The 72,089-nt window shown below is 40.8% G+C and overlaps 2 protein-coding genes across 2 annotated transcripts in view; one reads left to right on the forward strand and one right to left on the reverse strand.

Moving 5' to 3' along the window:
* The first annotated feature begins 18,872 nt into the window (after window positions 1-18,872).
* Window positions 18,873-24,473, forward strand: LOC127130648 (uncharacterized). The gene is made up of 2 exons (XM_051059620.1): window positions 18,873-23,332; window positions 23,972-24,473. Exons 1-2 carry the CDS (start codon window positions 18,873-18,875, stop codon window positions 24,471-24,473), a joined length of 4,962 nt encoding a protein of 1,653 aa, XP_050915577.1.
* A 46,822-nt stretch (window positions 24,474-71,295) lies between these two features.
* LOC127126617 (uncharacterized) overlaps window positions 71,296-72,089 on the reverse strand; it is a 3,317-nt gene continuing 2,523 nt past the window's right edge. Inside the window, exon 2 of the mRNA XM_051055569.1 lies at window positions 71,296-72,089. This exon is cut by the window's right edge and continues 470 nt beyond it. Coding sequence (XP_050911526.1) covers window positions 71,459-72,089 — 631 coding nt within the window. The 3' untranslated portion in view covers window positions 71,296-71,458.

Consider the following 72,089-nt stretch of genomic DNA (forward strand, 5'->3'; position numbering starts at 1 on the left):
GTTGTTGGGTACCAAGGGTTGCATCAATTATAACCCTATGTTATCTCGAATGCAACACGGTTACTCCATGGATGGTCCTCCTGACGCAAAGGACTTACGGCCATTTGTGCTCTCTAACATCCAAGCAAGCAATCCTGATGTAAGAGCAGTACGAAAGGCTTGGTTAAAGGTTGTAAGAAAGGGTAAAGAGTTTGGAAAAAAAAACATTCTCGCCAAAGAACCTTACATTCAATGGGTGAAAGAAAGAGTTGAGGAAATCCATTTGCCATTCATCTTGAAGGCTTCAGCTTTTCCTAAAACTCCTGAGCCCAAGCCCATACTCCCTGAGGACATGGAGAAACTCGCTACTAAGGTTAAGGAGCTCGAATTTGAGAATACTGAATTACGGATTCAGATGAACCGAGTTATCTTGGAAAATCAGAATTTGAAAGAGGAAAGTAAGGGAAAAGCCCAAGAACTTGAGGATAGTAACAAGAGAGCCAATCTATTGGAAGACCAGAAAGACGATCTTGATCATATCCTTATAGGTTCCACATCAGTGATCCGAACCAGGAAGGAAGAGCTCAAGAAAGTTGGGTATAGGATCTGTGAGTTAGGGAGAATGTTGGATAAATCTCTTATGGATAAAAAAGAAATTAGGCTCAACTTTGAGGCACAGATCCGTGAATTGAGGGACGCTCTAAAGAAATGCGAGGAAAAGTTGTCTCGCGAGATACTCCAAAAGGAAGAAGCTGAAAGAAACTGTCACCATCTCAGGTACCAGTTGGAAGAAGCTACTAGGAGGTTTGCAGTTTTGGAGAGCCAAGAAGGTGATGCAGCCTACTTACTCCTAAAGAATGATTGTGTGTACTGGAAAAGGTTGTATAGAGAGGCTAGAGCAACCTTAGATGAAGATCAAAAGGTCATCCAGAAACTCCAAGAGCTCTATGTTGAATGGAATGGCAAGTTCCGCAACTTAGCTAGGTTTGTTAACCTCAATATGTTGGAACTCCCAGAAAAACTCCAGGAAGCGGATTGGTGTATGTGTCCAGAAAACACGCCTCCTCAAGTTTTCAATTTCGTCAAGATTATCAAGAAAATGATGAATGAGCTCACCACAGATCTGGCTACGATCATAAGAGCTGAGACAGAACTTAAGTTTACTTGTACTTGAATTTGAATTGTTGGTGTTTAAATCTTTTTGTATTCGAATCATGTGTACTTGAAGTTAAATCCTTTTGTATTCGAATTTGATTTTAATTAATGGAAGTTGTCATTTTGGGTCTCAATTATTACATGTTGTTCTTATATTCTAACATTGCCGAAACAAATAATAAAGATAACTAAGAGCTTTGCACAAAATGCACCCATAACATGCACTCATGTCATTCTTCAAACAAAAAACTCATTTTTGTGTCTTCTTCAGTTCCACATTAAGTCCTCAACACCACTACAACACCAGAGCCAGCGCTCGTCAAAGAATGGCAGATCAAGAACAAGAATTGGAGCGAGTAAGCTCAGAACTCGAAGACCTGTGAGGAAACATGGGTCAAGTCATGGAGATACTACAGGTCATCAGGGCAAAGTTAGACACCCAAACGACGGTCGTTTCAGAAATCGCCGGTCCATCGATTGAACCCCAACCCGCGAGGATAGTACCAACAACCTGGCCAGCCTATGGTTTACCTCCCGGTTTCACACCTTCAGTTAAAGGCGTCCCTGGTTTTGCACAATCCACTCAGCAAGCGGCTCCTTTACCAACTATCAATGAAACTCATCTAGTGGTCCATACATTCGCACCACCTCTCGTTCGTGCACACGTGCAACCTTACTTTGAGGATCAACAACATGCTCCGGACTTTTCAGACGAAGATGAGGAAAGGCAGGAAGACATAAGAGGGATGAAAGAGAATTTCCAGATTCTTGAGAAAAGGTTAAGGGCTATGGAAGGTGACCAAGTTTTTGGTGCTACTGCTAAGGAGATGTGCTTAGTGTCAGGTCTTGTGATTCCTGCAAAGTTCAAGACCCTAGATTTCGATAGGTATGAGGGTCACTCGTGTCTTAAAAGTCACCTTATTATGTACTACCGAAAAATGGCTGCGCACGTGGAGGATGATAAACTTATGATACATTGCTTCCAAGACAGCTTAAGGGGTGCTCCCTCCAAGTGGTACTTAAGCCTTGATCAAAGTAGGATTCGTTGTTTCCAAGACTTATCTGATGCTTTCATCCAACATTATAAGTATAACATGGATATGGCCCCATATAGGAGGCAATTGCTCAGCATGTCCCAGAAAAATAATGAGTCTTTTAAGGAATATGCACAACGATGGAGGGAAGTGGCCTCGCAAGTCGAACCACCCCTTGCTGAGAAGGAGTTAGCAGATTGGTTCGTGGATACAGTCAAACCTATGTTCTACGAAAGAATGGTGAGTAGTGTATCTGCAAGCTTCTCTGACCTGGTCGCCGTGGGCATAAAGGTCGAGCTTGGATTGAAGAATGGAAAGATGATAACTACCTCTGAAACATCTGGTAGTAATGCCAAAAAGTTTCCTGGAGGATTCCAAAGAAAGAAAGAGGGTGATACAAATGCAGTGTCAACCAGTCAAAGGATGAGTCTTTCATGGAAGAAGCAACACCAATTTGCTTAACAACAACCAACTTATCCAGTACAATATGTTCAACAACCATATGTGGCAGCTGTCACACCAAATTTCAACCAATCACAAGCTTCTGTCTATCAACCTATTCAACAAGCACCAGTATACCAGCAAGCGTCCGCGCCACCTGCTTATCAACAGCCAAGGCCACATGCTCCTCATCCATAAAATCCTCCAAATCAAAATAGGGTACTGTTGATTGTAATTTTAAGTGTCGGGTTTTTGTTATCGTATCCACAGGGATTGTAAGATATCACCGCCGTTCGATGGTTGTATTAATTCTAGCTCAATGTAACAATAGGGTTTTGGTTGGTTGTCACGTTATCTTGCATAAAAAGGTAATAAAATGCGGTAAAAGTTTGGTTTGAATAAATGAGAAATATTGTCAAAGTTAGGGTTCGATGATCACTTTGCATGTATTTGTTCGGTCAACAATCTTATAAACTCCTTTAGATGATAAATTATTTCACAAGGTCCTCCCAATGTGTTTCTCTCGAACACCCATTGTGAGTTTTGCCATTTTGATCCATTGTTTCTCTCGAACACAATCTATCAAAATGACAACTTTTTGGTTCAACCTTATGGTGAACAAAATCATTCATCACTATCTCTAGCTAACAAACAAGATTGGATGAAAACCTAGGTCAAGAGTTGGTAAACATCTCTCGATCATAAACCAACACAAAGAGTTTTAAATAGAAACAAAGTTTTCATCATATATTCACCATTAAAGAGTTTACACATGAAGATCCTTACATTTACACACAAAGCTAGTAATCACCTACATCTAACCTTGACAAATGGATGACTTAGCTACTCATTTTCATGGTAGCTTGGTCGGCAAGTTTCGGAAGAGGGTTGATCAACATCCAAGTCGAATAATCGAGATTGGATGGGAATCCACCTTCTTTTTGTAGAAGATGGTTACAAGATGAAGAGAAATGAAATCTAGGGCATAAAAGCTCCTAAGAACAATGCTGGAAAATATCTCTCAAAAGTACAAAAGTGGAAAAATTAGGTAAAACTCAGGTATGGCTCCAAAAAGTGGCACTTGCTACATATAGAGCTGTACTGGGCTGTCATGCTCGCTAGGCGAGCAGAATGGCTCGCCTAGCGAGGGTCTAATTGAGGCACATAAGGCACCTGCGCCCAGAGAAACAGGGTATCTCAAACTGTCATGTTCGCCTAGCGAACAAACCTTCGCCTAGCGAAGGACACGCTTCAACCTTCGCCCCAGCGAGGTTGAGAGGTGTGGCTACTGGAATGCTCACTGGGAACTCGCTAGAGCCTCGCCTAGCGAGTGAGTGTTGGCTGCGCTTTTCACCAAAACTGAACGAACTCGCCACCACCTTCGCTAGCAGCTCGCCTAGCGAATTTATTGATATTTTACTGGAGCTTTTCGCTGGGCGCTCGCCTAGCGAGTGCTTCGCCACAGCCCTCGCCTAGCGAGCAGGCTGATGAATGCTTGTTTTCTTTGGTTCCTTTGCCAACTTTCTTGTGTCTTCATTTTCAATTATTTCATGCCTTCTTCCTGCACAATAACACACAAATCAAAGGTACCAAGATCGTTTATCAATGTAATGCAATTCATTAAAAACAAAGGTGGTTTTGACAATTTAGCAAGGGAATAGAGTGAAAGATACCCTTAGTTGATAGCTCAAATAAGCACTTTTGGGTATCTAACAACTCTCCCCAACTAGATTCTTGCTTGTCCTCAAGCAAAGTATGCCTCTTGAAGGACAAGAGGATTTGCTTTAAGAAAATGGTTTCTCCAAAGTTGGATAAACGGCTCAAACACAAGCGAAATCAGCATATACAAGTTTCCAACGGTTCGAATAAAATAATACACAAGAACTAAAACTTAATAGTTATGCAAAATATTTATCTATCTACAACAATACTATTCTGAATGAATCATCCTATCTCTCCTCTTCGAATAAGGAATGAAGAATTTACGCGTTTGCAACCGCGGGAATAATCTCACTCTCTAACAAACAATGAAGAAATCAAATAGATTCATACAATGTCTAACAATTATAAATGGTACTGTGGAAGCACAAAGATCACTAAGGGCTTTTCGGTTGAAGCTAGGCTAGGTTAACAAACAAGGGTCATTTCTAAGGCCATTGAAACGAAAGTGCCGATGCAAAAGAGACATTCACTGTACATTATTCACACATCTTGACTTTGTTTCATTTGTTTCTCGTTTGAAACCTTCACAACTCTTAAATTCACAACTCAATTTTTATTTTTCACTATTTTTCTTCCAAGCAAGCATTCATTTTCATTCTTTCTATTTTTGTTCTTTTCTTTCACATCAAATGTACAAAACAGATGTTTCTTTTCTATATTTTCTATACATATATTTTTTTTTATGCTTGCTCGGTTTTTCTAGAGTTGTGGTACTTACCGATTCTCCCCAACTTATTTCTTACTCACCCTAAGTGAATGCTCTTAACTTTTTACGGCAAAAGAACAATAATCAAGATTTTCCGGGTTGTAAAAAAAAGATTTTTGAGATCTCGCTTTATTTCAAGTCGAGATTCAACTGTTTAAGCTCAAAGGGGTTAACAAATGCTCTCTCTGCTCACAGGTAAGTTGTTTTTGGATGTAGTTGTGCTCGAAAGAAAACAAGTGCCTTGATCATTTCTAATTGCTTCCACAATTTCACAATAATAAAAGACAAAGCATGAATCAAATGACTTAACCCTCCAAAGTCAAAATACATAATCCGAAAATACAAATAGAAATAAACATAAAAACTGAAAAATACAATAACTTAACCCTCCAAGGGCTCAGAATCCTCCTCGCTACCGGCTTCAGAACCGGTAGCCTCATCATCCTCATCATCATCATCAGCTGCAGCACCTGAAGACGCATCAGCGCCCGCCCCCTCACCATAGACAGGCCTGTCTACAGGCCAGTTGGCGTTAAGCAGAAACTACTCACGCGTCATCAAAGCATGAGCACCACTTCCCTGCAGCTGTAACCGCTGCATAGAGTCGTGCATATCTATCATGGCTCTCTGGGATGCCGCCATCCATTCAAAACTGTAATCACACACAGCCTGCAGGTAAGGATCTAGTCCAGGAGTAGAAGTACCAGGACCATCAGAAGTCCGGGTACTCTCTGTAGCTGCACTGCCTCTGGCATTCTTCGATCTACAATATTTGGCCACGTACCGGTCATCGATAGGTGGCGGGATCCTTACCTGACCCCGAGACGGTAGTTTCACCTTTGCCTGAATGCACAAACTCATGATCAAGCACGGGAAAGCTAGGGGACAATTCACACGAGCCCCCGACTTTAGCCCGCTTTCGATCACGGACTTAAGCTCATTAGCGATGATCCTCGCCACATCGATCTGGACGTTGGAGAGGATACTGTGAACCAAATGTGCCACTGGGATCGGCACTGTAGACGTGTGGGACTTTGGCTGGATGTTTGTTAGAACCAAAAGCAGTATCAGTTGAGCCAAGGGAGTCATGTCCTCCCTATGATACCTCATGGGAACCCCAGATGGGTTCCGCTCAACAGATTTCCCTGGTAATAGCAGGGCGGCAGAAATGGCTTCAACATCCTGGTGAAGCCGTAAATCAGTGTGGTATGTGTCTCTTTCCTCAGCTCCCAGCTGGAGCGGCTCACCAAGGACTCGGTTAATGGCATCCCTATCAAATGCAATAGGACGGCCGGCCACCCTAGATATCCAAGTAAAGGGCTCGTCGTCATCAGGCAGTGCGTTTGCATAAAACTCACGCACCGTTGCTATGTCATAATGCTCAAGTGGGGAAATTAACCGATCCCACTTCATAGTGTCCATCAACCCGGCAAATGCTCTGTTTGTGCCTTGGGGGTTGATGAGGAATCGCTTCTCCGGAAGAATTTTCCGTTTCTCCAGAGAAATGTACCTGGCGGCCTGCTTCGGGCCGACAAATTTGTCGTTATCAAACTGGATAGGTACATACCGGGAAGTGTTTCCTCCCTTTCTTTTCTTTGACGCTCCAGACCTTGATTCCATCTGCAAAATATAAAAGGAAACAACACACACCAAATAAACAGATTAGACAGCAAAACCAAAATTCAAAGGACTGTCTGGCTCGCTGCTGCTTCGCCTAGCGAAGTAGCAGCGAGCGCTCGCCCCTGGTTCGCCTAGCGAGTGCTAGCGAACCCTACGGGTTTTGGGGGTTTTCAGCATGTTCAGAGAATATTTCCCAAAACCCATACTCTAATGGTTTCAATCTCAGAACCTAATGATTTATCAATTAAACAATCGTTCTAAGCTATTGGGGATTTACACATTTACATGCAAAACCTAAAATCCCCAATTCCAAAACCTAAAATCCCAAATTGCAAAACCTAAAATTCACATGCAAACCTAAAGTTTTCCATACCACAACTCATCCTAATTGACATTCAATTTGGAAATACAGAGTTCAAACATAAAGAAAATGTAGTAGGGTAAACCTTAGTTACAGTGATTTGAATGAAATGTGAAGTGAGTAGGATTTGCAATGGACCGAATAGGGAGAGTTGTTAGTGAGAGAGATGCAAATGAGAGAGTGTGGAGAGCTTTGTAAAAATTTCCTCAGCAGAGTCGAAAAACAGAAAAATTGTGTTTGGGGCAAAATGAGTGCCCTGCTGAGATTTTAAATAAGTGCTGTCATGCAGCGCTCGCTGCTGCTTCGCCTAGCGAGCAGCTAGCGAATCAGCTCGCTACTGCCTCGCCTAGCGAGCAGCTAGCGAGCATGACAGCAAATGCCTTTTCAAAGGCAGCAATTCATGTTCATACAGCATGGTTAGCACTAGGAAACCCAACACAACACAACACAAAAAACAGTAAATACTTACAATGTTGGGGTGCCTCCCAACTAGCGCTTGTTTAACGTCGGCTAAGCTCGACGGTGTGATGCTCATAGAGGAGCATCAAGCGGGACTGCACAACTCTCGCGATCCACATGACCGCCGAGATAAACTTTCAATCGTTGGCCATTCACTGTCCAACTATCTTTCTTGTCCATGTCTTCAATGACAATGGCCCCGTACTCCTTCACCTCTTTCACCCGAAATGGCCCGGACCATTTTGATTTCAACTTCCCGGGAAACAATTTCAACCTAGAGTTGAATAATAGGACCAACTGTCCGGGCACAAATTCTTTGTTACGGAGCTTCTTGTCGTGATACTTTTTTGCCTTTTCCTTGTACAACCAACTTGAGTGATATGCGGCATTGCGCATCTCTTCCAACTCAAGTAGTTGCACCTTTCTTTTGTCACCGGCCAACTCATTTTCAAAATTTAAATACTTCAGGGCCCACAAGGCCTTGTGCTCCAATTCAACCGGCAAATGGCAAGTTTTACCAAACACCAATTGAAAGGGAGTTAGGCCAATTGGAGCTTTAAAGGCCGTACGGTATGCCCATAATGCTTCGTCCAATTTTTGGGACCACTCCTTTTTTGAATTACACACGGTTTTTTCGAGGATTCTCTTAATCTCACGATTAGAGACCTCAGCTTGCCCATTAGCCTGTGGGTGATACGGAGTTGTCACCCTATGCGATACACCATAATGTTTTAAAATGTTTTCCAAAGGTGCATTACAAAAGTGTGACCCTCCGTCACTTATCAACACTCGGGGGGTTCTGAAACGGGAAAATATGTTTTTCTTCAAAAAATTTATCACCGTTTTCGCATCCGCCCGAGGTGAGGCAATCGCCTCAACCCACTTAGAGACATAATCGACTGCGACAAGCATGTACTCGTTCCCATAAGAGGGTGGGAATGGTCCTACGAAATCTATGCCCCAACAATCAAAAACTTCCACTTCTTGGATATTTTGGAGAGGCATCTCATCTCTCTTACCAATCCCTCCGCTTCTCTGGCAACTGTCACAACTTTGCGCATGGGTATGTGCGTCTTTGAAAATAGTGGGCCAATAAAATCCCGATTGAAGAATTTTAGTGGCCGTTCTAACCCCATTATAGTGTCCGCCGTAAGGCGAGTTGTGACAATGCCAAAGGATGCTCTGCGCTTCATCGCCAGTAACGCATCTCCTTAATAGGTTATCACTACCCAACTTAAACAAGTATGGGTCATCCCAAACATAATACTTCGCATCCGAAAGGAACTTCCTTTTTTGGTTCGAAGTTAGGTCGGAAGGCACAAAACCACTAGCCTTGTGGTTCGCAAAGTCTGCAAACCACGGCCTAACTTGAACTTTAAACAGTTTTTCATCAGGAAATTCTTCCCGGATTTCCTTTTCAGACGCGGTAACCTCCACATTCACTAAACGGGATAAATGATCCGCAACCAAGTTTTCCGACCCCTTCTTGTCTTTGATTTCAACATCAAATTCTTGTAACAAGAGGATCCAACGGATGAGCCTTTGCTTCGAATCCGGTTTGGTTAGCAGATATTTAATCGCCGCGTGGTCGGTATACACAACGACTTTAGACCCTATAAGATAAGATCGAAACTTTTCTAGCGCATACACTATTGCAAGTAGTTCTTTTTCCGTGGTGGCATAGTTTATTTGAGCCTCGTTAAGAACCTTACTCGCATAATGTATCACATGAAATTTTTTGTCTTTTCTTTGGCCAAGTACCGCTCCAACTGCGTAGTCGCTCGTATCACACATTAGTTCAAAATTTTCATTCCAATTGAGAGCGACTATTATTGGAGCGGTAACCAATTTTTCTTTTAAAGTTTCGAAAGCTTGCAAACAATCATCGGTTAAGAGAAATACCTGGTCCTTAGCGAGCAAATTGCTCAAAGGCTTAGCCACCTTTGAGAAGTCCTTGATAAAGCGCCGGTAGAACCCGGCGTGCCCCAAAAAGCTTCGGATGCCCTTCACATTCACCGGAGGGGGTAACTTTTCTATCACTTCAACTTTAGCTCGATCCACTTCAAGCCCCCTTGAAGAGACTTTGTGGCCTAGCACGATCCCCTCGGTCACCATGAAGTGACACTTCTCCCAATTAAGCACCAAATTGGTCTTCACACATCTTTCCAACACCGTTTTCAAGTTTGCCAAGCATAGACTAAAGGTCCCACCAAATACCGAGAAGTCATCCATGAAGACTTCCATTGTTTTCTCTATCAGATCGGCAAAAATGGCTTGCACACATCGTTGGAAGGTCGCCGGTGCATTGCACAGCCCAAAGGGCATTTTTCGGTATGCGAACACTCCAAACGGACACGTGAAAGCCGTCTTCTCATGATCGTCCGGGTCAACCGCAATTTGGTTGTACCCGGAGTAGCCGTCCAAAAAACAATAGTATTGTTGGCCCGATAGTCTTTCGAGCATTTGATCCATAAATGGGAGTGGAAAATGGTCCTTTCGAGTCGCGGTATTCAACCGCCTATAATCAATACACATTCTCCATCCCGTTGCAACTTTAGTAGGGATCAATTCGTCCTTGTCATTTCGGATTACTGTAATTCCACCCTTCTTCGGAACCACGTGCACAGGACTAACCCACGGACTATCCGAGATCGGGTAAATCATCCCCGCATCCAATAGCTTTACAACTTCCTTTCGAACAACCTCCTTCATGGTAGGATTTAAGCGGCGTTGTGGTTGAGCTACCGGCTTGAAATCCTCTTCCATCAAAATCTTGTGCATACAATAAGAGGGACTAATTCCTTTTAGATCGGAAAGAGTCCAACCCATGGCTTCTTGATTTGATTTTAGCACAATGATTAGACGGGCTTCTTCTTCATTTGTCAAAAGGTTGCTTATGATGACCGGCTTTGCCTCGGTCTCATCTAGGAATACATACTTTAAAGTTGAAGGTAACACTTTCAATTCACTTGGCGCTTTTTCGTCAATAACCTCCTTCTTCAAGTCTTCTTCCTCTACTTCCTACGGTTGTAATTCGTCTACACTATCAAGTTCCTTTAAGCATTCCTCAAGAGCTAGCTCTTCTTCAACGGTGAAAACCTCCAATGAGTCGTCAAGAGCTAACTCCATAGGAGATATCTCATGAATATGCTTTGAAACCTCCATAATAGCGTCTTCGATCACATCGATGCGAAAGCTATCATTTCTATCTTTTGAATGCTTCATTGCCTCGAATAGATCGAATGTTACTTCCTCATTTTGGACTCTCACCTTCATTAAACCGTCATCAACATCTATCATCATTCGCGCGGTCTTCATGAACGGTCGGCCCAAGATGAGCGGAGCATCATCATCTTCCTCCATATCAATAACAATAAAATCGACCGGGAAAAAGAATTTGTCGACCTTCACCAAAACATCTTGGGCTACGCCATGAGGATGGGTCGTCGACTTATCCGCCAATTGCAACGTCATTCGGATGGACTTAATCTCAATGTTGCCAAGTCTCTTGATAATTGACAAAGGTATAAGATTAATGCTTGACCCCAAGTCAATAAGTCCTTTCCCGACATAGATATCGCCAATTTTAACCGGCAAAGTCACTCTTCCCGGATCAACCTCTTTTTTAGGAAGCGTCCTTTGAATAATCGCACTACAACTCGCATCAAGGACGATGGTCTCCGGTTCCGTATACCTCTGCTTTTTTGTAAGTATGTCCTTCATGAACTTGGCATACTTGGGCATTTGCTCCAAAGCTTCGGCAAACAGAATGTTGATTTGTAATTGTTTAAAAATATCCATGAACCGGGCGTAATGCCGTTCATTCTCCCTTTTGGACGGGGCATGAGGATAAGGGAGGTTTTGGATTGGAGTAGTGCTCACTACCTCCTTTCCCTTTGCAACTCTAGCACTCCTCCATCTAGGCTTTTTCACTTCCTCCCCCTTTACTTCATCACTCGTATTTTTCTCAATCTCCACACTTTTTTTCTTTTCAACTTCACCATTCTTTTCGTTATTTTCAACTTCTTCCTTTTCACTCCACTCCCCCACTTCACCATCAATATTTTCCTCCACTATTTCCTCCTCCTTTTCTTTCTCATCTCTTTTTTTATTCTCACTACTCAACTCCCTCCCACTTCTCGTCATGATCGCCTTACAATGCTCCTTAGGATTTGTTTGCGTGTTTGCCGAAAAGGAAGGACCGGTTTGTTGTTCCGCGAGTTGCTTAGCAAGTTGCCCAACTTGAGTCTCAAGATTTTTTATAGCCGCGTCATTGCTCTTTTGATTGGCCATTGACATTTGCATGAATTGCGTCAATGTCTCTTCTAACTTAGAATTGACGACCGGCGGTTGTTGAGATTGATAAGGATTTTGGGGAGGGTTTTGACGGCTAGAAGAACCACCTCCATAACCTTGGTTATGGTAATAGTTACTCCTAGGTTGGAACCCTTGGTTCCCTTGGTAATGTTGTTGTTGATTTTGAGGGTGCGGTTGATAAGGTTATTGTTGTTGTTGTTGTCTCGTTTGGTAGTCCCTTTGGTTTGCCATGTAGTTTACCTCTTCAAACCCGGGAGGTGGACAGAATCCGGTGTCATGCTCACCTTTACAAAGCTCACAACAAGCTATTTGTTTAGCTTTAGACGGTTCCCTCAACTCTTTAATTTGTTGCGTTAAGAGTTCCACTTGTTGTGAGATGAGCTTGTTTTGGGCAAGGATGGCATCGTTCGTCACTAGCTCAAGCACTCCCGGCTTCTTCAAAGAGTTGCCTCGACTTTGACTCTGAAGATCATTTAGAGCCATTCGATTTATAATGTTTGTAGCTTCTTCGACACTTTTTGACAATAAAGAGCCACCCGAGGTAGCATCCAACAACGTCTTGCAATTTGGTTGAAGTCCATTTTTGAAGATATGGATTTGAGTCAATTCATCAAATCCATGCCCTTTACATTTCCGAAGCATGGACTTGAATCTTTCCCACGCTTCATTTAATGATTCATTGATTCCTTGTGAAAACACCGAGATGGCCGTCTTGGATTCCATGAACCGGTTATGCGAGAAGAATCTTTCGATGAATTTCTCTTCTAACACGTTCCAGTCTGTCATGACGGCTGGTGTTTGATCTAAGTACCAATCCTTTGCTTTACCGAGCAAAGCGTGGGGAAATAATCGTCTGAACAACGGAAGCTCCTGAGCCTGATCCACTCCGGCAGCCAATGCTATCTCATAAAATTTTGTTAGAAAAGCAAATGGGTCTTCATGGTCCATTCCGGTGAATGGACTTCCATATAATAAATTTAGAGTTCCCGTTTTCATCTCAGCTTGCCTTCCTGTGTGGTTGGCAAACTGAGCGGTGTTCCTTGGACTATTTATGCATGGAGTAGAAATAGGTGGTGGTGGTGGTGGCTCCATGTTTGGTACGAATGGTGGTGGATTTGTGGTCGAAGAACTTTCTCCTTGCTCTTGGCGTTGTCTAGCCTGTTGCCTCCTACGTCTCGTTTTGCTATTGAGCCTCCTTGCGGTTCTCTCGATCTCGGGATCAAAAAGAAGTTCGTCCACAGGGATTTGCCCTCGCATAAAACGTAAGCTGCACACTAAACCAAACAAATTACAAGCACAAGTCAAGAATTCAAAAGCTAAAAATTAAGCAACCATTGCGATGCTCGCAATATCAATTTACAATCCCCGGCAACGGCGCCATTTTGTTGATTGTAATTTTAAGTGTCGGGTTTTTGTTATCGTATCCACAGGGATTGTAAGATATCACCGCCGTTCGATGGTTGTATTAATTCTAGCTCAATGTAACAATAGGGTTTTGGTTGGTTGTCACGTTATCTTGCATAAAAAGGTAATAAAATACGGTAAAAGTTTGGTTTGAATAAATGAGAAATATTGTCAAAGTTAGGGTTCGATGATCACTTTGCATGTATTTGTTCGGTCAACGATCTTATAAACTCCTTTAGATGATAAATTATTGCACAAGGTCCTCCCAATGTGTTTCTCTCGAACACCCATTGTGAGTTTTGCCATTTTGATCCATTGTTTCTCTCGAACACAATCTATCAAAATGACAACTTTTTGGTTCAACCTTATGGTGAACAAAATCATTCATCACTATCTCTAGCTAACAAACAAGATTGGATGAAAACCTAGGTCAAGAGTTGGTAAACATCTCTCGATCATAAACCAACACAAAGAGTTTTAAATAGAAACAAAGTTTTCATCATATATTCACCATTAAAGAGTTTACACATGAAGATCCTTACATTTACACACAAAGCTAGTAATCACCTACATCTAACCTTGACAAATGGATGACTTAGCTACTCATTTTCATGGTAGCTTGGTCGGCAAGTTTCGGAAGAGGGTTGATCAACATCCAAGTCGAATAATCGAGATTGGATGGGAATCCACCTTCTTTTTGTAGAAGATGGTTACAAGATGAAGAGAAATGAAATCTAGGGCATAAAAGCTCCTAAGAACAATGCTGGAAAATATCTCTCAAAAGTACAAAAGTGGAAAAATTAGGTAAAACTCAGGTATGGCTCCAAAAAGTGGCACTTGCTACATATAGAGCTGTACTGGGCTGTCATGCTCGCTAGGCGAGCAGAATGGCTCGCCTAGCGAGGGTCTAATTGAGGCACATAAGGCACCTGCGCCCAGAGAAACAGGGTATCTCAAACTGTCATGTTCGCCTAGCGAACAAACCTTCGCCTAGCGAAGGACACGCTTCAACCTTCGCCCCAGCGAGGTTGAGAGGTGTGGCTACTGGAATGCTCGCTGGGAACTCGCTAGAGCCTCGCCTAGCGAGTGAGTGCTGGCTGCGCTTTTCACCAAAACTGAACGAACTCGCTACCACCTTCGCTAGCAGCTCGCCTAGCGAATTTATTGATATTTTACTGGAGCTTTTCGCTGGGCGCTCGCCTAGCGAGTGCTTCGCCACAGCCCTCGCCTAGCGAGCAGGCTGATGAATGCTTGTTTTCTTTGGTTCCTTTGCCAACTTTCTTGTGTCTTCATTTTCAATTATTTCATGCCTTCTTCCTGCACAATAACACACAAATCAAAGGTACCAAGATCGTTTATCAATGTAATGCATTTCATCAAAAACAAAGGTGGTTTTGACAATTTAGCAAGGGAATAGAGTGAAAGATACCCTTAGTTGATAGCTCAAATAAGCACTTTTGGGTATCTAACAGGTACAAAGAGGTAGACTTCCGTTTGCTTCAATCCTTATGACATACACTGAATTGTACCCATCGTTACTACAGAGAGGGTTGGTGACTCCCAGACCTTTGGGTCCTCCACCAAATCTTTTACCTCCATGGTACAATCCAGATGCCCATTGTCCTTTCCATGGGGGTGCCCCTGGACATGATTTAGAAGGATGTTATGCTTTAAAGCATATTGTGCGAGACCTGGTTGAGAGGAAGATTCTTTCATTTCGAGACGTCGGACCCAATGTAAAAAGTAACCCTTTGCCAGCGCATGGTGATGTTAATGCCGTCGAGGAAGCTTCTGATGTGTGTATAATCAAAAACGTGGAAGATGTTAAAACTCCGTTGCTAGCACTTCATGCAAGATTGGTGGGGCCTAGATTGATTGATACATGTCACGACAACTGTGAGGGATGTGTCGTTCATCCAAGAGGATGTAAAGTGGTACGAAATGACATTCAGAACTTGATGGATCAAGGTGTTTTACAAATTTGTGGTCCAACAACAAACGAGGAAGTTTCAGTCATTGAACCCGTTTTTAATATACCAGAACCGTTTGAGGTAACTTATCACAGAAGAGATGTTGTTCATCCATCACCCGTGGTAGTTTGCATGCCTACCCCATTTCCTTTTGAAAGCACCAAGGTGGTACCTTGGAAGTACGACATAACAGTGGTAGATGTAGTGGTAGATGGAAAACCCAAAGCTGTTGAAAGTAAGGAAGGTTTGGAGAATGTTGACACCGACATCACTAACATCGCAGGGACAAGCAGGATGACCCGCAGTGGTTGGATTTATACTCCCAATATTAATGTGAACCCTCAAGAGCCAACAAGGGAAGTTGCAAATGTAAATCCTACCCCAGAAAATGGAGGGGCACAACCAGCTGTACAAGCAGATGAAGCTAGTGAGTTCCTAAGGATAATAAAGAAATCTGACTACAAGATAGTTGATCAGTTACATCAAACACCATCAAAAATATCTATCTTGTCTTTGCTTCTAAATTCCGAAGCTCATAGGGAGGCTCTACTGAAAGTGCTTGCTCAGGCTCATGTTACCCAAGATATAACGGTCGGCCAATTCGATGGGGTGGTCGCCAATATCACAACCTGCAACACTCTAAGTTTCAGCAATGAAGAGCTACCCAAAGAGGGGAAGAATCACAACCGCGCCTTGCATGTATCCATAAAGTGCCAAGAAGATGCTCTGGCCAGAGTTTTAGTTGACACTAGATCATCCCTCAATGTTCTACCAAAGAGGGCACTTGCTAAATTGTCTTACCAAGGTTCGGAATTGAAACCTAGTGCACTTGTGGTAAAAGCATTTGATGGTTCTCAAAGGACAGTAGTTGGGGAGGTAGAGCTACCAATACAGATCGGACCACATGTATTCCCCATCAATTTCCTAGTCATGGATATAAATCCCGCTTATAGCTGCCTTTTGGGACGCCCATGGATACATGTTGCTGGGGCAGTAACTTCTACTCTGCATCAAAAGATGAAGTTTGTTGTCGATGACAAGCTCGTCATTGTCTCGGGTGAAGAAGATTTTATCATCAGTCAACTCTCCTCTTTCCGTTATATTGAGGCTGATGAGGATGCCTTAGAGACCTCTTTCCAAGCACTTGAAATATCCAATGCCACACTTGAAGAGGTTAAGGATCCTATTGAGAAAGCCAGTTTATCGTTCGCCTCTTTGAATAGTGCAAGATCAGCTGTCGAAAGTGGAGGCCCTTCAGGTTGGGGGCAAGTCATCAATGTCAGTGAGAAAAATGATCGTTTTGGTTTGGGGTACAAGCCTTCTGCTAATGGAGGAGCCCTGGTCCCTGCAAAGGACCGTGTGTGGAGCATACAAGAAGTCTTCCTGAGCACAGGATTTATCCATGGAGATCAAGTTGGTGCAGTGGAAGATGACACTGAAGATGGAGAAACATCAGACCTGATATACCGGTGTGAGGCAGCCCTAACAAATTGGGAAGCGGTTGAGATTCCAGAAGTTTTTCCCGTGTCAAAGTAATTGTGTTTTCCTTTGTGTTTTGAAAATCCTTAGCTCTTCCCAAGGCTAATGGATCATTTGTAGGGCTCCTTTAAATTTTCAAAAATCATTATGACAAATAAAGAGCATTTTGTTCAAATTCTTGTCGTTCATTTATTTGTTTTTCTTTCCTTAAAATGGCAATCCTTTCAACAACTACAAAAAATATTTTTATTTCTTTTGCTTTTTATTTCCATTTTTCTAAAAAACCATCATTAAAAAAACATGCAGAATAATCAATAAACCAGTTGAATTCGATGACCCCACTACCTCCTATAATTTTGAACTCCCCATCTACCAAGCGGAAGAGGAGAGTGAGGAAGATTGTGATTTCCCTGAAGAATTAGAAAGGATGCTCGAGCACGAGTCGAAGGCCCTTCAGCCACATCAAGAACCAGTGGAAACAATCAACCTTGGCACCGAGGAAGACAAGAAAGAGGTCAAAGTTGGGACTACGCTTGGGGAAAGCATCAAAGAAAATTTGATCAAGATGCTACAAGAGTATGTAGATGTATTTGCTTGGTCGTATCAGGATATGCCAGGTTTATACACTGATATTGTTGTTCACAAGCTACCGCTACAGCCAGATTGCCCGCCAGTAAAGCAGAAGCTCCGAAGAGCAAGACCCGACATGGCTCTGAAGATTTGTGACGAGGTGAAACGTTAATTTGATGCCGGTTTTCTAGCAGTTGCAAAGTACCCCCAATGGGTAGCCAATATTGTACCAGTACCCAAAAAGGATGGCAAGGTCAGGATGTGTGTTGATTATAGGGATTTAAACAAAGCTAGTCCAAATGACGATTTCCCCTGCCACATATTGACACTCTTGTAGACAACACTGCTAAGTTCGCGGTCTTCTCCTTTATGGACGGATTCTCGGGTTATAATCAGATTAAAATGGATCCAGAAGACATGGAAAAGACCACATTCTTCACCCCTTGGGGAACATTTTGCTACAAGGTAATGCCATTTGGTCTCAAAAATGCTGGGGCAACTTACCAAAGAGCAATGGTCACTCTTTTCCATGACATGATGCACAAGGAGATTGAGGTTTATGTGGATGATATGATTGCAAAATCCCAAAGTGAAGAGGATCATATAGACCACTTGCAAAAGTTATTCGAGCGTCTTCGGAAATTTCGACTACGGCTGAATCCTGCTAAATGCACCTTCGGTGTCCGATCTGGAAAGTTGTTGGGTTTCATTGTTAGTCAACGAGGAATTGAGGTAGATCCGGACAAGGTTAGGGCAATACAAGAAATGCCTGCTCCATGTACAGAGAAAGAAGTTAGAGGATTCCTGGGACGTTTGAACTACATCTCTAGGTTTATATCCCATATGACTGCTACGTGCGAACCTATATTCAAATTGCTCAGAAAAGATCAAGCAGTTGAATGGAATTCTGACTGTCAAATGGCTTTTGAGAAGATCGGACAATACCTGCAAGAGCCCCCTATTCTAATTCCACTTTGTTCCGGACTGGGCCATGACCCTAGGCACGGCACGGCCCAATGCTCGACAAGCCCACGTCCGAACGGCCATGTCCACACGACCACGAGGACACGTCAGGTGGACGACAGTCCGCCCGACGAACGTCTCCTCAGCCCCCTAAACACGTGTCGGACAGCGAGCGGGTCCTCCTCATACGATCTCCATCCACTCACCGTCAACCCACGTCGCGGGCACCTCAGTTGTGTCGGGCAGAGCCCTAACGGCATCCCACGCACCACGTCACCCAACTCCCCTATATTGTCGCCTTAGGGATAGGGGCAGTTGGACCAGGGGGCAGACTTTGGTCTAGGTCTTAACGCTTCTTACGCGTCCCCTGGCAGCTCCTCCTTGGGCCTAGCTAATCCAGCCCATTAGGAGCCTTGGCCCAGCGCTGGGGGCTCACTATAAATATCCCTTTCATGGCAAAGGGGCAGGTATTCTAACTCACACTCTGATAACCTCATTCTGTACCTTTTCTGACTTAAGCATTGGAGCACCTTGCAGGTACACCCCCCTCTCATTTCATTCTCCGGCCCATTAACCAAGACCGTGGAAGGCCCTCCTGATCAGGTGAGATCAGTGGCGCCGTCTGTGGGAACTAGCTATCCCCATCTTCATCAAACGAGGATCAAAAGCTCATTTATTTCTGTCCTTCCAACATGGCCGGAGAACAACATAGCGATCACAGCCGTCCCCTCGTCAACTACAACATGGACGACGGCCCGCCATCCCATGAAGCGGACGTTCGGGACGGTCATCCATCCACCCCGTCTCCAGAGCCCCAAAACAACGGAGATGCCTCTCACGCCCACAATTTAGGGGCAGAGACATTTCATCCCATTCCCGTTCCCGTTGAAGGAGACGCCGTAATGATTGCCATGGTGAATGCCCTCAATCAAGCCGGTTCTATGCTCCACCAGCAGCACGAACGAATCATGGCCCTCGAAGCCGAACGACAAGAGGCCCGGCCCCAGCCGGTGAGTAGGATACAACAACGTTCGGAGCCAACGAAGAAGCGAGGACGTCGCTCTCCCGAACCCCACGCCAACAGGGCACGCGCCCATCGTGACGGTGGTCGAGCGAGAACATCACCAAGGCGCGGGCACAGCCCCGACAACAACGAACTGTCTCCCTTAAGGAGCGACGAGGAAGATTTGCATTGCCCCCTATCTCGGGCAATAATGGAAGCCCCGCTCCCCAAAGGCATGGAGAAACCGCCAAACCTAGCTGTGTACGACGGGACTACAGATCCCGACGATCACGTCGACAACGTCAACGCGATGCTCGACTACCGCAATGATATAACCGGGCACCTCAAATGCCGACTGTTCTCAACGACCCTCAGGAAAGGGGCCATGGCCTGGTACAAAAGCTTGGCCCCTGAGTCCATCACGTCATGGAGAGTCATGAGGTCCATGTTCACCCGGCACTTTACAGCTTCCCGTCGTCACCCCAAGACTGAGGCGACCCTTGAAGCCATAGTGCAGAAGAAGAATGAAACACTGCGCTCATACATCGAGCGATTCAACCAGGAAGCTGTCGAGGTAGATACCACCGAGCACATGAAGAAGTATCTCCTCGAGAGAGGTCTCTTACCCGGCAGTGAACTTAGCAGAGCCGTAGGGATCGAGCCTCCCCGCACCTTAAACGAGCTCCTGCATAAAGCCCAGGCCTACATCAGATACGAGGAAAAGCAGGTGGCACACAATGCCCGCAGCGGACGTAACGCTGGGGAGACCGAGCACTCAAAACGCGAGGACACGAGCATTTCCCGTCGCAACGGAGACAGACGAAGAGAAGAAAGACCTCGCGAGCTCCGGGAAGGAAGAGGCCCCGCGGGCAGATATAGCGAGTACACCTTACTGACAGCTCCTCGAGAGCGTATCCTCGCAGAATGTATCAACTCTGAATTTAAGCAGGGCAGGGTCAGGTTCCCAAAACCGTCTGCACCAAAGCCCCACACCGACAAATCAAAGTACTGCCGGTTCCACAGAAGTCACGGGCACGTGACCGAAGACTGCGTCCACCTGAAAGATGCGATTGAAATTTTAATCCAAGAAGGGCACCTGAAGCAGTACACGAGGAAGAACGAAGCTCCCAGACACGACGAGCCAGAGAAGAAGAGACCCCGGGAAAACACACCCCCCGACAACTCTCCCTATCAAGTGGCCCTCTGCGTGTCACGACCGGAAGATTTCTTCCCCCCCGAACCATTGCCCGAGGGCAAGATCACTGCACTCAGCCCCTGGGAAGACTTCCCTACCACACTGGTGATATCAGGAGGAGGAACTAACGGGGAATCCGCGGCCCTCTCCGTCAAACGCAAGTTCGACGAACTCCTACTGACTGCCCCCGAGCAGAAAGCGACATTGACAAAATACCGGGGAAAATCCAACCCAATATCCTTCTTCCTGGAGGAACTCCCGGGCGGATCCCCGAACTCGGCCATCCCACTATTGATTAGAGCAAAGATGGCCCGATTCGACGTACGACGCATCCTGGTCGACGAAGGCAGCTCAGTGGATATCATGTACGTCCACCTCTTCAAGACTCTGAAGCTAGACAAGACCAACTTAGCCCCCTACGTCGGATCAGATCTCCAAGGATTCAACGGAGCAACAACCAGACCGTGGGGATATGTTGAGCTCCTCGTCACTTTCGGCGAACAAGAAACGGCCAGGGAAGTCAAAATCCAATTCCTGGTCGTAGACTGTCCGTCTCTCTACAATTGCATCTTTGGACGCCCGACACTGGCCGAACTCACTGCGGTCCCATCCACCGTCCACCTGAAGATGAAATACTACACCAAATTGGGACGTGTGGTCACCATCCATGGTGACATCGAAGCAGCCCGGCGATGCTACGACGCCGCAGTAAAAGGACAGGCCGTAGTCAGCACGAAGAGCAACTGCAACAACAAAAAACTCAAGACCGAGGATCCCGCCCGAGGAGTCAACGCCATCGACCTCGACTGTCGCGTCGGGCTGGACGAGACCGAAGAGGGGAGGTTCCCCAAGGAACGCTCTCTCGAACACCCGGTCCGACCAATCCCCGACGGGGAGTTCGAACTCATTCCTCTTGGGGACGATCCGGAAAGGACGGTGAAGATAGGTAAGGGACTACCCGAGGAAACAAGAGAAGAGCTAGTAGCATGCCTCAAAGAGAACTCCGACCTCTTCGCGTGGAATGCCGCAGAAATGCCCGGGCTGGACCCCGAGATCGCGTGTCATAAGCTAGCTGTAGACCGGGCAGCCAAGCCCATAGCACAGCGTAGACGCAAGCAATCGCCCGAAAAGGCAGAGGCTGCCGAGCGAGCTGTAAAAGACCTCTTAGAGGCAAATTTTATTTCTGAAGCCCAGTACACAACCTGGCTCTCTAATGTAGTCCTCGTTAAGAAAAATAATGGAAAATGGCGTATGTGTGTTGATTATACTGATCTTAATAGGGCTTGCCCGAAAGATGCTTTCCCCCTCCCTAATATAGACTCGCTCGTTGACAACTCTGCAGGTTTTAAACTCTTGTCCTTCATGGACGCATATAGTGGATACAACCAGATCCCTATGTCGCCCGCAGACAAGAAACACACAGCGTTCATGACCCCAACGGGCAACTACTATTACAACGTGATGCCGTTCGGGCTCAAGAACGCTGGCGCTACATACCAACGCATGATGAACAAAGTCTTCAAGGACGAAATAGGGGACATGCTCGAAGTATACATGGACGACATGATCGTCAAATCACACGAGGAAATAACCCATGCTCGACACCTTACGAAGGTATTCGAACAGGCGAGACAGTGTAAAATGAGGTTCAACCCCGAGAAATGCACGTTCGGAGTCCGGGCAGGCAAGTTCCTCGGTTTCTATCTCACCGAAAGAGGGATCGAGGCCAACCCCGACAAATGCCGGGCATTCTCGGAGTTTCCGACCCCGAAAACCAAAAAATCGATCCAGTCACTCAATGGAGTGCTCGCCTCACTCTCCCGTTTCATCGCCAAGTCCGCCCAGCACGCATTGCCATTCTTCAGACTCCTTCGCAAAGAGGCTACCTTCGACTGGACCGACGAATGCGAGCAAGCGCTACTCCATCTAAAGAAGGTTCTGTCCCAACCCCCGGTCTTGTCACGGCCATCAGAAAAGGAAACCCTATACTTATACCTATCCGTGGCGACCGAGGCCGTCAGCGCCGTTCTAATAAGAGAAACCGACGAAGGACAAAAGCCCATCTATTTTACGAGTAAAGCACTCCAAGGTCCCGAGCTCCGATATCAGCAAATCGAAAAGGTCGCCCTGGCCCTCATCAACGCAGCGAGGAGACTACGATATTATTTCCTCGCACACACGATAAAGGTGAGGACCGATCAGCCAATCAAACAGCTGCTCGGGCGCCCGGATATGGCCGGGAGGATGCTCAAGTGGTCACTAGAACTCTCCGAATTCGACATACAATATGAAAGTAGGAAAGCCTTGAAAGCTCAGGCGCTGGCCGACTTCGTCGCGGAGATGACCCACTGCCCGACTCCAGCAGAAAGCGCCCACAAATGGACGATCTTCGTCGATGGCGCCTCTAGCACATCAGGCAGCGGGGCCGGGATCATCCTCGAAAATGAAGAAGGGATCCTGATAGAGGTATCGTTAGCGCTAGCGTTCCCAACATCAAACAACCAAGCCGAATACGAAGCCTTCCTCGCAGGCCTGAGGTTAGCCGAGGACCTGGGAGCAAAAGAGGTAAAAATATCCACCGACTCCCAGCTCGTGGCCTCACAAGTGCGAGGAGAATACCAAACCAAGAACGACAACCTCCTCGGGTACTTGTCCCTCGTCAAAGAAAAACTTGATAGATTTGAAAAATGGGAAGTTCAACACATACCCCGCGAGCACAACACTCGAGCAGACGTTCTCTCGAAACTAGCCAGCACGAGGAAAAAGGGTGGGAATAAATCAGTAATCCAAGAAATTCTCCCGCGGCCCAGCATCGACAAACTACCGCCTCCACTCGAGGTCAACGCTATTGGAGATGCCCACTGTTGGATGACACCCATCTACAATTACCTCACACGAGACGAACTCCCGGCTGACCCGAAAGAGGCGACCACTGTCAAACGACGCGCATGCTCGTACGTACTCCTCGAAGGCAAACTCTACCGGAGAGGATTCTCCATCCCACTACTCAAATGCGTCGAGGAAGAGAAAGTCCCCGACATACTTGGAGAGATACACCGGGGAATTAACGCTCAACACCTCGGCGGACGATCGCTCGCACGAAAAGCCCTTCGAGCAGGTTACTACTGGCCGACCATGCAAAACGATTCGAAAGAGCACGTCAAAAGATGTGACAAATGCCAACGACATGCCGACATGCACCTCGCACCCCCGAACGACCTCAAATCACTGTCTTCCCCATGGCCCTTCGCGTGGTGGGGCATGGACATCCTCGGACCCTTCGTCACCGGATCATATCAGAATAAATACCTCATCGTCGGGGTGGATTACTTCACCAAATGGATCGAGGCGGAGGCACTGGCTAAAATAACCGCGCAGAACATTCTCCGGTTCTTCAAACGCAACATCCTCGCTCGGTTCGGTATACCCCAGGCACTTGTCACAGACAACGGGACACAGTTCACGGACGGAGGATTCCAGGACTTCATCGCCAGCCTGGGCACCACACAGCATTTCACGTCTGTCGAGCATCCGCAGACGAACGGGCAGGCAGAGGCGGCCAACAGGGTAATCTTACGTGGCCTCAAACGCAGACTCGACGAGGCAAAGAGGGCATGGGTCGAGGAGCTACATAGCGTCCTATGGGCCTACCGCACGACACCACATTCTACCACCGGGGAAACCCCGTTCCGACTAACTTACGGCACCGAGGCAGTCATCCCGGTGGAGATACGGACGCCAACGAGGAGGACAGAGGAGCCCCTAGACGAGGAAATGAACGATGAAACCCTTAGAGCCGAGCTCGACCTAGTCGAGGAGATACGTTCCGAAGCAGCTCTCCGGGAAACAACCCTCAAACAAAAGATAACACTACGCCATGACGCGAAAGTCATAAAAAGAGAGTTCCAGGTCGGCACCCTGGTCCTCAGAAGAAACCAGAAAAACCCGAGAGAGGGCAAACTGGCGGCCAACTGGGAAGGCCCTTACCGCGTCCGCGACAAAACGAGCAACGGGGCCTATTACCTAGAAAACCTACAAGGAGAACAACTCGCTCGACCATGGAACGCAGAAAAACTTAGACAATATTACAGCTAAATACACCACGGGGAGACGTGGCAGGTACGACCACGCTCTTCGTCCCCAAAACCCCAGGGAGGAACCACGAGACCCGGGAACGATCCGGGGTCACATAACAAACACAACCCTCCCCGACGGTTGGGATCTTGACCAAGGCTCAACGTCGAAGTACCAAGACTGGCAGGGCACCCAGCTCGCGATGGGAGGACCCAAGCCTCGGGACCAGGGTTCGAACAACGGACCCGGGCTTCGATACCCACGGGCACAAAGCCCGACACTTCGTCGGTTCCCTAAACCGAGGAGATTAACAAAGTCGAGTAGAGTACGAATTCATACAAACAAGTATCAGACACAAACGAGCACAATGAATGATAACGAAAATATTCATACATTAAAAACGATAAGAGTGGCCGAAGCCAAGTACGCCCGAAGGCCATATTACAACGCCCGAAGGCCAAAATACATAAGGCACGCAGGCCATGATAACTAGAATCAAAGAAAAACAGATAAACTAAGACTCCGCTCGGAGCACCTCTTCATCCTCTTCTTCTTCTTCTTCTTCTCCCCCCAGCTCCTCCTCCACTTCAAACGGGCAGACAATCTCACCATCCCGGACGCAGTAGTTATAGGCCGACCCTGCCGTCACCAACTCAGGGTTCAGAAGCCCGAGCTGCTCCACAGCATTGTCGAAACCCTCTTTGAAGCAGGCCACGAGATCTTGGTTGAGAGTCCGAATATGCCCTAGCAACTCACCGCGCGAACCAAGGGCGCGTTCCTCCTCGGTCTCATCTGCCAGGGGACGGACCTTTCCCTCGAGAAACGCAACCTGAGCCCGTAAGCCAGCGTTGTCCTCGGTCAGCTTCTGATGGTCGGCCACCTGCTCTTCCAAGCTCGCCGTCGCAGCCTTCAACTGGTCCCTCTCCTTCTCCACCTCCTCCAGCTTCCGGCTCAGCCCTTCCTGTAGCTGATGCTCTTCTTTGTAGTCCGACAGATCTTTAGATAATTTTTCCTTCTCCGCCCGGACCTGCAAAAGAGCACCCTCCAGCGAGGCAGTGGAGACCGAAGTGTCGGTCAAAACCATGGCCGTCTCCATCACCCGGATGACAGCAGCAATATCCCTGGCCAGATCTTTTCTCCGAGCAGCAGCATCCTGGTCCAGAATAGCCTTGGCCTCAGGCGCGGGCACAACAATCGACTCCTCGGCCTTGAAGAACGACCGTTCCACATAGCAGGGAGGTAGAAGATAGCTCCCGGTCCGTTCGGACTTCCTGGAGACGACCTGGTAAGGGCCCCAGCCGGACGCTTCCGTTTATGGAGGGGAGAAGCCGCTGGCGACGGGCTGCTATCAGGAATGTTGATCGGGTTAAGCCGAGGAGGAGAGGAAGGAATCACGCTCGCCGCCTGCGAGGGACCGACCCCGGCATCGCCAACAGTCTCCGAGACACGGGCCGCAGTTTTCTTCTTCTTCTTGGGCACCCGGTCAGGAGCGCCGACCTGATTCGCTAGCTTCAGCACCCGATCACGAGCATTGGGCATGGCACCTGCAAATAAATTACACACAAACATTAGCGACCGAAGTCATAAACAGAAATAAAAGGCTAAACAAAGTCTGCCTACTCAATAACGCCAGAGCTTCCTCCTCGGTATCACACTCGAGCAGAGCCTTCGTATTGATATAACGCGTCTCGGTGATTAGCTCCCCGGCCTCATCCAGGTAGGGCACGCCCTGTCGATTCGCCCAGAACGCCAAGCTGAAGCTCTGCACGTAATCGACCAGCTTCTTGTACGCGAGCCTATCCTCCTCGCCGAGCATCGCGTACTTGACCCGGTAATGCGCTGTGGAGAGATCGAAATGATCACGCTGCCACCTCAGCGGTATCTTCGACATCAGCGTCTCCTCCCCGTTGGGTTCCCGTTGATAGTAGTAGAGAGAGTGAAGGGCAGCCCGGGTAATCGGCATCACCACGTACCACCGGCTTTTGAAATGGCGAACAGAATCCTCGTACGTCTTGAACAGACGCACGGGCTGCTTGAAAGAAACCCAACTGTGGCGACCACGGGAACCGGACCTCTGGAGATGGAAAACGTGGAAGAAGAGAGCCCGGGTGCAACCAATGCCGAGGAACTGGCAAACTAACTCGAATGCCCGCATAAATGCGAGAGCATTAGGATGTAGTTGGGACGGCGCCAGCCGGAGCCACTTGAAGACCGACATCTGGAAGGAGCTGAAGGGCAGTCTAATCCCCGCCTCACGAAAAGCAAATTCATACATGGTGAACTGCTTCCCCGGGAAATGATGACAAATGCGGTCTTCTTCCTTGGGGGCGCAGCAATACCAGTTTGGTGGATCCTCCCGGTTTATGGCCTCGACCATAGCGTGAGCAGTGATGGCTTCGTCACAGAAGTCTGATTCCTCCTCCAAGGGCTCGTCCGCAACCCAGGAGAAGTCGACCTGCCCGGAAGAGGAGGCGTGTTCGGTACCATCTCGGACACTCCCATCCCCGACAGGGAGACGAGCGATTGTCGCGTCGTCGGTGGAGGACCCAGAATCTTCCTTCCTCGGTCGTAAGCGCCCGGTAGCACCTGAAACGCAGACAGAAAGAGTGAATTCGACGTCGTATCAAATCCACCCTTCCACCGCAGGTCAAGTGAAAGGGCGTAGCGGCGACGGACACTAACCGTGCTCAACTCGGTGGCCCGCGCATTCTATGGAGACCGGGCATAAACTTCATACAACCTATGCAAGTGTTGCCCGGCATATGAAGTTTATGCCCGGTACAGTAGGATCCCAACCCTATTTTCTACCATCTAATATACACCTACAGTCCACTACACTGTCCCTAAGTTAAACCTAACCACATTTCTACGAAAATAGCATGCGTTTGACAGAAAACAACAAGGAAAAAGAATGGGTCACAGTGGAAAATCATACCTGACATAGTTAAGTTGAAAAGGTACGGTGGTGTCCGAGCAGAAGACGGTGGTTCAGACAGGAGGACGGGCGGAGACGGCGGTCCAGACGGTTGAGAGAGCAAACGAGAGAGAATGTGGAGAACTCCGATGAACGCGTGAGCAAAAAGAAAAAGTGGAAATGAAGTTACTCAACCCCCTTTTATAGGGCTTGGCACGTGGACCAACACGCTAGGTCATCATTGCCTAGCCTGCCTACGCCGTCTTTGCACGCGAAACGAAGCGACCCCACTAATTCTGAGACACGTCTGTCAAAGATGAGAAGCTGAAACGACCCGAGCACCTATCCGTCTCCTCGACTCACCAAGACGCCACCTCCCCGCGTCATACCCACGTTTACTACAAGGAAGGCGCAGATCAACCGATCACCTCCATCCCCGACATTCCCGAAGAAAGGGTCGGTCATGAATAGGTCTGGTACGACCTCGCCTGTCTAACGATCAAGCTTCCCCATCGTCTCGGGGAACCCTTAGTTGAAACATAAGTCATCCCTCTGGCTCAGAGACTCGACTTGGGGGGCTCCTGTTCCGGACTGGGCCATGACCCTAGGCACGGCACGGCCCAATGCTCGCCAAGCCCACGTCCGAACGGCCATGTCCACACGACCACGAGGACACGTCAGGTGGACGACAGTCCGCCCGACGAACGTCTCCTCAGCCCCCTAAACACGTGTCGGACAGCGAGCGGGTCCTCCTCATACGATCTCCATCCACTCACCGTCAACCCACGTCGCGGGCACCTCAGTTGTGTCGGGCAGAGCCCTAACGGCATCCCACGCACCACGTCACCCAACTCCCCTATATTGTCGCCTTAGGGATAGGGGCAGTTGGACCAGGGGGCAGACTTTGGTCTAGGTCTTAACGCTTCTTACGCGTCCCCTGGCAGCTCCTCCTTGGGCCTAGCTAATCCAGCCCATTAGGAGCCTTGGCCCAGCGCTGGGGGCTCACTATAAATATCCCTTTCATGGCAAAGGGGCAGGTATTCTAACTCACACTCTGATAACCTCATTCTGTACCTTTTCTGACTTAAGCATTGGAGCACCTTGCAGGTACACCCCCCTCTCATTTCATTCTCCGGCCCATTAACCAAGACCGTGGAAGGCCCTCCTGATCAGGTGAGATCACACTTGTTCAGGGGAAACCACTTTTTATGTACTTAATTGTGCTTGAAAAGTCAATGGGATGTGTGCTGGGACAACATGACGAAACCGGCCGAAAGGAGCATGCCATCTATTATCTAAGTAAGAGATTTACCGATTGTGAAACCCGATATTCACTCTTGGAGAAAACTTGTTGTGCTTTAGCATGGGCCGCTCGTCGTCTAAGACAATACATGATTTGCCACACTACTTTGTTGATCTCAAGAATGGATCCAATAAAGTATATCTTTGAAAAGCCTGCTTTGACTGGAAGACTCGCCCGTTGGCAGATGTTACTATCTGAGTATGACATCCAATATGTATCTCAGAAAGCCATTAAAGGAAGCGTGTTGTCTGATTACCTGACAAACCAGCCCGTTGAAGACTACCAGCCGTTGAAGTTTGACTTCCCTGATGAAGACATTATGGTAGTTAAAGATTGTGAAATCCCAGGACTTGATGAAGGACCTGAACCCAGATCTCGGTGGAAGCTCATGTTCGATGGTTCATCCAATTACATGGGGCATGGTGTAGGAGCTGTTCTATTGAATCCGGATGGTGGGTACACTCCTTTCACAGCAAGGTTGTGTTTTGATTGCACGAATAATATAGCAGAATATGAGGCATGCATCATAGGCATTGAAGCAACAATTGATCTCCGAATCAAAATCCTCGAAGTATGTGGAGACTCAGCCTTGGTGATATACCAAGTCAAGGGCGAATGGGAAACCCGTGATGCAAAGTTGATCCCCTATCGTGCCTATGTCATGGAACTAATAAAATACTTTGATGAAATCACTTTCCGTCATATCCCGAGAACTTAGAATCAAATTGCTGATGCTTTGGCTATGTTGGCTTCAATGTACCAAGTCAGATTCCATAATGAAGCACCTCTCATTCAGATCGAGCGGAAAGTTGAGCCTGCCTACTACCAGTCGGCTGAAGAGGAAGCCGATGGTAAACCCTGGTTTCACGACATCAAATGCTTTTTGCAAAATCAAGAATATCCAACCGATGCAACAACCCTTGACAAGAAAACATTGAGGAAGTTAGCATCTAAATTCTTCTTAAGCAATTGTGTGTTATACAAGAGAAACCACGACATGATTCTGCTCAGATGCGTGGATGGACGTGAAGCGGACCTGTTGACCAAGGAGATTCATGAAGGATCCTTTGGAACTCGTGCCAATGGGCATGCCATGGCCAAGAAGATTTTGAGAGCTGGTTATTACTGGTTGACCATGGAATCCGACTTCTTCAATTATGCTAGAAAATGTCATAAATGCCAAATCTATGCTGACAAGGTACACGTGCCTCCGACCCTACTAAATGTTTTGACGTCACCTTGGCCTTTCTCAATGTGGGGCATCGACATGATTGGCGCCATTGAGCCTAAAGCTTCCAATGGTAACCGCTTCATCCTAGTTGCCATTGATTACTTTACCAAATGGGTAAAAGCTGCCTCTTACGCTAATGTGACAAAACAAGTGGTTGCACGGTTTCTCAAGAAAGAGATCATTTACCGTTATGGAATTCCAAGCCGGATCATCACAGATAATGGGACGAATCTGAACAATAAGACCATGAAAGAATTATGCGAGAGCTTCAAGATTGAGAACCATAACTCTTCACCATATCGTCCAAAGATGAATGGCGCTGTTGAAGCCGCTAATAAAAACATCAAGAAAATCCTGCAAAAAATGGTGAAAACCTATAAGGATTGGCATGAAATGCTACCCTTCGCACTGCATGGATACCGGACTTCCGTCCGCACTTCAACAGGGGCAACCCCGTTCTCTTTGGTATATGGGATGGAAGCAGTTCTCCCAATTGAAGTGGAGATACCTTCAATGAGAATATTGGTGGAGACCAAGCTAGAAGAGGATGAGTGGATTCAAAATAGATTTGATCAGTTAAACCTCATAGATGAGAAGCGAGTGACTTCTTTGTACCATGGACAGTTATACCAGAAACGACTCAAAAGGGCTTTTGACAAGAAAGTACGTGTTCGGGAATTCAGAGAAGGAGACCTCGGGCTTAAGAAGATCTTGCCAATACACAAGGACTCACGTGGGAAGTGGACTCCCAATTATGAAGGCCCATATGTTGTGAAGAAAGCTTTCTCCGGAGGCGCCTTGATTCTCACAACTATGGATGATGAAGAGCTCTCACACCCCGTGAACTCTGATGCAGTTAAAAAATACTATGCTTAATAAAAACCCGCTAAGTCGAAAACCTGAAAGGGCGATTTAGGCAAAAAAAAGGGTATCCTGGTGGGCTGAAAACCCGAAAGGGCGGTCCAGGCAGAAGTTAGGGATGAATAAAAAATGGTAGCTCACTAAGTTGAAAACCTGAAAAGGCGACTTAGGCAAAAAGGAGCGTCCCGGTGGATTGAAAACCCGAAAGGGCGATCCAGGCAAAAGTTAGGGGCACAAGGCATAAACTGCATCAGTTGTTACTGATTAACACCGAAGAATCTGAGGCGGAAGATTAATCCAGTCACTCCCCTTAGGAGCAAGGTTTTGGGGGAATCATATCTATTAAGGATGTTAGTAGTCACTGAATTCAACGTAAACCTTTCCTTATTGCCATTTTCCAAATTGTAATATTTCATGGAGCTACGCCATTTGTGTGCTACCATTCTTGAATAAAATACAAGTTTTCCCAATCATTGTTAGTTGTGTCCGTCTACACTTTTCTTTGTTATGCAAAGTGTCATTTATTTGCTAATAATGAATTTTGAAACTTGAAGATTTTTTGAAATTTAGTAAAAGGAGCAAAATTACTTTGATATATGTGAAAATCAAAGGAAAATCATTTGTTTCCCCGAAAGTCTCAAGGTTGCATAAATATTCCTGGATCACCAACAAAAGTCCCCATGGAATATAACTTATTAATCCTCTAGAAGGATGGACCTTTGGTTATTTGTAACTGTCAATCATGATAGATTCTCCTCTGGATGCGCCTGTTAATTGTACGGGTTTGAGTTATCGGTGTTGAGGAATCAGAATCTCTGTAAACAGTCCCTACAAACTCCCAGTCTGCCAAGTGTCAACATCCTCATAATCATGATCATTCATATATCATTCAAATCATGCATAACCGAAATGTACTTCGTGCTCATTCTACACTGACCCATGTCTTGTCATTGATCCTATGCCCTTTGACTTCTAATTCCAGTTTGTATTTGTTGCCCTTAAACCAACATCCGGTTTTCGCAGTCATTTTCAAGTCCAATTGTTGTTGGCAAAATCTGTTAAAAGTTGGTTATAATCCATTACTTACGGTTAAGAGTCCCATTGTTGTTGAGCTTTATTCAGGTCATATATGAACCTGTTGTTGAGCTTTATTCCATTATCAGGTCATATATGAACCTGTTGTTCAGTGCTATTCAGGTCATATATGAGCCTGTTGTTGAACTTTATTCCATTATCAGGTCATATATGAACCTATTGTTCAGTGCTATTCAGGTCATATATGAACCTGTTGTTGAACTTTATTCCATTATCAGGTCATATATGAACCTGTTGTTCAGTGCTATTCAGATCATATATGAACCCGTTGTTGAACTTTATTCCATTATCAGGTCATATATGAACCTGTTGTTCAGTGCTATTCAGGTCATATATGAACCTGTTGTTGAACTTTATTCCATTATCAGGTCATATATGAACATGTTGTTCAGTGCTATTCAGGTCATATATGAACCTGTTGTTGAACTTTATTCCATTATCAAGTCATATATGAACCTGTTGTTCAGTGCTATTCAGGTCATATATGAACCTGTTGTTGAACTTTATTCCATTATCAGGTCACATATGAACCTGTTGTTCAGTGCTATTCAGGTCATATATGAACTTGTTATTGAACTTTATTCCATTATCAGGTCATATATGAACCTGTTTGTTCAGTGCTATTCAAGTCATATATGAACCTGTTATTGAACTTTATTCCAGTGTCAGGTCATATATGAACCTGTTTGTTCAGTGCTATTTAGGTCATATATGAATCTGTTGTTGAACTTTATTGCATTGTCAGGTCATATATGAACCTGTTGTTGAGCTTTATTCCAGTGTCAGGTCATATATGAACCTGTTTGTTCAGTGCTATTCAGGTCATATATGAACCTGTTGTTGAACTTTATTGCATTGTCAGGTCATATATGAACCTGTTGTTGAATTTTATTGCATTGTCAGGTCATATATGAACCTGTTGTTGAGCTTTATTCCAGTGTCAGGTCATGCATGAACCTGTTCTGAAGAGTCTTTCTCTATGATTGTTTCAGTGTTGTCAGGTCATATATGAACCTGCTGTTGAGCTTTCATTCCAGTATTACCAGGTCATATGTGAACCTGTTGATACACTCTTCTTGAATTTTTTTCTGAGTTTGTTAGGTCATATCTGAACCTGCTGTCAGAACTTCTCGATATTCCCCAGCATTGTCAGGTCATATATGAACCTGTTGTTGTGTTTTATTCCGGTATTGCCAGGTCATATATGAACCTGTTGTAGCATTTTTTTCTTATTCGGGTTTAGTAAGTCATATGTGAACTTACTACCGAAATCTCTTGTATTCTAAGTATCGTTTATCCAATTTCACTTTGAGTACTCCCCAGTGTGTGTCTGATTCTCCAGCAGGATTTGTCTTCCCCAACAAGTTTGTTTTTTACCATTTGTCTGTCTCCCTGTGGACCATCCGCATTCCCCACAAATTTGGTCTGCCTAGTAACATCTCCTGTTAAGGGTTCACCATATCCATAGCAGATAAAAATTACAAAAAAAGAAAGTCTTGTATCCATGCATATCATATCATAACATTTGCATTTTTCAGGATCAAAATCCGGGTCTTCTTAGTATTTAACTATCTCCCACTAGGATCATATGAAGAGTGTCCTGCTTCATATTCTCTAGTTGAAGATACTTAAATAGGGGCAACTGTCATACCCCGATTTTAGATCCATCTGCATTCATCCACTATGCATCATTCACGTCTGAGGTCAATCGTTGACTTTCTGGTCAATTAGTTGACCAAAGTCAACCGTCCATTCCCAAATCCATATTGTCTCGATTTTGATAAACATTGGTCATTATCTAGGCTTTTTGATCATGGTGCTTTTGATTGCAAAATGGATTCTAGTTATTTGACTTTTTAATTTTCAATACGATTTTAATTTCAAATTAAGTCCAATTCCAAATTTCAATTTAATCTTAATTGTTTTTTTACTAATGATTCAAACTCTAATTGATTTTAATTTTCAAATAAATGTTAGAATTGATATCAAAGTAATTTTAACAAATTATAGATTAATTTGATTTTAATTGGTTTTATTGGTTTTTTTTATTTTTAAATTGACATTTAGATTAGTCTTGAATTATTTCTAAAATCCATATCCATTTTTATAACCAAATATCCATTTCCATAAACCAAGTTACGACCATTCTTATTACATTTTACAAACACTTCAACCAAGTTCAAATTACAATCACAAATTCATTATATTTCAAAATTACATACCATTTAACCAAATTCAAATCAAATCAAGTTTCAACCAAATTTTCATTCATTAATTAATACCATACATCCAAAATATTACTCATACCATAACCACCAAATAATTGAATCCTTCACATTCTCAACCAACACAAAAACTCTTGAAAACTAGTTTGTTTGTGGAGAACACAAAATAGTTAACAGGAGCCATGGCAGCCTCACTTCAAGCAGCTGCTACTCTCATGCAACCTACAAAGTTGCGTAGCAACACATTGCAGCTTAAGTCAAACCAATCTGTTTCTAAGGCCTTTGGTTTGGAACACTATGGAGCTAAGGTTACTTGTTCCCTTCAGTCTGATTTCAAGGAGTTGGCTCACAAGTGTGTTGAGGCTTCAAAGATTGCAGGATTTGCTCTTGCCACTTCTGCTCTTGTTGTCTCTGGAGCAAGTGCAGAAGGTGCTCCAAAAAGGCTAACTTTCGACGAAATCCAAAGCAAAACATACTTGGAAGTCAAAGGAACAGGAACTGCAAACCATATCCAAGCCAAGCAACCAATGGAAAGAACTTCAAGCATACCTGCAAATAATGAGCAATTCATAACCAATATGAGAACTCAGTTCAAAAACCTAACTAATTCTATTTCCATACTCTAAATAACAGAACTTTCCAATTCCACTCAACTTCAATTTTCAATCCACCACACCACAGCTAACAGGAATAGAAACGGATATGGTAAGGAGAAGAAGAAATCTTTAACAGAACATCAAAACAAAAAAACAGAATTGAGAAGAGAGAAACTCACGATTTGGAATAGGCTTCGTCTTCATCAAGATTTATCGGAGACCTTTCATAAACCAACAACCAATTTCCCAAACCTAATCCTAATTCCCACCACATGTCATGATTTATCTTCCAAAATGCATGTTAGTTTGCCTCCATCATAATTTCTTCATCTACAAGTGACATTGTCCATGTCACGTTCATTTCCACAAACCTACAAACATCATCCTGCAAAAAAGAAAATCAAGTCAAGCAACCTGCAAAACATTGACAGTGACGGTTCAACAACAATTTTTGCAGTGCACAAACTCGAGCAAAACAATTTATGGCCAGATCAAAATTGCAGAGGGACATGTACCTACTACACACAAGTTATTGTGAGAAAAGTTAGCCAAAGCCAAAAGGCAATTTTATCATGAGATTTAATGTTGTTGCAAGAAGGGAAGCAATACCAGGTAGTGTTCTGAGCTTAGGACCATGACAGGGCGGCACAAGACGGAACATTTGAAGAGATATAGCAACGCCATGACCTCTAATGTGATGGACTTGAAAACCGCCAAAATCCACATTCCATTAACAGCATCAGCACCTAAGGTAGTAAAACATCAAAACTGAAAACAAAAATCCAAACCAAACTTCTGAAAACAAGGACATCGGGAAATGTTTGGAACTAAGGAACATTCAAACACCAGTTGAAATTAAGTTTTTGCATAATAGTTAAAATGGAATTCTTGCCACAAGCTGCAGAATGGCAAAACAGCAACGACTTGCCGTCACACAAAAAAAAATGGCTTGCAGACTGCTTCAAGGATACTGATATACAAATATTTCCTGTGACAATCTTAGCCCTGCAAAAAATCAAATCAAACCACAACAGTCAATTCAGAAACTTTGTGCGATATGTTTTCTCAGACTTTTGACAAAGAAGCGTTACTTAGTGAAATTGAGTTATTAAAAAAGAGAGGTTGTTAATCAAAAGCGAGTCGGTAACACCGAAGAAGCAATGGCCATTGTCCATGATTTAATCACCAGGAGTTTGATTAATCTCATAGCTACAAGGAAAGTTGCAACAGAAACCTCATAGTTGCAAGAATTTTCACTGCAGTAAAAAGCAAGGTAAATTAACAAAGGCAGTAAATTTTGAAATATCCCAAAAGAGATTAAGACAAAGCAGAGGAAGAAAGTGCAGGTCTGTTTTACCATTTCCGAATCTAGCATCAAATAGAGCAGACCAAATTCTGAGCACCGAAAGGAGTTGGCAGATACTTGTTTCAATCTACAATACGCCAACCCAAAGCCCTAATTTGTTGGATATAAAAGGTGAAAGGAGAGGACAGAGAGAGAGGACGAAAAAAGGACCCTAAATTCGGAGGCGACGAAAACCTAGAAAAGAGGAACCCGAAATTCAGAGGACACCACGAAACCCTAATCCCAAAAACGGCAGAAAAAACCCAAAACCTAGCGAAGGGAGGCAGTTGCAAGCTCATCATTACCGCCGCCGAAGGTGAGTTTTTTTGCTTGAATCTCTCTGAAGTATTTGTTTTTGGCATGTAGAGTGAGTTTGTGGATGAGGTTGATATTGGGAGATGGAGTGAGGGCGAGAGAGGTTGAGAGATGATGAGAGTTGAGGGCGAGAGAGGTTGAGAGATGATGAGCGAAGGTTGGAGACGCGAGCGATTGGGAGAGGCGTGAGTGATTGAGAGAGCGATTGAGAGGCGTGAGAGATTGAAGAGTGAGGATGATTTTTTGTTCTGTTACTGTTCCTCTCATTTTCTTGTTTTATTTATTTTAAGAAACAAACGTTTAAACCAAAAAAAAAATTAATTAACACTTTTAGTCTTCCTCTGTTTTTATTAAAAAGTGCATATTAATGTATTATTTTTTGGTGTTCCCAAACCATAATCCTTTGGAAACCCAACAGCCAGGCGGCTAGGGTTTATTTTTGATTCCTCCATCGTTTAATTAGTAGTCCAACAGACCATCTTACTTTAATCTTTTTTTTTTTTAATTTTGGTTTTAACCTATTCTGATTTACTTATTCAAATTAGTATTAAGATAGCAAATGACCATAGGTGGTCTAGTGGAGAGAAAGCAGTTTCATTGCCTTTAGTGGTTGAGTGGGTTCGATACTTGGGGATAGTAAATCTTCATGTTTTTATTTGTTATGCTTACTATTTATTTAATTTCCTTTTTTATATAGTATCTTGCTATTTATTTTACTTTTATATTTTTATTAATTTAATTCGACCTTTTAGATTTAGTTAGTGGTTGAATTTCCGATATTGCTTTTTATTCGATTAGTCGATTTTTGTGTGTTAACTAATTTAGTTAGGTTATTAGTGCCCATGTCCATACTTATACACGTGTAAATAATCACATTCAACATTCAATTTCATTTCCTCATCACCATCAAATACAATTTCAAGCCTTTCTTCCACACTTCAATATTCAAATCTTTTTCTAAATAAAACGTGAAGAAAAAGATTATCCTGGATGGAATATCCAGTTATAATCCCGAATATTAGGCTCAAGCTGTAAGAGCTTGCAAGCCGTAAATATTCGTCTTCTCTTCCACACTCTAATGCTCAAATCTTTTTCTAAGTAAAACGTGAAGAAAAAGATTATCCTGGATGGAATATCCAGTTATAATCCCGAATATCAGGCTCAAGCTGTAAGAGCTTGCAAGCCATAAATATTCGTCTTCCCTCCAAAACATTCGTAAATATTCAGATCATTTTCGTAGCAATATTGGAAAGAAACAGACTGCCTGGGTGGAATGTCCAGACGTAGTCCCGAGTCTTAGACCCAAGCTGTAAGAGCTTGTCGGTCGTAAGTATTCGTCTTTCAAACTTTAAAATACTTAATTCCTACCTTAATACTTTTTCAATAAAGATGGAAATGGAACATCGTGTATACCGTGCACTCCTGAGATTAAGATTCGAGGCGGATGCCTCGCCTATCTTAGCTCTCGCCATCGTTTAAAATTGTCAATGCGGTTTCTTCAAACCCTTTCTCAATCAAACCTAAAAATACTTAATCTTTATTAAACACTTTTGCCAATAAATATGGAAATGGAACATGGTGTATACTGTGCACTCCTGAGACTAGGATTCGAGATGGATATCTCGCTCATCCAAGTTCTCGCCATCACTCAAAATACATCCAACCAATCAAACTCTTTTTTCGCCGCAGTGCGACTAATCAAAAACCTTTTTCCGGCCAGTTTCCGATTTCCAGATCGAAGAGGTTCTCAACCATCAGGACGAAGAACTTGTGGCACTCCGGCCAGTTTCCGATTTCCAGATCGAAGAAGTTTCCGATTTCCAGATCGAAGCAGTTTCCGATTTCCAGATCGAAGAGGTTCTCAACCATCAGGACGAAGAACTTGTGGCACTCCGGCCAGTTTCCGATTTCCAGATCGAAGAAGTTTCCGATTTCCAGATCGAAGAAGCTCATGATGATTAGATCGATGCAGCTTGCGGCAATCCGGCCAGTTTCCCGGTATCCATACCGAAGTGGTATCCAGACCGAAGTGGTGTTCAGGCCAAGAAAATGAAAAAAGAAGAGAAAATTCCGGGGTTCAAGAAAATGAAAAAGGAAAGCGGGGTTCAAATGCAGAGATCCGAGGATCGTTAGCGCAGAAAATTCCGGGGTTCAAGAAAATAAAAAAATAGAGAAAACTTTGGGGTTCAAGAAAAGCATAAAGAAGAAGAAAGAATAATAATCCCGCGTGGATGTGTGGTGTTCAGACCATGGTTATCCCTCCGTTACCATTTAGTTTGGTATCCAGGTCGACGTTTTTCGAGTTGGTTTCTTCGCCGATGCTGACAGGCGCTGTTAATTGTTATCCCATCAGAGTGCAAATTGTTCGTCTGTTCTTGGTATTCAATCACTCTTCATCCTGATCATCTGAAAGCCGAGGCTATTCATATCGACAGGTTCACAGTGGATTGAATAGGGGCAGCTGTAACACCTCAAAATTTGCCCTCCTCTCTTGGGACTAGCATTAACATTGTACATGTCATTTTTAGGTCATTAGGAATTGCATATTGCATATCATGTGGTTACATTGTGCAAGTCATCCTCTCAAGTCTTGATCAGAAGATGAGGAAGTCCAAGTGCGAGCCTAGGGTTTATTGACTGATCATGGGCCATCTGAGGATTGGGCTGTGAATTAGGGTTTTGTGATTCTCCAAGGATATTGGTCTTCATCTTGATTGAAGTGATACATCATCATCATCATGATTGGATGTCATCAGAAGATTGAAGAAGATTTCTTGAGATTAGGGTTTTGACCACTGGTCAACCCTAATCAGTTGCATTGGGCCAGTCAGGGCTTAATCAGGAGATGGGGTCTATGATGGATACGGGGTTCATTCTTTGATTTTATTGAGCTTATTGAGACTAGGGTGTCACCCTTGAGCCATTTCATCAGGAGATTGGAGCTCAGATTGATCTATGCATGGCCAAATTCATCTATCAGTTGAAAAGTCAACTGGGGTCAACTGTACATGATCTGATGGATTTGGAGGTGGAAATGAGTTGAATACACTTCATTCATGTTGGAACAAGTGTTATTTGACATCTCAAAGCTTAAGAATGAAGAAAATCAAGTCAGAACAAAAACTGCCAAAAATAGAAAGTGACTTGTAATTGAAGTTTCCAAAAGTGGAAAGTTTTTGACCTCAAGATCACGTGTCCAAGGAAGCTTCAAATGAAAATTTGTTCAACATGAAAGTTGTAGATATTGTTCTCACCTTTCCAAAAAGTCCAAGAACTTGAAAATCCCATGTGTGGTTGGAAAATTATGGCTCAGTGAATTTCAGAAATGACCCATAATCAGGAGGCCATAACTTCCACATGGTTTGTCCAAATTGCAAGTTCTTTATATGCACAAACTCCATTTGACATGTAATTTCATGGTGCATAATTGGATTTTTCTAAAAGTGGTCAATGCAAAAAGTCAATTTTCAACTGGACAGTTAAATTGGACTAGGGGCAAAATGGTCCAACTTGTGAAATAATTGGAATTTTGAGATGGGACTTTTTGCAACACTTTCCAAATGGCATTTAAAATTTGTTGGAATCATCACTTCATGCATAGGCCTTGTAATTTGAGGTTTGGCTTGAAAAATGAAAGTGCAAAAATGGATAAAGTGCAATCACAAGGTGAAAATGAGAATGGTGCATCCAATGAGAGTGAGACAAGTTGCAACAGCTCACACATGTCATTTAGAGAGTGTGTGAGCTGTCCATGAGCTGGCATTGGCTTATATGTGAAAAGACCATTTTGTCCCTCACTTGAAAATTAACATCTTCACTAATCAAATGCAAGTTGGCTAATTACATGTTTAAGCTTGGATTAAGGTATCATATATATTTCTAATCACTTCCAAATCATAACAGAAAATCACTTTTACCAAAATTCAGATCAAAAACCTTTTCATTCTCTCAAGTTTGCTCAAGAACACATTGGATCCAAATTCATCAAACTTCTTGATTCCTCAACCAATTCTCGATTTTCCTTTTGCATTCAACTCATATCATCACCATCACCAACTGTTTTTGGAGATTGAAGAGAAAGAAGCCTTGAATCGTGACTGTTCCAAGAAGCTCCATCAATGGTGAAATCGGATTTTGAGCGATAGAAGCCAAGGCACGTGGATTTGGATGCATCAATCATCTTCACTATAGCTTTTCTTCATCTGTTTTGTGGAAGTGAGGCTCGAAGCTGCACGAACAAACACTGCCATTCCAGGTTTGAAAGAAATTCGAATCTCAAGATTTGTTGTATGCTTATATGCGTTTGGAAGAGCATGTTATGTAGATTGTAGTGATGCTTGTAGTTTAGCAAATGATGAACCATAGGAGACGAAATCTGGATTTGAATTTTTATGTCCAAACCCTAGATCAATCGATTCGCATGATATAGGAATTGTTAGGTTACAATAGGTTGATATTTGGATTGTAGAGGTTGAGACGGTTCGAATGGTTGCTCATTTGTGGATTTTGGTGGTGATTTCATGTTCTTGCATTTTCTGGAATCGCGTGTGGGAGACGATGAAGGTTCTGCGCAGAACTGCGTTTGATCCAAATTTCGTTTTGAATTTTCAAATATCATGTTTCCCGCTCCCGCCATCTGTAATTACCAAACTGCCATTGGCTATTTCAATTAATTTGTTTAATTCACAAAAATTCATTAACACATTGAATAATTCATAAAAAATTGTAGAAAAATCAGAAAAATGTGAGAATTTTTCCTTTGACTTCCTTGTTGACTTTAGGATTTTTTTGACCTATTGGTCAAAGTTGTGCTTGGTAATAATTTTGTTTGCCTAGGCTTATTTCACATGTGCTCAAAATTGATGCATTTTACCATTTGGTTCATGAAATGCTCATAATGTAAAATAAATGCTTGAAAATTTTTGTGAGAATTCTTGACTGATTGATGCTCATTTCCATGTAAATTTCATGAGTTTTTGATACCTGATCATTGAGTTATGAATTATTGAACTTAGGTGTGACAATTTGTGTCACACCTCATTGTGTCAACTTGCTGGATTTAATTGAGTGACCTATACTTGTTGGAATGAAATGAAATTTTGCATGGTGAATCATTAACATGTTAAGATGCTATGTGAATTTTTGTGGAATTTTATGTAGCATTTTCAAATTGATTGTGATTTTTCATTTCTATTGGTCAAATATGCAAGTCCATGTGGTACATGTTTGTAATTTTGATGGGAAATGCTCATATGGTATTGGATAATCATGAAATTTGGCATGCTTGTAATAGACACATGATGTGACATCCCTGTTTTGGTCTCATCCATTTCTTTTTTGTTTTCATTGAGTTATGAATTTTTGAAGTGGAAGCATGTATTGATGTTGTGATTTGGAGCCTATAATTGTGTCTGTTTTTGTTGATTTTCATTGACATGGTTCCATTTGCCCAATTAAGCTGAAATTTGGTGTGCCATACCTGGATTAGGTCCTGTTTAGGTGTAATTTATTTGAGAATTTTTGGAGTTGTTTTGATGTGGATTTGAATGCAATAGTTCTGTTTGCATGTTTGGTGCTTCATTGGAACTAATTTGCCTTGTTTTGTGCATAACATGAACATGATGAATGATATAAACATGAGACCAATGGTGTTTGCTCTTGTTTGACATTAATTTGAGTTTGGTTAGAGATACCTTGCTGTTTAGGATTTTTTCTTGCCTTTGGACCCTAGGCTTAGCCTAGTGGTCTTGTTGCTAATGTTTGCTTGATTTTTCAGGATCAATAGCACAATGCACATGGAGAATGAATCAAGTTAAATGCAATTGATGTTGTTTGATGTTTGTACACTAACATAACATTGTTTTGTAGGTTGTGAAGCTTGGGCTTGAGCTCATAGCTTGCTTTGTTGTGCATTGATCTGTATAGATTAACTGATTGAACTTTTGCTGTGTAGTTTTGTCTGTCTGAGTACTAACTGTGTTTGACTGTTTCCAGGTACTTTTAGTTGCTCAGTTCCTTGTGAACTTTTGCTTTGCTTTGCTTAAGCAACTTGCATTGAGGTATAACTTCCTAACTTCATGTAGTCTGGAGACCCGGCTGTTACCGGGCCGGGCAAATAAATGTCTGAAGTCCTCCTTAAGAGGCGATGATTGTGATTGTTTAATATTGTGCCTAAGCAGGTAAAGTCCTTAATCAAGGCAATTGGTGGAAGTTAGGGATATGCAGTCTATCCCCCACTATTCAGTTGAGTCTTCTCCTTGCTCCCATTACATGGTTGTAGCATTGAGATCACAAGCCCAAGATCCGTGCAGTGCACATTGTGTCAGAGTCTCTGAGTATAGAAGGGTTCCCCCATTCTGGACCCATGCTCATTTGTCAGAAGCTCTCCCTGGTTAGGGATAAGAGCTTTGAGGTCTGATCCTCACTTCATCCTTTCATCTGCTTCACCTTAGCCTCGTAATGGCAAGGTTAAGAGCAAACCCAGCCCGTACAGACGACTCGCTTCGGCAGTCAAACCTATTGTGTGAGCCACTTGTTTGGTTATAGTGCGTGCTGTGTGGATACCTGTTTGAGATGCTTGTTCTCATTTGATGTATGCTTGAATTATGCTGTATGCTTGTGTGCTTACTTCTTTCCTGGATAGGAGTAGTTTGCTTATGCAAGTAGGATAGAAAACCGAACTTAGGGTAAACGATGCATGACAACACTAGGCTCGAGTCCAGCTCCCTAGTAGTGTGTCGTTCCCCGGTTTCTGGCTGAAATCTTTTTCCCTTTCAGGGGAACTACATCGCCCTGATCCTTGTTCCAGACAAGGTATGTAGGCAGGTGGTCGTGCGAGACCACTCCGGGTAACCTTTTTCTTTTTTGCGTGTGTTTACTTGTTATCTGATTGTGTTTGGTTCGAATGCTGACGTAAGCCCAGTGATTGGCCGTCGGGCTCCATGTTTGCCCTTTTGAGTGTGTTTTGGTTCGGATGCCGACGTAATTCCATCCGGTGGTTATCGGGCTCCATGTTTGCCACCCTTGTGTGTTTGTATGTTTTGTGTTGTTTGGCGTGCGTAAGCCGAACTACAGTGGCTCTGATTCTTGTTCCAGACAAGATATGTAGGCATAAGGTGCGATACCTTATCGAGCTCCCTTCTCTTAACCCCACCTGCGTTCCCTGTGTGTGTGTGATGTTTAGCAACCTTTTCTTTTCTTAGAACGTGGATCCCGTTGAGTACGACGGACGTGAGGGGTGCTAATACCTTCCCCTTGCGTAACCGACTCCCTTACCCTTTCTCTTTGGTCGCAAGACCATTTCCTTTCCAGGTTTCTCTGAGCGTTTCCTTTCCCTATCTTGGGATAAATAACGTTTAGTGGCGGCTCTGTGTGTTTTATTTTTAGCTCGCCGGTTGTTTTTTCGCAGGATGCGATAGTGATACAAAACAATGTTTCAGCCACGATTGTTGAATCGAGATAAGTGACGCTTTTCCGAATGTAGATTTATAAAGCTGTTCGATGTGTGGTATGCGTCCACTCCTCATCTGTTTTGGGTAAAACAATGCTTTCGTCGATTAATACAGTATAGCTTTCTCTAAAATCGACCAACAAACAAACATTTTTCTACCCAGAACTACGTAAGCCTTGATTTCTCTTTTGAGATACGTAGGAGCAGGATTTTTAAATCTTGTCAGGCCCACTAATAAAAAACTTAGGTTTAGTCCTTCGTCAAAAATCCAAAAACATTCTCTTCTCATCCTTTCTTTCTTTCCCACCTAATAATTCGAAAAGCCTAATATTTCAACTAACACTAACGCACACAACTAACCTAATGGTTCCCGTTGAGTACAACGGACGTGAGGGGTGCTAATACCTTCCCCTTGCGTAATCGACTCCCGAACCCTGATATTGGTTGCGATGACCATATCTTATCCTTTCTTTTAGAGGTTTTATCGATATTTCCCCTTTCCTTTTTAGGAATAAATAAAGTTCGGTGGCGACTCTGTTCAGTCCATCATTGCGAGCGTGCGATTGCGCTTCGCTTTAAAGTCGTATCCCCATTTTTCGAGGTGCGACACTGTTCCAGCCATAAATGCTGAGTATTTATAGATACAAGTGATACTTGAGTGTATAACTAATTCCTAATCTTAAGGGAACCCTATTGTTGATTCCTAGTATTAAGCAATGAATAATTCAAACTATACCAACTCATATGCATAGTAATATGAATGGTTGGTTACACTTAATTATTGGAACAACTTATTCTTATCTATTATTATGCCCCCTCAAAATTGGGTCACCACCAATGACACAAATTTTGTCTCTGAGAAATGAAAATCTGGTTCGACGCATAGGCTTTGTTAGAATATCTACCGGTTGGTCCTTTGTAGAAATATGAGAGACTCGTATGTTTCCAAGTTGAACCATTTGTCGCACGAAATGATAATCTAGAGCAATGTGTTTCATTCGAGAGTGAAAAACTGGATTGGAGCATAAGTAGGTTGTGCCAATATTGTCACAAAAAAGAGTAGGTACTTGAGATGGTACTCCAAGTTCACTCAATAGATTGAGCAACCACATGATCTCAGCTGTAGTATTGGCAGCAGATCGGTATTCGGCTTCTGTGGAAGATCTTGCAACTGTTCTCTGTCTTTTTGATAACCATGAAACAGGATTTCCTCCGAAGTAAATTATGTAAGCTGAAGTAGATGTTTTGTCATCGTAATTACCTCCCTAATCAGCATCGGTGAAGGCTTGCAGTTTAAGATGAAGTGGTTTTGCTAGCCGCAAAGCATGATTAATAGTATGTTTTAGATACCGTAATACTCGCTTGAGCTGCTGGAGATGCAGTTGTGTTGGTTGATGCATGAATTGTGACAATTTATTAATTGCAAAGGACAGATCTGGCCTTGTCAAAGTAACATATTACAATGCACCAATGATACTACGGAATAGCTTTGAGTCGGCAGCGGCTGATCCATCATTTAGTTTGAGAGGAGTAGTCATACATAATGGTGTGTTGACGGTCTTTGCTCCAGCCATATTGAACTTATCCAAGAGTTCTCGAATATAACCATGTTGCGATAATAACATACCCTCCTTGGTTGGGATCATTTCAATGCCAAGAAAATAATGAGGGAAACCAAGTTGTTTGAGCGAAAACTTGTTGGAAAGTTCTGTCATGAATTGAGTTAAAAAGGTAGTATCACTGCCCGTCAAAAGTAAGTCATCAACATATACTAATAAGAAAGCTTGTACACCATATTTATTGTAAATAAACAAGGATGAATCACTTAGGCTTGTTTGAAACCCAATAGAAAGAACAAAGGCCTTTAGAGAATCATGCCATGCTCGAGGTGCTTGTCGTAAACCATAGATAGCCTTCTTGAGTTTGCATACATGTTAAGGAAATTCAGAATGAATAAATCCGGGTGGCTGTTGCATGTAGACATCTTCAGTCAATTTTCCCTGCAAAAAGGCATTATTAACATTCATTTAGTGTAAGGACCACCCTTGAGCAAGTGCTAATGTGAGAACCACTTTAATAGTTTGAGGTTTCACAACCGGTGCGAATGTTTCCTTAAAATCAAGACCAGGTGTTTGAGTGAATCCTTTTGCAACCAACCTTGCTTTATATCGTGCCACACTTCCATCAGGATTTCTTTTGATGTGAAACAACCATTTACAGCCAACTGAATTAGTATGAGCCTGACGGGGAACCAAGGTCCAAGTACCATTATTCATGAGTGCATTAAATTCAGTCGAACAAGCATCTCTCCAATGTGGTATTTTAAGTGCTTGAGTAATAGTAGATGGCTCAAGATTTTCCTGCAAGTCATGTTTAGAGGCAATAAATAGTTTCTTGGGTTTGAATATATTATTTTGTGACCTTGTTACGATAGGAGCACGTTGAACAGGATTATTTGTCGTTGAAGTTGGAACCGGATCAGATGCAGTGTTGGTGGTAGAGCTTGTTAGGTTATCACTAGTCACTGGTATCTCTGTTGTTACAAACGACTCGATAGGTTGCATTGACTCAGGGACTGGTGGAGGACTTGATACCGGATCTGTTGTGGGACTCGATACCGGGACTGATGGCTCAGGTGTGGATGACTCATGTGCTAGGGACTGGTTTGTTTCCTGAGTTGAATTTTGATCTTGGGTAACATGAATAATACTGTGTACCGAAGAGTCATGTGATGGAATTGGAGGACAAGTAGATGACGAATTAATTAGGGATTGATAGGGGAATGAGTTTTCCACAAAGTGGACATGTCTAGATACATATATCCTATTTGGAAAAGGTTCAAGACAAAAATATGCATGCTGAGACGTTGAATAGCCTAGGAAGATGCAAGGTTTAGACCTGGGTTGGAGCTTATTTTGCATATATGGTTTTAGCCAAGGAAAGCACAAACAACCAAATGAATGAAGTGTATGATAAACTGGTTTGCTTTTAAATAATATTTCAAAGGGAGAGATCATATTAATGAATGGTTTAGACATCCTGTTAATAAGATACACAGTAGTGTGAAAGCAAATGACCATAGTTGGGAAGGTAAATTAGCATGATGCAAAAGAGCACGACCCGTTTCAACAACATGTCTGTGTCTCCTCTTTGCTGTGCCATTTACCTCAGGTGTGTGGGGTGGTGAAGTTAAATGAGAAATGCCATTATTGGCAAGAAAAGATTTTTAATTTGATAAATTCTCCACCGTTATCAGTGAAAAGGGAAACAATCGGAAAATTGAAGGATTTTTCAACAATGGACTTGAATTGAACAAAAATAGAGAAGACATTTGACTTATGTTTCATTGGGTACAACCAAACATATTTGGAAAAATGATCAACAATGATTAAATAATATAAAAAACCACCTACTGATCTAACAGGAGCTGGGCCCCAAACATTAGAGTACAAAAGTTCCAAAGGTTTGCTGCTTGTGAGATGATGATTTGAAAAAGGAAGCTTGTGGCTTTTTGCACAGAGACAGGAAGTGCACTCATGTGAGGCCGGAAGCTTTATTGGTAGATGATGTTTGTCAGTCAGACGCTTTATCATTTTGAAAGAAGGATGTCCTAATTTATGATGCCATGTAGATGTAGAATGAATGCTTGTATGCAATGCTTGCGGTGGACTGGATGAACTAAATGCATTGGATAGATGATAAAGATCTTGTTTAAGTGGTCCTTGAAGCAGTGGTTGATTGAATTTTAGGAACACATAAGACTATTAGATTCAACAGAACAACAAAATGGTTTGCAAAAAATTCAACAGAACAACTATTAGATTGACATAACTTGGAAACAGACAAAAGGTTAGATTGAATTTTAGGAACACATAAGACTTGTTTAAGATGAAGAGGTTTGACATAAGTATTAATAACAGAGTTACCAGTGTGAGTAATTTCCAAACCTGTTCCATCACCAACAATCACCCGATCTGCTCCAGGATAGGAATTTGTTAAGGTAAACTGTTGTAGGTCCTGAGCAATATGATGAGATGCTCCTGTATCCATGACCCAGTTACCATGTTGTGTTGCAGCCTGATTCTGAGCAAAGTTCGATGTTGGTTTAGGGCCGTTTCGTTTAGGAAATCCCTTAATTCTGTAGCAAACTTTAGCAGTGTGACCAGCCTTGTCACAAAACTGACAGACCACCTTATTTTCGCCATTCCGCAAAGTTGGTGAAGGGCTGCGGTTGTTGTTGTTTTTGTGGTGATAGTTTTTTGTTCTTGTGGCTGCATTGGCAGTGGCAATCATATTGTCAACTGCAAGTGGATCAACTTGATGATGAATTGTTTCAAAATCCATCAGTTTTTCATGAAGTTCAGCAAATGCAACAGGACTTTCTCTGCTTCTAAGTGCAGCAGAAATTTCACGATACTCAGCACTCAAACCATTGAGAGTGTGAATAACAAGATCAGTTTCATCAAGGGGATGATCAATGATTGAGAGTTCATCCGAAATTGCCTTTATCCCTTGTAGATATGTAGCCATCGATTGATTTCCTTTTTTGAAATTGGAAATCCGTTGTTTGAGCGCAATAATCCGCACTCTTGAGCGACTCGCATACATGGTTTTAAGGATCTCCCATGCTTGATTGGAACTTTTGACAGTTCCTAAGTGTGTGACCACTGTTGCAACCACCGAAGATACAATACCATGTAGAATGAGTTGATCTTGTCGAACCCAATTCGTGAAGTCTGGATTGACAGCGGTGATATCGTTTGCGAGCTGTTTTGATGGACAAGGTGTAGTTCCATCAATATAACCTAGAAGATCATAGTCTGTTAAAAGAGCCATGAATTGAATTCTCCAGGCAGGATAATTGTCTCCATCAAGTTTAATGGAGAGTTGAGAACCAACATTCAAGACAATCAGTTTGTCGGCTGTTGATGACATAGTGGGCGTCGGTTCAGAAGGCATAACAAGGATCGGGAAAAAAATGCTTTTAAGCTTTACGCTCTGAATACCATAAAGAGAATGATTCTTTTATATTCTGTTCCAGCCATAAATGTTGAGTATTTATAGATACAAGTGATACTTGAATGTATAACTAATTCCTAATCTTAAGGGAACCCTATTGTTGATTCCTAGTATTAAGCAATGAATAATTCAAACTATACCAACTCATATGCATAGTAATAGGAATGGTTTATTACACTTAATTATTGGAACAACTTATTCTTATCTATTATTAATAATTACCTATTAATTATCCACTTATTTCATTTTAATTATTTGGATTCTTAATATAAGTTATTTTGCACGAGTACATGAAATATTATTTGTTAGCTTATTTTTAAAACACTTCCTCTTTCATAAACAAATAATCTTTCATTCGTTGAGGTTGAGGTTTGTAGATCTTTGAAAGGCAAAATTTTTATTCTTTACTTTGATTTTTCACTTTATGAATCGATTTCTTCGTGTTGTTCTTCATTATCTTCAAGTTGTTGTTCAGGTTAAAATATTGATTTATACTTAACATAGGCTCGTATATCCGTTTCGTGTAGCAAAATTCAAAAGGTAAAAGTTTGATTTCTTCTAATAATATATATGAATGATATCATAATGTTTGATTTCGTTATTGTGAGTATATGAATCTAATCATACCTAATAACTCTCTTATCACTTTCAATTTATGGTTGCTCCATCACAATCATATATATGTCCACCATGTGTTTGTTTAAATTCTATAATGTTCTATCATCAATCTATAACCATCCTTTTGTATTCATTCATGGATAAACCATAATAAATATGTTATTTTTACTTATTGCTGTGATTGTTATATATGGAGCAGACAAATTTCTTCATTCAAATGCAATTTGTATGTTGAGGTGTATCTATTATTGTTTCTTTAAAAAAAATATTTTGTTGTTACTATGATTTAAAATTGGTTAATATGGTTATTTGCCTTTTTAGTCTTGCTATATTATACTAATATTTAGAACAAATAATACAATAAAGTATATACCCCAACGATGCCAAATAATTGTCTTGGACCAATCATGAATTAGGGTATGTAGAGTTGGATAGATGCAGATTTTGAGGGATTGCTAACAATTACGCTGCTTTTTAACATTTACTCAAAAAGTTATCAAGGACATTAGTGTATTTTGGTGGTACCTACTGTCCTTTGAATCAAAATCTTGGTGCATTTCATATGTCTCTATATGCTAGGCAAACTACATTAATTTAGAAAAAAAAGTGATTCTCGAATTTTTTTGTCTCATATAGATAATATAATTACTATGTTGATTATAAATTTGTTTAGATTCTCAATGCCATATATAAACTTTTAAAAATTACTGTCAAACAATTGTTTTTTTATCCTAAATAATAGTCATGATTATTACTACTTTATAATTTATTATAATCACATATGTTTTATAGCAACTTAGCTAGGAGTATACATTAAATTTTAGACTATCCAAAACTCTTGATTCAATCATTCATATCAGAAAAATTATGCAGAGGTTGAAGAATTTGAAACTTTATGCACTGACTAGCCATTTGTATTCATTAGTTTGTAACAATAACTAAGTTTTGGCTAAAGATTAGATATTACAATGACTACTAAAAGGTTAATATTTCCTCCTTCCATTTTCAACTCATAAATTATTGACTATTGATCCGTTTCGCACACGGGTCAAAATCGAGTATAAAAGTATAGTAAAACGGAAGCAACACTCAAGTCGTATGGCAAAAACTCTTGTATTGAATTAATCAACCGATTGGAACAAAATGTGTGGGTGGCGCGGGGGTTGAATTTTGATTAGAATTAACAAAAGCGAAAAACGAGTTTAATAACAATTACAAAGTTAACAGATTAATCTATTGTTCGGTCTCTAACTTATCATCGATCAAAATAATTTCCAACCCCTAAGTGGATTCTATTCCCTTTTCGATTACAGTATTAATCAAACAAGCGCAATTGACACCACAAGATATATATTCCTAATTTATGAATAAAGCAGACAAGTCAAACCAATCGTGAATTAAGCAGACGCGATAACACAAACGTGGATTATGTAAATGCGATTTAAGGTAAAAAAATATACAATCATCGAAATAAATCAATCAACTCTAAGAGAAATCAAATTAAGCATTTGAATATCAGAGAGAGGAATTGAAAGGAAAATAGATTAATTGGGAAATATAACCTCAAAGTATGATGGTGGCGCGATTATAGTAGATCAACCGTGTGAAATTTAGTTCTCCATGAATTTGTACAAAGCTTCTAGTTTTCATGAATGCAGAATAATCCCTAGTGTAACAACGAAGTTTCTCTTATAACAAAGGGGAAATTTAGACCCTTATTGAAACCGACCCGAAAATTACAAAAATCGACGCAAACTAACTATTTTAATTAAGTCTGGAACTTCAACGATTTATTCGAGCCTTTTTCACTCTGAACCTGCTTCTGACTTCAACATCAAACTTTTAGTTTGTTCTCTTAGCTTTCCAACACATATTATAACGCGTCAATTCGATTCCCGTAACTCAAGATATGATCTGCACAGTGAGAAAACATCAATTAACGATTTAAGTTGTAAATAAAATACGAAAATAAAATAAAGGCAAAAATAAACTTAAATATAAACACAAACTAAAATAGTAAAAAATAAAACAAATTATAGAATTACTTAAGTACACTAGTAGAAGAATGTACATCAAAATGTACATATCAAATTCCATCATACTTGAACCTTTGCACTCCGAGCAAAACTATAAATTCAAAATTCAATATAGAAAAACAAGAGCAAAACAAAACATGCAATTTCAAAGATTCTCAGGATACAAAGTGCAAGTAAATTTCTAATTCTAAGCTTTAAGAATATGACGTTAATGAGCAACTTTTGGTGACAGTAAAAGCAAATAAGAGAATAATTTACCAAAGAGTACATCATAAGCAACAATAAAATTCACTCAACTCTCAAGTGTTTAAGTTGACTCTTTACACTCAAAGTAAAATATAAAAATTAGCACTACCATAAGTTTGAAAAGACTCTTAGATCTATAATTGAAATACATGCACACAAAGATCAAAAGGACTTTCGTTCGGGTTATAACTTGGTCAAGGTAAGGGTGAGATAGATCCTAAGAGATATTAGACTAAAATTCAAATGGTCAAAAGAAAATTGAAAGAAACTGCGGGAGTTGAACTTAATATACCTTCATTCACTTTCAAACAACAACCTTGTAGCCATTTCTTTTTTTTTTTTTTTCTCATTTTATTTTTTTTCTTTAGAAGGAATATGTATTGTTATTCTTTTTTCCTTTTTTTTTCTTTTTCTTTTTTTTTTATAAATATTTTTCTGCCAACTTTTGAAGTATCACAACTATAATAATTCAAGCCACACAAATTCAAACAAGACTCCTTCAACCCTTTGAATAAGGTGATAACATTGTTTTTCACTTTTTGACTTATAATGAGTTTTAAATAAAGAATAGGATAATAGGCTCAAGGGGTTTTCAAACAAGGGACGATATATTTAGGGTTCACTTTTTGGCTAACTGGCTAAAAAAACAAGTTGTCTTTATCATATCAATATGCATAAGTAAACAAAAAGCTTCAACAAGAGTCAATTCAAGTTTTATAGACTAAGAGACATGAGCGAAACAAACTAGAAAGAAAAAGATAGATTTTTGAATGTTATCCACTATTAGACTCAAATCTCACAAGGTTAATGATCTATCACAAATGATGCACACTTCAAATTTTAGTCTCACTTAACATGCCAAGAATGCATAACAAGTCGATCACACCACACGACAAGTCTTTAATCAATAAAAAAGAAAAATTACTCACACAACACTTGTAACCCAAAAACCAATAAAAAACCATGCAATTTTTTATTTTATTTAAGAAAACAAACAAAAACAAATGCAAACTAAATGAAATAAAACAAAGTAAAAATAGTTCTCTCTCCAACACTAAAGACACACATTGTTCTCAATGAGAGAATATAAATATAAAATAAGAGTGAGAAAAAGGGGAAAGAATACACCCGATAAGTCAAGACGGATAGATGACTGCATAAGTAGCATTTCCTAATGAGAGCTCTTCTATAGTTTCTTCTTCCAATGCGGATCTCTCATGGAATAACTTGAGGCGATGCCCATTTACTTTGAAAGTTTTATCATTGCCTTCACTTTTTATTCTAGGATCAAAAAACATTCTTCTATAGATAAAAGTGTCAAATGAGCAAATGAAAATTATATTCTCTTTGTACTTTGGTGCAATACATATATTGTTTTTTATAACATCCAGAATCAAGGGGTTAGATTGCCTTTGGGGTTGCCTCACTACTTTTGCTTCATCTTCAAGTAAAATTTTATGCATACACGTGGACAATCTAATATCAAAAATGTCAGTCATGATCCATCCAATTCCCTTCTTATGTTCCTGCACTAACTGTAACAACTTTTATTCTCGTTCAGATACAAGTTTAGATGAAATGATTACATAATTTTTTCATTAAATTCTAAAAACACATGGAGTGACTTTAGCTCTAAAGTAGGTGGTTGCTTAATGAATGACAAGATTTTGACAACAAGAGCTACATTTTCATCTACAACATCAACTTTGTTAGTAGAAATCTCATTAGAAATACTCATTAGAAATATAACCCTGTAAAACAACTTCAATTTCAGTACAAACTGAACATAAGTGAGTATCAATACAAACTTCACAAGTACAGATGTCATCAAAATCAGATAAAGAAGGGAAATCAATAAAAAGTGAATCAGATGCATCAAGTTCTCTTAAGGTTCTTTCCTCAGCCATATTATAATAATCAAATTTAAATTCAGAATCAAATAAATTATGGGAGAACACATAATCATAATCACTAGTAGTCATGCAATGCAAAAATTATGAAAATATCAACAATGTCCCTAATGAGAAAAACAGTTGAAAAAAAATGAAAAACGGTTAAAATAAAATAAAGTAAAATATGGAAATATCACTAAAAATCTAATAAAATCAAAATAAGACTACAAATTTTTTCAACTTTTTTCGAAAATATGAAAATGAAAAATAAATTGAAAATTAAGGAATTTCAGATTTTTAGGTGTGCGTCTTCTATTTAGTCTATTGATCCCTTGTTTTTTTCTAATGAATCGGCAAAGAATCAGACTAATCTCAAACGATTTTCCTAAAAACCCGATTTTTTAACGCTAAAACGCGAAAAGGCCAGAACGCAACAACGCTAGGGCAAGAATGCTGAAACGCAACATCTATGACTCTAATATTGGTTAAAATTGACAAGAGTCCCCAACAACGACACCAATTTGATCCGTTGTCGCACACGAGTAAATAACGAGTATAAAAATGTAGAAAAACAAAAGCGACACTTGAGTTGTATCGCAAAGACTATTGTATTGAATTAACCAACTGATTGGAACAAAAACCGGGGGGGGATGAATTTCGATTAGAATTAACAGAAGCAAAAAAACGAGTTTAATAACAATTACGATTAACAGATTAATCTATTGTTCGGTCTCCAACTTATCATCGATCAAATTAATTCTCAATCCCGAAGTGGTCTCTATTCACTTTTCGATTACAGTATCAACCGAACAAGCACAATTGATACCACAAGATATATATATTCATAATTTCTGAATTAAGCAGACGAGTTAAAGCAATCGCGAATTAAACAAATGCGATAACATAAACGCGAATTATGCAAACATGATTTAACGTAAAGGAGCATACAATCATCTAAATAAATCAACCACCTCTAAGAGAAATGAAATTATGCATTTGAATATCAGAGAGAATGATTGAAAGGAAAATAGATTTAATTGGTAAATATAAGAACCTCAAAGTATGATGGGGGGAGATTAAGTAGATCAACCGTGTGAAATTTAGTTCTCCATGAATTGGTACAAAACTTCTATTTTTTGTGAATGCAGAATAATCCCTACTATAGCAGCGAATTTTCTCTTATAACAAAAGGGAAATTCGGGCCCTTATGAAAACTGACTCGAAAATTATAAAAACTGGCGTAAACTAGTTATTTTAATTAAGTCTGCAACTTCAACAAATTATTCGAGGATTTTTCACTCCGAATATGCTTTTGACTTCAACATCAAACTTTTAGCTTTCCAACACATATTAGAACGTGTCATTCGATTCTCGTAACTTAAGATATGGTCTACACAATGAAAAAGCATCTATTAACTGTTTAAATTAAAAATACAATACAAAAATAAAATAAAGACATAATTAAACTAACATACTAAAATAGTAAAAGAATGTGTATCAAAATACTCTAATCAATTATAAAAAATTAATAGCTGACATGCTAACATGAGTTGGTATACTTATAATGATGAAAGTTTCAAAGTTAACTTGTTGGCCATGAGTACTATGTTGGTGAAAATATGGACTTATCTATGTGTTCAAATCATAAATGTATTTTTGTCTCATTTATTTGAGGAGAAGCTTACAAAATGTAAACTTGTCTCATTACTTAACATTGGCATGAGTGGAGTTAGATTTTTTAACTAATGTAGCCAAAGAGAGTGAATGACATATATGAATGGATTAATTTAAAAGTTAATTGTTTTGAAAATGAAACTACATAGCAAATGAAGAAATTTTAAACTTTCGGGTAAAGAATCAACTTTGTTGCAAAGAGATAATAACAAATCAACTTTGTTGCAAAGAGATAATAACAAACATGCTTTAAATAGCTCTCATTCATAATGTTTTGCATCTTTCCTATGCATAGTTCAGATGTTAATCAATAAGAATCTAAAGTGTTCATTTGATACACGATGACATGTACTTTTAACAAATTTGATGTCTAAACAAGTACTTTTGCCAATCAGGTACAATTGTTTTATGTTCTTTTATAAATAGTAATCTAGAACAAAGATGAAAATGTATAGTACTTTTACCATAAGTACAATTGCTCTATGTTTGATATTTTTCTATGATAAAGTAATTTTTAATATATTGATGGTTAAGTAAAGCAAAAGTCTTGATGTAGTTTGTATAGTTGCACTGATGCATAACTTTTTGGACACATGTATTGAATTGAAAATTCTTTCAAATATACTCAAGTGTAATGAAATTTCTATTTCTAAGAATTTTTTTAATACAATCCAAATTATATATTCAATTTCTATGCAAATTACATCTTTAAATTACCCATTTCATATTTACATGTCTATGTAATACTATTATATATACATTAATTATATTGTGCTTCAAATAAAATTATCCATGCATCGCACATGTATCTTATAATAAAAATGTTTGATCGGTGTTTATGAGTTTTTTATTTTTAAATAGTCATAATTCTTGCTTCAGTTTTAAAATAATTTTCTGCAAAATAGTATGTGATTTTCTTTTTATAAAAAATATTAGTTAATAATAGAGTCACTTTTATGATTTTGTTAGCCACTTATCAACAAAATATTTGTTCCGCTTATATGTATGATTTGACTTTTTTCTTTAATTTGTTATTCATTTTGTCTTACATTTTTTTTATGCCTATCAAATAATAAGAAATATTTCTTTAGCTTTTAAATCAAATTATATTAAAATAATAAAGATAATACTAATTTAATTGCTTAAAATTATGATAACAATAACTATTTTTTTTTACAAAAATAACTCAATTTTTCAAAAAAAAATCCCAAAATATCTCTGGTTTCAAAAAAAATCTCAAATAGATGTGTAAAATGCAATTGACGCCTCCTCTTAAAGATTGAATGGAGGCGCCAATTGGATTGACACCCAAGTGTAAAATGCAATTTTTTTGTTATAAATAGATGTGTTGTGTGAGTCATTGTTCCACTTCTCATTTAATCATTTGACAATCATGTTTGGTGTTCGTCGCCAATACGGAAAAGTGATTTATGCGAGAGACAAACCTCAGATGTTGATGCTCTTCTGGAACATCACTACGTTCGAGCAACCGAAGAGGGAGTTGGTTCGTTGGTTAGATGAGAAAATACCATAAGGGGAAAAATTTAGAAGTATTGAGAGACTCGACAGTATCTTTGGTTTAGTGCGAATGAAGACTGATAAGGATGCTTGGGAAATGATGTTCGGTTGAGATGACATCAATTTGATTGTTGTAATCAGTTAGAAATATTTCTATTTTCAGTTTGCTTATTTTGTACTGATGTTTGTTGTGAACCTCGTTGTAACAAAAACTTTATGATATATAATGATTGAAGGTTACAGAAATACAATGTTACAAAATGCTTATGACCCAGATGATGCTTCTCGATTGGGACAGTTGTTCTTGTTGTGTCCTGGTTGATGACAGATACTACATAATCTTATCATTTTATCTGTCGAATCCATTTCTGTCCTGATACGTGTGCTGTTTGGCCTTCCTTTTTTCTTTCTACGCATCTCGTCGTTGTGCCAAACTATATCATCTTCATATAGAGACCAGTATTCCTCCATTGGTAGTACCGAGAAGCTTTTATTATATACATTCATGACGGTGACGGTCTTGTACACATCAGATAAATGGTTGTAAGTGTCTTGACGAGTATATGCGCATGCTGCAATGACATGGGAGCAAGGAATGTGGAAGGCCTGGAATTTTCCACAGTCACACCAACTTCTGTTTAGTCTAACAGCATAGGCTAAATTTGGTCTCCCCTCGTTATGGTCCATTGTTTCCTGGACGCTGAAATTTTGCCTATGACGGTCAAAGACTGTTACAGCGTGTGTGCTAGCTTTGATGCTCTCCTCTTTCATGACTTTCATGCAACACTCACTGAATACTTGCACAGACATTAACACCACACTCTATCTTTCACCTCTGGTTGCAAAAGCAGAAGCCAAACTATAATAGGTCGATCTTACCAAGGCAGTTATTGGCAGATTTCTACTTCCTTTGAATACCTCGTTCATGCATTCCACAAGGTTTGTTGTCATGTGGCCCCATCGACAACCTCTATCAAATGTCATTGTCCAATGCTCTACTGGTATGTTATTTAGCCATCTCTTTGCGTCTTCATTAGACAGTCTAATTTCATCACGATAATATTGAAATGACGGCTGAGTTAGAGCATACCCAACATTCACCACCTTCTTGCGAAAATTCTTATCTTTTATTGCACACATGAAATTTTATGCAATATGTCTAATGCAATAGACATAGGTAGAAGGAGGATCATGTCATCCGTTGTCATGGTTCTTATAGGCATTCTCAATGGCAACATGTATATCAAAAATCAAATAGAGATTGGCTTGTGGAGCCACATGCGTTCTGAGATGTCGAAGAAAGAAACCTCATCCACCATCTGTTTCACCTTCAACCAGAGCAAAGGCAATGTGAAAGACATTGTTGTTTCCGTCTTGTGCAACCGCCATAAGCAAAGTACCATTGTATTTACCGTATAACCAAGTGCCATCAATTTGAATAATAAGTTTATAGAATACGAAACCTTTGATGCATGGGTCAAACGCCTAAAAGAGACGGTGAAAGATTCTAGTACCTGTAACACAGGTTCCGTCTGACATCATTGATGGAAATGTCTCCATAAATGCCACAATTCCTGGGACATATGTTTTTAGTGCCCATAAAAACCGTGACAATTCTTTGTATGAATCCTCCCAGTTGCCGAATACCTGTTCAACAACCTTTGTCCTTGCAATCCAGACTTTCTTGTAAGATGTAGTATAATTATATGTTGTTCTGATATGGGATATAATTATACTCACATTCACTTATGGGTATTTATTAACCAACGGAAAAATGTCTTGACATATCAATGCGGCACTTAGTTTACGGTGATCTTGTTCAAAGTTAGTTGCAATGCAACTGTGAGGTGGGTCTATTGAAGCGATCTCCCAAGAGTCGTTTTTTTTGTAAGACGCAGTCAACCGAAACTTACAAAGGATGTTACAACATTCGATGACATACCTTCTCGAATCAGTGCGTTTCACTATAGAATCAACAGAGTTGTTCATGTGGAATTTTTTGATAGCTCGCACACATTCTTCTTTGGTACGAAACATGTCTCCCACCTTTAATTCTCCTTCTGATCGTGGATAACGGGTTATAGAAAATATTGTTGGATGTTTCATCGTCATGCAGATCCATCTTTGTCATATGTTGAGGCGGATTGTAGACATGACTAGGAGGTATTGCCGGTGGTTGATCATCATCTTCAATGTCGTTGTTCAACATGTGATCAACCTGTATCTCGGTCTCTTCTTCTTCTTCATCAACGACGTCCACTTCTGCTTCTGCTTCTAGGTTGACGTCATCTGACCATTGTGGATCAAATTCACCAGATTCATCCTGACTGGTTATTTGAGACTGCTGAGATGGTATACATGGTTGAAGAGTAATATACAACTCAATACAGTTGCAGCCCGAATGTTCATGACTAACAAACATGTATTCAACATCTTCATCGTCCCGTACCTTAAGCGGGAAAAACATGCATTGACTGTTCTAAAAAATAATTGGATTTTGATATGTGATCTTTGACACAATACCCGATCCTATACAAGATTGTATTTTTTTTTCAAATGCAAGAAGGTTGCATTTCTCTTGATCGTAAGTCTAATGATATCGGTGTTTCGAAAACAAAAACTGTATAACTCAGACTCGTATGTTTCACCGTTGCAGTGAACGTTGACACTGTATTTCGGTGAAAATGACATTGTGCAGATGAAAACTATTTTCTTACTGTAGATGAATGTGGGTTGAGTCTTGGATGTTGATAGTAAGACACTTAAATAGGTGAGTGATGTGTCTCACATGCAAGCTAGTTCGAAGTGATGTGTCGCACATGCAAGCTAGTCCGAAATGATGTGTCAACCATGCAAGCTACTCAGAAGTGACATGTTTAGCATGCAAGAGAGAGGACAACCACATGTCAGACATGCAGATACACACTCCAATTGAATTGGCGCCCCCATTCTTTCCTTGCACATGGGCGCCAATCCATTTGGAGACACCTTGTCTTGCATGCATGCAGACCTCGAAACCAAGCAATCAGACCTAGGTGTGTCATGCATGTCCCTATGGAGGCGCCAATTTGAATGGCGACACCATGTACAAAATGCACATGGGCGCCAATTCAATTGGAGACCACATGCAAACACAACTTTTCATGCTCCAAGCCATTTGCCTATAAATACATCCACACCATCAACACTTCTTCCACACCACCACTCACTACTTCTTCTACAATTTCATCTGCAATAACTTCTTGTAGTTTCATTTGCACCAACCGCTTTCATCCCCGGCAAAATGTTTATCCTCACAATGGGCGAATCGCATAGAGGAACGGTTGCAAACATAGCAACTTATGTAAGCTTTTTCTTCTTTTGTTATTTGTTTTAATAGAGACCCTTTTAATAACATATCAACTTAGTAGAGTTTTTTGTTCTTTTGTTTATAGGATATTTCAAGGTTCTGGACTCGGGTCCACGAATATGTCCATATGGACCCGATGATTCAACCTTATGTTGAACTCACCGGTTTTGGTCATATAAGCAAGATTTTATCTTGGTTAGTAGATAAAAAATTCATTCTTGCTTTATGCGAAAGATGGCATCCAGAGACACATACATTTTGATTCCCAACTAGTGAGTGTACCATGACGTTAAAAGACGTCTACATGCTTTTGGGACTGCCAATTGAAGGTAAGGTTGTTAATGGTAAAACCAACTATGAAAATTCAATTTGCATGGACCTCTTGGAGACTGATTTGTTAGATGATAACTCAAGAGGTCAAGGTATACTCCTTTCACGCCTTAAGTCATACTATAACAGTTTATACTTAGATGAGCATTCTACCAAAGATGCTCGAATAATAAAAACTAGGTGTTACATTATGCTTTTAATTGGTTCTTTTTTATTTTCCGAAGGTAGTGGTTCTAGCATGCATATTATGTATTTACTTTTACTTAGACATGTAGGTAGAATACGAAGTTACAATTGGGGATCTGCTTGTCTAGCCTATCTATATAGTTCATTGTGTAAAAACTCACACAAAGACACATCTATATTTTCTGGATGTGCTGTTTTGCTCCAAGCATGGGGTTGGTCAAGACTACTGTCCCTAACACCCGTCAACAACAACTCTTTCACATTCCCGTATGCACAAAAGTAAGTTGTTTAAATTGCTATATATTTACTTACTTCTTTAAATATTATTATCTCTAACTAATATTTTTATCTTTTTGGTGTAGATGGTCTGCACGTGGTATGAGTTATAACAGATGTCTTGGACACTGTATTACTCAGTATCGCAATTTGTTGGATCACCTTCGACCGACAGACGTAAGGATAATAACCTCATTATTTCGTTATAATTTGGTAACTTCTTCTACCTATATTATAATCCTATTTTCTTTCACATTTCAATTTATTTGGCGTCCATACCTTAATTTGGATCATGACCATGAGGTCAACGCTGAAGACACGGCCGTATGGACTACATGCACACCGATAATACGATTCATAACTGTGGAAATGCACAACAATGATCATGTGAAGTTGCAGTTTGGTATGCCCCAAAACATCCCAGATCCCCATCAAGCCTAGGAGAATGACATCTGCGCAAAGTTAACGACCAATGGAACTTCAATCCATGGCAAAAATTCGCAAGATCGGAGTGTCGCAAATGGAAGCATCGCCATGACCATGTCTTAACTGACGTAGTCATGCCAAATGAAGAAAAACCAAGTCGTACTTAAATGGCTTGGTACAAATCGGTTGGTTTTCAATTCATCGCCGAGGATATGTACCTGTATGACCCAAGCCAACAAACTTACACACCTGACACCTCAACATCAAACCCCCAACAACATTGTCATACCGGATACACACAACCCCATGTCTGTCAAACGTTCCGTTCAACCAACACACAAACATACAACCAAAACATGCCATACACCCAACCCCAATACCAAGAGCATACCCCATACCACCACCAACAAATTGACCATCAACCTGAGACCCAACATCGCTTCGCACCCACCACATCACCCTACCAAAGTCGCCTTAGCTAGAATATCCAAGGATCATTCAACACCAACCGCCCCTCTTCCTACCATAGCCAAGAAGCCCAAACCTCACAAAACCAAAACCTCCAACAACCCTATATATACCAAACACCCCAACAACCTTTCCAACCTTTCCTCGACGCATCATTCACACCCATGTCTCCCTTCAACCGTCTTGGTCGCCCATAAATGAGTCAACCACAACCCAACTACTCTGCCATGGGTCATGAACTCAGCTACGACGGTACACCCTCGATGCATACTGAAGACTATGCCGACTTGTCTGACTATCTCAACAGGCCATCTCCTGTAGTTGGTAGTGACGCTCCTAGCCCCTTAGATGCTCAAACACCAGTAGTGAATCATCAACGTGGGTTAGGGCCACAGGTTAGGGTAGTTGGGGGATGTGGGACCGGAGGTCGGTTAGGTGATCCCGGTCATCACCATTAGACTTTTTTGTGTAAACGGAAAATTTTATTAATATCAATTGGTCTTATTTCAAATTATGTATCACATAGACCATTTAGCCAAAAAAAATGCATTTTACACTGAGGTGCCAATCCAATTGGCGCCTCCTTTGTAAAAATACACATGGGCGCCAATTGGATTGGCTAGGGCACATGCCTTAGCCAATCCAATAGGCGCCTCCATTCAATTTTTAAGAGGAGTCTCCAATTGAACTGGTGTCTCCTCCTAAAAATAGAATATTTTAGGATTTTTTTTGAAACCATGGGTATTTTGGGAATTTCCTTGAAAATTGGGTTATTTTTGTAAAAAATTCACAATAACTTATCTATCAAACAAATTTTTATGTATTTATTTTAAAAATTAAAATTATATCAAATCACATTAAATAAGATTTCAACGCATCAAAAGTAAATTTTATCCATAAAATAAAATGTAAAAAATAATATACAATAATAGGTAGGAAAAATGTATTTTGATACAAATATTTTTATAAACAGAAAAAAATATACGGTTGATATAAATATTTTTATAAACGAAAAATAGTGATGTTTAGACACCTATATTAATTGTCTAAATATATATCTTTTATATATCTATGTATTAATATTAATCTTCATGTTATTCGAACATACTAATCTTTTACTAGTATTTTACTAGTATTGATATATAACAAAAAAGAATCATCTATATATAGAATAATAGATTTTTTTTTTCAAAATAATCAATTTTTTCAATTTTTTTTCGAAAATAACCAATTTTTCAAAAAAAATATAAAAAATAACCAAGTTTGGTAGAGGATGCGCCAAATGAATTGACGCACCCCCATACCACTAAGAGGAGGCACCCGTAGCATTGGCGCACATGCATTGGGCCTCACGAGGAGTCGCCAATGCTTGTGGCGCCTGTATTGGCCCTCATGAGGAGGCGCCAATGCCTCTGGCGTCTGAGTGTATTTTGCATGGTGGGCGTCAATTCATCTGGCGCCTGCATGTGATGGTCATGTGGACGCTAATTCATCTGGCGCCCACGTGGTTTGTCTAATAGATGTTCTGTCTCTATAAATACCACACCTTGTATACAATTATTTTCACTCAAAATCATCTCCTAATACCATAAGTTGTCTAGTTCAACCATCAATTTCAATTCTCTCTGTTTCAACAATGTCTGCATACATTCAGAAACGAAATGCTGATATAATATTTTCTACCGTTGCGGCTCTGATACATGTTCGACTTTGGAACACAAATATGTTTGAACGTCTTAATCGAACGTTGTATAGTTGGTTAGAGGGAGAAATTGGAGAGGATGAACGGATTAGAAGAATACAATGGCTTGTGTCCACGTTCAACCAACACGGAGAAGTGCGCGAATGAGTGGATATTAAGACCGACCAAGACGCTCGTAGGATGATGCATTACATGTTCAAAATTGTTTTGATGGTTGTAATCGCATAGTTTTTGTATTGTAGTTGTTTTAACTGTTTGTGTTATTTTTTATGAACAACTGTATTTTCGTCACAGACGTCTACTATGAAGTATATTTAGTTTTCCATATATTGCAACAGAGGTATTATGAAATAAATTTAGTTTTTCATATATAGAAACAGAGGTACATCTGAATTTATCTGGTTGTGCTCGTTCCAACACTAGGACATTTATTACGATTGTGACCTGGTTGACGACATGAACTACATAGTGTAACCATTTTGTTTGCCGTATCCATTTCGGTTCGAATCCGGGTGCTGTTAGGGCGACCCTTTTTCTTCCTTCGCATAACTTCGTTGTGCCAGACGATGCCCCCTTGATATTCTGGCCAATAATCCTCTTTTGCCACTACCGAAAAACTAATTTTATAAACATTTGAAAGGCTGGCGACTTTGTAAACTTCAGATAGCAAGTAGGATGGATCCCTTCGAATCTTTGAGCACGCCGCAATGACATGGGAGCAGGGGGTACGAAAGGCTTGGAACCTTCCGCAGTCGCACCAACCTCTATCTAGTTCGACTATGTATTGTCCCATCGGCATGCCCTCATTGTGATCCATGGACTCGGTAACACTAAACCAACCTTTAGTTCGACCAAATACCGTAACCACGTGTGTGTTTGCTTTGGCAGCTTAATGTCTGATGAATTTCATTGAAGCATCACTGAACAACTGTCCATATTGCAACACTGGACTCCATTTTGAGCGTCTGGTTTCAATCAACGCTCCTAGCCTGAAATACGTATCCTGCACCAAAGAGGTTATTGGTAGGTTACATATGCCTTTGAAGACAGAGTTCATTGATTCCACAAGATTTGTTGTCAAGTGGCCCCAACGCTGACCGTTGTCGTATGCCCTAGTCCACTTCTCCAACGGAATACTATCGATCCACCGTACCGCATCTTCATTCGACAATCTTATTTCCTCGCGGTAGTGTTTGAAAGAAGGTTCTGATAATGCATAACCTGCATTGACAACCTTCTTACGCAACGTCTTATCTTTGATTTCCCGCATGAAATTCTGAGCAATATGTCTAATACAAAACACATGCGTCGAAAGAGGATTTTGCCAGCCATTGTCAATGTTATTATATGCACTAATGATTGAGGGGTGTCTATCAGAGATCAAACATAAGTTAGGCTGATGTGCAACGTGCAATCAGAGATTTCTTAGGAAAAAACGCCATCCTTCAACAGTCTCCCCTTCAACTAGGGCAAATGCAATTGGAAAAATATTGTTGTTCCCATCTTGTGCCACTACCATCAGTAACGTTCCTTTGTATTTTCCATACAACCATGTACCATCAATTTGTATAATTGGTTTACAGAAAGAAAATCCTATGATACACGGTTGATACGCCCAAAATAGACGGTAAAATATTCTATTTCCAACAGCACACGTACCATCTGGTGTATATGCGGGCAATGTTTCCATCTTGACAGTTATCCCGGGAGCATAGTGTTTTAGAGCCAACAAGTATTTTGGAAGTTGTCTGTAAGACTCCTCCCAATTGCCAAACACTTTTTCAACAACTTTTGTTCTAGCTATCCATGCCTTCCTATATGATGGAGTGTACTCGTACTCTGCCCTAATATGCGAGATTATTGTACTCACCTTTAACGACGGATTGTCGCCAATGACAGACAATATTTCATCGCATATTAGCTGAGAGCTTAATTTACGATGATTATGCATTGGGTTTGTCAACATGCATGTGTGATCCGGACCCATTGATCCAATCTCCCAAGACTCGCTCCTCTTCCGGTACGAAGCTGATAACCTAAAAAGGCAGTGCTCATTCGGACAATAAACTTTAAACCTCGATGCGTCAGTTCTGTCAACTCTAAAATCAGCTGATAGTTGCATATGGAATTTCTTAATGGCTTTTACACATTCCTCTTTTGTGCGAAATGTGTCTCCTTGTTTCAGAGATCCTTGCATTTGCACGTAAGGATTGTACCATACATCTGCCGAAGGTTCATCTGAACCCAAATTTAACCTTGTCTTGTGTTGGGGTAGGCAATATACATGACTTGCTGGTATTGGCTCCTCTTCCTCTTCAGCGTTCACCATCGAATCAACCATGGTCTCAGGTTCCTCTTCTTCGTCGTCTGGAACATTCACCTCAACTTGTTCGTCATCAGTCTCACAAAACACTTGTGACTGATAAATGTACTTAGACTCCTGTTGTTGATGTGGTAATATATACAACTCTAAATCGTTGTAATCGGATTATTCGTGACTGCCAAACATATGCTGAACATCATCATCATCTTGAATCTTCTTCTGATAAAATTTTACCTCGTTTTCTGCAAACCAAACCAGATTTTTAGTGATGATCTGACCCACATTATTGCACTGCAATTTCTTTTCTATTCTTTGTTTCAGATGTGAAAAATTTGATCCTCGATTTATTATAAACCGAGTCACCTCCGTGTTTCGAAAACAAAAACTGAACAACTGATGATCAAATATTTCACCTTCGACATGGGCACTGATCATGTAATGTTGGGTGGAAGATATTATGTTGAAATATTAAATATGTAGATAGTTTGAATGGATTTGGAATTGAATGCATTGTTAAGTTATTCATCTGCACAACATAAATAGCTTGGTCATTGGTAAGTTCGTCGTTGCATTGATAACTTGGTCATTGTCTGTACAGACTTGACCATGCATGCAGTAGAAAGAATCCAGCATGCAAAGAAAAGATTGAAAAGAATACACATGCGCCATGGAATCAAAGAATCTCTGAGCTCTGTGCCCTAAGATTCTAACCTATGCGCCCATTCCCTATGCGCCATAAAGTAACTGAGGCGCCAAAGGGTTGGGCGCCTCTTCACAAAACTAGTCTTAGGCGCCACTAGGAAGGGCGCCCCTTCCAATTGCCCTACACTAAGGCGCCAAGAGGAAAGGAGCCTCTTCCTTGCATGTGAGAAATCACATGTAGGCGCCAAGAGGAAGGGCTCCTCTTCCCTTGCATGTGCTTTCTTCACATGCGCCAAGAAGATTCCTCACATGCTAGCTTTCTCTTCCATTCTGAATTTTATCATTCTCTTGTCTCCTCTTGCCTTTCCATGCAACCAATCACACTCTTTTTAGGTTCCAAACCTACTCACTCATTCATCTATAAATAGTCTCTCATATCAACAATATCAAATCATCTTCATCAATACTTAAGTATTTTCTTCTACCACACTTCTTTCATCTACCAAACTCAAGCTTTGCAAATTCAAATCATGTCTTTGTTGACTATGGCGATGAACACAGAGGCACAATCGAGAATATCTCGGCATTTGTATGTTATCTCTCTCTTTTAGTTTCTATTTTTGGATTACTACTTATAAATATCTTTTTTGTGTTATACTTTTGTTATGTCTCTCTTTTGAGTTTCTATTCTTGGATTACTTCTAATAGATATCTTTTTTGTGTTATATCTTTCTTATCTCTCTCTTTTTAGTTTCTATTTTTGGATTACTTCTAATAGATATCTTCTTTGTGTTATACCTTTGTAATCTCTCTCTTTTTAGTTTCTATTTTTGGAATACTTCTAATAGATATCTTCTTTGTGTTATACCTTTGTTGTCTCTCTCTTTTTAGTTTCTATTTTTGGATTACTTCTAATAGATATCTTCTTTGTATTATACCTTTGTTATCTCTCTCTTTTTAGTTTCTATTTTTGGAATACTTCTCATAAATGTGTGTTTGTTGAGTATGTATTTCTTCTTCTAATTGTATTTTCTTACTTTTTTGTTATTAGGATCCGAAGCGGTTTAGATGTCGTGTACATGAATATGTACCTCACGATCCTTTAATAGAACCATATATTAGAGGATATGGATTTGGAAAAATCTACTAAACATTGTTTCGTGCTCGGTGGACTACAAGTTCATTATGGCTTTGTTGGAGAGGTGGAGACCCGAGACCCACACATTTCACCTTTCGATTGGTGAGTGTACCGTCGCACTTGAGGACGTGTACATGTTGTTGGGTCTCCGTATAGACGGAAAGTCAGTGAATGGGCGAGTTAACCAAGACAACAATATATGCAATGAATTATTGGGTGCCCCTTTGTTAGACGACGAAACTGAGGGAGACACATCTGGTCAAGCAAGGGGGCAAGGTATAAATTTAAAATACCTAAAACAATATTATGCCAGTATAGTATTGTTCGAAGATTCAACCGAGCATGAGAAAATAATAAAAGCTCGGTGTTATATTATGATTTTATTTGGTAATTTTTTGTTTCCAAAAAGTACAGGTAATTATGTGAATATAATGTATTTACCTTTATTACGCAACATTAATAAGGTAAACACTTATAGTTGGGGTTCAGCTGTGTTGGCCCATCTATATAGTGCAATGTGTAGAATTGCAAAAAAGAATAGTTGTACTTTTTTTTTCATGTGCTTATTTGCTTCAAGCTTGGGGGTGGTCGAGAATCCCGTCGCTCGCCCCGATAAATTAGCGTCCATTCGTGTTCCCGTTTGCAACCAAGTAAGTCTAACACTTTACCATTCACCATTTAGTTAATTATATTTATTATTATAATTAACAGTAAATGATATTTTTCACTTATTTTTATTATCTTAGGTGGTCAGTAAGGGGAATGAACTACAATAGGTGTCCGAAACACGCTATTGTAGTTTATCGAAATATATTGGACCACATTGGACATGACGATGTAATAATCCTACCGAACTATATTTTAATTTAAAAATACTTCTCAAATTATTTTCCATCTAACCATTTGGTATTGTTTTACAGTTTGTTTGGAGGTCATATCTGGGTCTGAATCATGACGTGAACCATGACGATGCTGCAGTTTGGACAGCGAAGACACCGATTATCCGATTCACTATGGTGGAAATGCACCAAAGTGATCGGGTCAAACTGCAGCTCGGAATGCTACAACAGATTCCAGAATCTCCCACGTGTTTGACGAATTGGCATAAAAAAAGGGTCGATGCACAGTGGGATTATTCTGACTGGAGAGACTTTGCAAAAGACATGTGTCGTCAATGGAGGAATCGACGACAACACATCTTGAACGAACCAGTCATCCAAGGTGCAAGACCCACTCAACAATATATGACATGGTTTAGGTTTGTAACAACTCAGTAATCTGTATCTGAGCCGCGGTATTTGATGGATCCACGCCAACTTGCTTTGTCATCGTATGCCCCACATCAATTCACCACCCAAAACCAATGTGAACCCACCCAAACCCAACAACCAATCACACAACATCAACCGACCACATACGCACAACAACCAAACACCCAACATCAACCAACCACATACACACAACAACCAAACACCCAACATCACAACCCATTCATGTCAACCAACCATCCAACGCCGCACCCCGTTCATACCACCCATCCAAACACAAAACCAAAAATCAAACCCCGCATCCACAACCGTTTACAACCCAAATAATTCATATGGGTCACTTCATCGTAGCCCCCCATCAATGAACACCCAACCATTGTTTAACTATAGTACGCCCCAGGAACCATTGCTTCGTTTTCAAAACGACTCAGTGGCCTAATTTGGACAACTATACCGTCCCCAATTCACCCAACCCCAATGCCCTAACTACGATGACATGGACACCGAACTCCATTACGGAAGTGCCATTGGCCAGAGCCCCTCCGGATATTGGGAGTAAATGATGACACATCTGTCAAATACCGCCGGAACTTCCTCCGGACCTTCCAATCAGCCATCGCTCGATCAGGTCAGCACCCAAAGACCACAAACACTTCAAGAAAATCGTGGGAGACCTCAGAGACAAACTAACGCACCGGGATGTGGAATCGGGGGACGTTATAATCGGGCGGGTCATTAATTTTTTGTCTGTTCAATGTAACCAATTATTACATATTTAATGAATTTATTTTTTTTCATTATTATTTCTTATGTATTAAATAATAAATATTAAATATTAAAAATAAAAAAAACTAAATAAATATTTAAAAAATGAAAAACTAATAGGAGGGGGTGTATGCGCCAGATGAATTGGCGCATACATCCACCATGCAAAATACACTCAGGCGCCAGAGGCATTGGCACCTCCTCATGAGGACCAATGCAGGCGCCACAAGCATTGGCGCCAATGCTACGGGCGCCTCCTCTTAGTGGTATGGGAGTGCGTCAATTCATCTGGCGCATCCTCTACCAAACTTGGTTATTTTGGTTTTTTTTTTGAAAAATTGATTATTTTCGATTTTTTTTAAAAAAAAATTAGTTATTTAAAAAAAACAGAATAATACGTAATTGAATGAAAAAAAGAAAAAAATAGAAAATGAAACTCATGAAAAAAAAAGGCGTGACTTTCAAAATGAAAAACAACACATAGAAAAATCTAGTCTTTATAAATTCAATTAAAACAATCTCGGAATTAAAAAAAAGAAGAGAATAAGTTTTGAAATATAATAAAATTATAAACGGTGAATCTCCCCTCTCATTCAAATCCTACCAGTTTGGGCAGAAAAAATGACAATAGGAAGGATTTTGCTCTTCTCCCCTCCTCTCCTTTTCTAAAAAAGAACCAAATAAATATATTTAAAAAATTGCCTTCCCTCCCCTTCAAAAACTTTCAACCAAACAGATCTATTTGAAGGGTCTATTTGAAGGGAGGAGTATCAAAAGGAAGAAGTGGAAAAAAGAAAAAGTGTTTGATTTATATTGTTTTTAAATAGGAAGTGGGACGAAGAATTTTATTTATAAATATGATTGGATTCATTAAAAAAAGAGGTATTTTAAAATCAATTTACTTTGTTATTCTTGTAATTTTATCATAAGAATCGTGGTATTTACCGTTTATAATTCAAACACAAATTTATTAACGAAATATAATGATACTTACTATTCATAATTCGAATACAAATTCATTAATCAATTATAAATATTCAATAAGAGAACATCATAAATATTTTATAAAACCGCAACAATAACAATATACAATTTTAAAAAATAAACAAATAGAATAAAATCTAAAAAAAATTATTATAAAAAAACATTAAGTAACATCAAAATAAAATAACATAAAATAATAAAACTATAGTCATTATAATAAAATTATTTAGGTTTCTTTTTGAAAGATAAAAATAAAGATGATATTAATATGAAAAAAAAATTAAGTAATTATGATTCTGATATATGAGATTGATGTAAGAGATAAGCCAACTTTTAATAACAAAAAGAAAACTCCAACATAAAAGAAAGCACAGAGACCCTTTAGACGGGCATTCGATTTTACCCAAATCATCTTTTTCTTAGTAGAAGATTGAAACAAAAAAAAAAACTATTGGACGGCATTCGATTTACCTCATGCATAATACCTATTTCTTCAAACAAAAGAAATGTTTAAAAACCTATTAAACTGGAGACGAGGAATAAGTCATTTTTATTTTTGGTAACTAATTTTCCACCAAAAGATGAGTATTTATCAACTACAATTACAAGATAAAACCAAACGGCCATGCAGTTCAGTATGAAACAGTGTACAAAGTAAATTGTTAAACACATTAATTAGCAACAAAAACAACAATCGTTTAGGCAGATAATACAGTCAAGGAATCCAGCTCGTTTAAAGTCTACAATCCCTAATGATTGTGAAAACATGAACATGCTCATTTAATTTTTGCTAGTTTCTAAACCTCAGGCTTCATATCTCCCCAAGATAAATCTGCTTGTCACTACTACAAGATCCAACAATAGGTTCATTGGGATGGAAAACAGACTCATTAACAGATCCATTGTGTCCAGGAAGCTTATACAATATTCTTCGAGAAGTGGTATCCCAGATGTAAACCATTCGATCAGAACTCCCAGCTGTGACCTTGCTTCCATCAGGTGACCAACCACATTTCAACAAAGTCTTCTCAAAGTTGTGTTGATGGCCTTCTAAAATCTTCACACATCGATTTTGTGGAGCATACGGACGCATATCCCAAATGCATAGCTTGCAATCCATGCCATTTGTAAGAAGGTAGGAACCATCTGGGCTCAATTGCATGCTCGTAATCATATCTTGATGACCTTGAAGTGTCATGGTAACCTCACCTTTACGTAAGTCCCATATCTTAACATCATTATCAATACCACCAGTGTAGATCTTATCTGAGGCATCAGAGAAACTGACAGCAGTGATTTGGTATTTATCAGGGAATGTTTGGATGGAACCCCTTTGACGCATGTCCCATAATTTTGCTGTTCCGTCATCAGAGCCACTGACAACAAGAGGAGGCCCCCTCCGGGAAGGACAGCAACTATTGACATATGAGAGATGCTCTACC

Source organism: Lathyrus oleraceus, chromosome 3 (assembly GCF_024323335.1).
Source record: "Lathyrus oleraceus cultivar Zhongwan6 chromosome 3, CAAS_Psat_ZW6_1.0, whole genome shotgun sequence".
NCBI classification, from domain to species: domain Eukaryota; kingdom Viridiplantae; phylum Streptophyta; class Magnoliopsida; order Fabales; family Fabaceae; genus Lathyrus; species Lathyrus oleraceus.

What these genes read in the sequence shown, in the direction of transcription:
- LOC127130648 (XM_051059620.1), top strand. Translation starts at nt 18,873, where the DNA reads ATGGCCGGAGAACAACATAGCGATCACAGCCGTCCCCTCGTCAACTAC. An exon ending in GTCAAACGACGCGCATGCTC is followed by an intron (nt 23,333 to 23,971) that starts GTACGTACTCCT and finishes CCTCAAACGCAG; the next exon opens with ACTCGACGAGGCAAAGAGGG.